At 42.8% G+C, this 72,089-nt stretch overlaps 1 protein-coding gene across 1 annotated transcript; it reads right to left on the bottom strand.

The window, feature by feature from the left end:
* Positions 1-13,519: 13,519 nt before the first annotated feature.
* Positions 13,520-65,892, bottom strand: PLPPR4 (phospholipid phosphatase related 4). The gene is made up of 7 exons (XM_087719297.1): positions 65,261-65,892; positions 37,179-37,364; positions 31,444-31,573; positions 29,174-29,369; positions 22,968-23,025; positions 18,855-19,028; positions 13,520-16,930 (listed from the first exon to the last, which is right to left on the bottom strand). Exons 1-7 carry the CDS (start codon positions 65,801-65,803, stop codon positions 15,593-15,595), a joined length of 2,625 nt encoding a protein of 874 aa, XP_087575423.1. The 5' UTR covers positions 65,804-65,892; the 3' UTR covers positions 13,520-15,592.
* Positions 65,893-72,089: the final 6,197 nt, after the last annotated feature.

Genomic DNA, 72,089 nt, shown 5'->3' with positions numbered 1-72,089 from the left:
GACTACTGAAAGCCAGCAGAGAGATATAGAAAACTCCTTGTGTCAGCTTTGTGAGGTATAGACAAGAAACACACCCAGAGTTACTAGTTCTGACTTTATTGTAAGCTTATATTAGCAGAATCTTGCAAGTCTGAAAGTACATCTCCCCTACTCACCTTCGTAGTCCAAATATCTGTGGAGATCTCAATCATCCAGGTCATGGTTGTCTCAAAGGTGCTTTTTCCAGAGGCAACTGGACTCTCTGTTTTTTTCTTTGAAGATGTTTTGCTTCTCGTCTAAGAAGCTTCTTCAGAGAGGGCTGAAGAAGCTTCTTGGATAAGAAGTGGAATATCTTCAAAGGAAAAACAGAAAGTCCAGTTCAGTGGTGGGATTCAGCCAGTTCGCACCTATTTGGGAGAACCGGTTGGTAACTTTCTAAGCAGTTCGGAGAATCAGTTGTTGGAAGAAATCTCCTTTTGGTTTTTTACAGGGCTAATCCTGTAAGGAAGGCAGGAAGGAAACATTCTGGTGTTGTTTCTAGCCTAATCTTTATTGACCTGCTTACAGAAACTGCCTCTCCGATTAACCCTTATTACATTATAACAGCTAAAGCGAAGCGTCCATCGACCTGAGTGACTTCGAGTTGGCTACGCCCACATGGTCACATGACCACTGGGCCATGGCTACCCAGCTGGTCATTAGGGCAGAGAACCGGTTGTTAAATTATTTGAATCCCACCACTGGTCCAGTTGCCTCTTGAAAAAGCACCTTTGGAACTTCACAATCCAAGACACTAGGAAGATCACTTTTGAGATGTTTGCCATGTCCCCATTCCTTCTGTGGCCTCAGCTGCCTCTTGTCTTATCCAAGGTCACTCTCACATACCATTACAATTTGCTGCCACCCAGTATTTACTTGGATTTGTGTAGATATCAAATATGGGAGAATAAAGGCTCTTCCATCCAGGTAGCAAATGATCTGAAGCACCCCTAGATCTGACCACTTCACAGTTCTGTTGGATGTTATGTAATCTTTTCTCCAGGCCAAATTCTTCCTTTGTCATTTATAGCCACCTGATGCCTTGACTTATTAAACTGGGGTCCCTGCTGATCTCCTTTACTATCTTCATGTATTAACTTGGACTCCTATTGATCTTACTGATTACTATGTAGGACTACCTTCATAACTTTCTATCCAAACTGCTAATACCTTGAGATGCCAACTAAGATTATGCTGTGATTGCAAAAGAGCCGCACAGATTTATGAGTGGATTCACCCATAAGACTTAAGGATTCCTTTATTATTTTCCCCTTTTGACGTTTACTCATTTAGGTCTGATATAATACAAAATCTCCCAGCGTATGGGCAATGCAGCACATCTCTTCTGCAAAAACAAGGAAATGTTTAACGCAGGTTAAATAAAGAACTATTGTGGGTGTTTTTTGAATGATTTAAAAGCAAACTTAAATTGGTTTGATATCAGCTTAATTAAGATCCTTTCTGGGTATGATAGGATGACTGAAGTCTTTGCTGCATGCTCATGTGAAAAACACCATCAAATTGAGAATTGTGTTTAATTGTTTTTAATGGCTGTTATGTTTGTTTGTATACTGCCCAGAATCACGTTTAGTGAGATGGGCAGCTATGTATGTTAGTTAAATAAATGTTCATACATCAGTGGTGGGTTTCAAAAATTGTTCAAACCTACTCTGTGGGCGTGGCCTCCTTTGTGGGAGTGGCTTGCTGCCCATGTGACCGGATGGGAGTGGCTTGCCGCCCATGTGACCGGATATGAAGATGCCGACGACACTTGTCAGAACTACCTTAAATTACCTCACACACAGCACTGGCATGCATAAGAATATGATGTAAACTTGTTTTTTAAAAGGCATCTTTGGTTTGCGTTAAAACAACTTCAACACATGCAATGTTCTGATTGCACCACAAACGCAGTAGTCATCCTTACCTTTCACAGAGGCACTGAGTTTTATAAATATGAGCATGATAGTGTAGAATAATCATATCCAAGGACCAGTGGTGGGTTTCAAAATTTTTTGGAACCTCTTCTGTAGGTGTGGCCTGCTTTTCAGTTCTACTGGTGGAACCTCTTCTAACCGGTTCCGTAGATTTGATGAACCGGTTCTACCGAATAGGTGCAAACTGGTAGGAACCCACCTCTGTCATACATATTTAGAAAGGCAACACATAAGAAGACATTTTTTACATGTAATTTTGCTGTGGTTTCCATTTATTTTCTCTAGAATCTCATATTTATATATTTACTAGCTGGATACCTGTGCTTCATGATGAAACTATGTGATCAGGATATGCAGGAGAAATTCAGTTCAAAATCCATTGGCTCAGAGGTGGTTAGTGATTGAAACACATAAGGGAATATCGCTCCCACTGCCCTGAGTCTGGAAGTAGTTCCATAGGTGGAAGGCATAGACATTTTGCTGAGGTACCGACGTTTAATACTGTAAGGAGCCCCAGATTGCTCCTGAGCGAAGGAGTGGAATGTCTGCCAGTTTGAACTGAGGTAACGGAATGTGAGGCAACCGGCAGTTGGAACAGAGTTCTTTTCAAGTGGGAAGAGGGAGTAGAACTCCTTAGCGTGGGTTAATTACTGTATAAAAAATACTAATGATCTGATGGTCATTTCAAAAAATTCTTTCTTAGCGAGCACCTAGAAGCTGAGGAGAGCATACGTGCCAAATTTCAAGTTTGTAGGCTTTACGCTTCTGGAGATTTCATGATGAGTGAGTGGTACTTCCCAAATATATATCTATATCTATCTATCTCTATCTCTATCTCTATCTCTATCTCTATCTCTATCTCTATCTCTATCTCTATCTCTATCTCTATCTCTATCTCTATCTCTATCTCTATCTATCTATCTATCTATCTATCTATCTATCTATCTATCTAGAGATAGATAGATATAGATATAGATAATATAGATATAGATACAGATACAGATACAGATACAGATACAGATATAGATAGATAGATATAGAGATATAGAGATATAGAGATATAGAGATATAGATAGATAGATAGATATAGATATAGATATAGATATAGATATAGATATAGATATAGATATAGATATAGATATAGATATAGATATAGATATAGATATAGATATAGATATAGATATAGATATAGATATAGATATAGATATATAGATATTGCATATAGAACCAATTCATTTTTTTCTAACTGTGATTTAATGATATCATTCACAGACACTCTCTCAATTAGGAGCAGAATAATTTTGAGAAGTGACTCAGTTCAGTGTAGCGATTAAGGCATTGGTTAGAAATGGAAAGACCGGAAGGGAGAGAAAGAGAAGGAGAGATAGTAGGAAAGGAAGAGGAAGAGTGGAGGAGAGGTAAGGGAAGAAGAAAGAGGTAAGGAGAGGTGGGGGGGAAGGGAGAGAAAAAGAAGGAGAGAGGGCAGGAAGGGGAAGAGAGAGGGTAGGAGTAGGGAAGAGATAAGGGAAAAAATAAGGGGAAGGAGAGGAGGAAGGAAGGATGTAGAGAAGGAAGGGAGGGAGAAAAGAAAGGCAAAATAAGTGGGTGTTACAACAGGCGCTAGGGATGGTAAACAAAGCAATCCAAACTGTACCTAATAACCTTTTAAATGGAATAACAATAATATAAGAATGGCAAAGAAAAAGAATAACTATGTGAATGTATACCTATAATTGTATGTAAGAGAATAAATGGCAGTAAGAATATAAAGCACAATATAGGTAAACAATATTTGGTTATAAATAGCTAAGTATAAATAAATATAGAATTGTACATAAAAATGGATAATGAATAAGGAAACCATGAATGTAAGATAGAAATGTATAGAAGGGAAAACACTAACTGCTGTTGAAAGAAATGTCCTTCTGGGTTCAGCTCCAAGTGGGGAAAAAGACACTGGAGACATGGAGGCTGCTTGGAAAGATGGTTCATTGTTGGACAGGGCCACATGGCTTGAGTCCTGACTATAAAAGGTGATCACATGCTTTGATGTAGGTGGAGAAGAAGAGAAGGGCTGAGGAAGGGGCTTTCTAGGCTTTTTATACCCTGTTTAGTCCCACCTCTCTGTTTCCTGTTCCGGTGTAAGAAATGTATTCTGATTGGTTGTCAGACTCCCATGGTGCCATGCAGGGGGCTACTCTCTAGGCTGTGATGAGTTCTCAGATGCCTTGTGGTCAGTTGAGTATATTATCATGCCTTTCTGTAGCTGCTGGTGAAGTCTTTATTATGTAAAGTGGGCTAGCCTGGCCATCTCAATGGCCCATTAACTGGGGATGGGCAGGAAGCTACAGGCAACTATTCTGTCTTTTAAAACATGTTTCTTTCTTTTCACATCCAGAGAAATATTCTGCCTTTTCAATATTTCCTAGGATATTTCATTTTTCTGGGAGAGGGCTGGATGATAACTTCCCACACTGCAAAGAAACCGATACGGAACTGCTCTATGATATACGATGGAACTTCTTGTTCCTATGTTGTTTTAAGTTATGTGTCTGTTTCTGTTGAAAATGGAAAGACCGTGAACCTTAGTGTTACCTTGGATATGAAACATCTGGATGACCTTGAGCCAGTCGCTTTCTCTCAGCTCAGGAAGGAGGCAATACCAAACCACTTTTGAAAAATCTTGCCAAGAAAACTGCTTACTGCATGATGGGAGGAAATACCAGTCTTAAGGACTAGATTTAATAATTGACAAAACAACCTGGAAAATATAATGGTGTCCATATTATTGTTAAGAAAGCAACACAGACTTGTCCTCCTAGGCACCAGGAATTTATCTGTTTACTTTTTAAACAGAAAGATTGAGTTATCAATCTTTGACTTGTCTTAACTACAACATTCTCATTCGGTTTGTGTATAGAAAATTAGATACAGAGCCAATGCCTTAATCACTACCCCAAATTGAGTTTCTTCTCGAAATTATTATGCTCCTAATTTAGAGAGTGTCTGTGAATGATATCATGACATCACAGAAAAAAATGAATCAGTATCTATATAGGCAATGCAAATATGAGATTCAAAAGCTCTGTATTTAGAAAAATGTATTGCTATTTAAATAGAAGTCTACATTATTTATAGTGCCTTCCTTATCTTATTTTTTTCCTCCTCTTTAAATTTATATTGCGTATTTGCTTTTATTATCGTACAAAATCTCTTAGTAATCCACTTTATATTTTATATCTATAAATAAAAGACTTTCTGGGAAGTACCATAGATATATTACTGCCTTTTACTGGAAATCCAAAGCTGGTTATAGAATAAATCAGTTTCCGCCTACCTGGTTCACTTCCAAAAGTGCTGAACTGCAGTTCTCACCATCATCCCCTATGACAGTGGTGGGTTTCAAAATTTTATATAACCTCTTCTGTAGGTGTGGCTTGCTTTGTGGGAGTGGCTTGCCGGCCATGTGACTGGGTGGGCGTGGCCAACTTGTAAAATGTGGCGAAACTCACTTAACAACGCTCTTGCTTAGCAACCAAAATGTTGGCTCAGAAACTCTGCCATTTGAAGCACGCAAGTCTTAAAGCTGTCCAGTTACAAGACCCTTGCACCCCTAACCCTTTAGAAAAAAAAACCCCAGGGATGTTCAAACTTAACAGCTTTAAGACTTGTGGACTTCAACTCCCAGAATTCCTCTTCTCGCTCTTCATCTTGATGATGTGCGGACGGGCGGGGGGAGGGAGCTGGAACCAGTTCTAAATGGCACTGTAGATTTGTGGAACTTCTTCTATAGAAGAGGTTAAAACTGGCAGGAGCCCACCCCTGCCCTATGGCCATCCTACCCAGAATCCACCCTACGCAATGATATAGTTTTGTTGCAGTTCATAAACATATCATACAGTTGGTGAACTTGCTGTGCATTGAAAAAAACGTGTCTCATGGATGCCATACGAAGAAGACATTTTGAGCTGATTTTGTATGCTGTGAGAAAGGTCTGGAGTGAGAAGGTCCAACAAGGTTTTATTAATTCAGAAGGCAGCAAATGTAGAGTTGATAAATTATTGATAGTCGAACCATGCATATTTTAGTAGTGATCAACCCCCTAAGTGTTCACTTGGGTATCACATACTTTTGATGTGTAACTCCTTTTTACTCTGGTGTTCAGCAAGGTCTTCTGCATATCAGCAGTCCAACTGCTACATGTCCACAGAGAACATTTCTCTTGAGTTCAGTATTCCTTTTCCCTGTGAATGCTAAGGGATGATTAAACACTGCATTTCCATAAAGCTGCAGTATAAACAGCTATCTATAAGCAGATAATTAGATTAGTTGCCATGGGAGCAGAAAATACAATGTCAGAAATCTTTGATCGTCTAGAAATGGGCTGCTGTCAAAGTACAGGTTTCTTCTCCATTATATATATATATATATATATATATATATATATATATATATATATATATATATATATATATATATATATATATATATATATATATATATATATATATATATATACTTAAAGTCACAACCCCTGGTATGCCCAAGTGTGGGAGGAAGGTCACACTTCCACTCTCTGTCATTAGGCTCGTCACAAGAGTCCATCCAGACAGAAACCCAATATTTTTACTGTTGCCTTTGTTATATTTGTGTTTTTATTTGTGCTGATAAATAAATAAAGGAAGACTAGTATAGATCTATTTCAAGCTATTTAGCTTGAAAGCTATTTAGCTTGATATGGCTAGCTGATGAGAGCTAAATAGCTTGAAATAGATCTATACTAGTCTTCCTTTATTTATTTATCAGCACAAATAAAAACACACACATATATATATATATATATATATATATATATATATATATATATATATATATATATATATATATATATATATATATATATATATATATATATATATATTTCTATTGCCTATCTTCTAGTTTTTCTTCAATTTTCATTCATATCTGGAAAACTCAAAAGCAGATAAAGCAAATCTAACACCCACCCCCACCCCCCGTATTGGGGAACTAGGCTGAAAACAACACATTTGCAATATTGTGGTCATCTTTCTAGATTGGGAAATAAAATTGGAACAATGAATTATAGATTTTGAAGCCCCTCTCCGAGATACCGAATCTGGGCTCGCAGTCAATAAAGCTATCAAAAATCAGCGGATAGGATGCTGATTGGTTTCCACGGCAACAGTTTTTCTGCCTCATCACTCTAGCAACAGAGATCTGATCACCTTGGAAGTAAATTTGGGCATCTTCCGAGTTGATCACATAAAGCTGTCTCCCCAGGCTAAACCTGGTCCACTTTATCCTTTCTGTATCTTTTGGATTCTACTTCAGACGACGTTGTGTAGGCTTTTGTTTTTCAACCATATTACACACTTGCGCATTTCGGCATATGGTGATTCGAATTTAGGTCAGTATTTCAATACTGCAGTAAGATAACAGTATTATGGGGATGGATTTTAAGAAGATTAAATTGCAAATGGATTTTCCTGTTCACTTCTAAAAGTGATGACCATTTAATAAACCACGTTCGTTCTTCTGGTTTTGCTTGTCTGACTTATTTTGAATATATTGGGTGCTTTCTTTGTTTTTTGCACTCATGCTGAGCTAGATTTTCCTGGCCCTGCTTGTGAATCTTAATTTGTGGTTGAGACTAGCCAGTTTACAGATTTTGCATAGAATCTTCTACAGAGATTAGCCGATTTAACAAAGATAATGTAGTTAGGCTTCTCCCTCTTGGGAGTTTACTTGAAGTGTATTTATTTATAATTTTCCCCACCTTTATTCTTTATAAGTGACTCAATGCAGTGAACATACATACTATTCTGTCCTCTTCTTATGGAATGAGTTTGCAACATACATTGGTGTTGTGGCCCAGCAGGAGCTGTTGGAGCTGCCACCAGACTCCGACAGCGAGGGGCCCTATGAGTCGGCTCTAGAGGATGTGGAGGACCCTGGACAGGGTTCCGACTCCGAGCAGAGTGCAGAGAGGCTGGTTGGCCACCAGGAGGCGCCTGAACCTTGGACCAGTGGGGAGGAGACAAGGGAGAGTGATCCAGAAGCCAGCAGTGAGTTGTTCCTGGATGCCCGGCACCGAAGAACTAATAGGCATCAGGAACAGTTGCGCAGTTACAGGAGGTAATTGCACTCAGCTGGCGGTCATTAGGCTCCTCTCCAGACTATAAAAAGACTGCTTGTGCATACGCCCCTTTTGCAGACGTCAACGCAGGAACGAATGTCGGAGAACATTTTTGTGAGCTTGGCAGGCTGGATTGCTGCCAAGCCTTATCTGTGCTGGATTGCTGCCTGGCTTGTCTGTGCCGGTTTTCTGCCAAGGACCTGTCTGTCTGTTAATTAAATGCCGTAACTTATCTTTGGCTCGGAGTGTGCTTTGGTGTGGAACGAGGGGGAGGGTCAGAACACATTGGTATCCTAATTAAAGAAATAAACTACATAATCATGGTTTGATGTAACATACATTTTAGCTAAACTTTTTTCCACAGCAAAATAAATGTTTTAAGTATTTATATATAAATCTCAAGTTGGTTTTCTGTCGGAAATAGTTTCTTATGATACTGTATCTTCTTTGTATAAGTGGGCAGACCCATCCATTTGTCTATTAAGGGAAGACAATACAGAGCATTTAGCTTTTAAAAGACTAGATTTAAAGCCATTACCGGTATTTGCGGTGCTCGATGAGGATGGCCAGGATTGGCCACAAATGAGGGGTCGAAATATCAGCATGATAGCTGTGATTGAAGCTCCATCCTCTTTTATATTTGACACATGAAAAAAATGGTGGGGTTTTAATCACGGTCGTTGCCACCATCTTGATTTCTCCCTCACACACACACACACACACACACACACACACACACACACACACACACACTGTCCATAATGGCCACTCCAGAAATTTGCTGTTTCTTGTTTTTTAAATTGCTCTATTGATGGGAGCAGTAACATCGTACGTATTTTGATCTATTAACAGCACAAAATTTGTACCTGTTTTTTTTTAAAAAGGAAACCTTTGGTTTTCTGTCTCTTGTAAGAAAGGAAAGAAAGGAAAGGAAAAAAGAAAGAGAGGACGGGAGGGGAGGGCAGAGGACAGGGAAAGGGAGAGGAGTCCCTGCAGATTTTACTCTATTAGTTGCTGCTCATGGCCTTGAAAGGGGACGCGATGGCTCAGTGGCTAAGAGGCTGAGCTTGCTGATCAGAAAGGTCAGCAGTTCAGCGGTTCGAATTCCCAGCGCCATGTAACGGAGTGAGCTCCCATTACTCGTCCCAGTTTCCGCTAACCTGGCAGTTCAAAAGCACGTAAAAAAATGCAAGTAGAAAAAAATAGGGACCACTTTTGGTGAGAAAGTAACAGCATTCCGTGCGCCTTTGGCATTTAGTCATGCTGGCCACATGACCACAGAGACGTCTTCGGACAGCGCTGGCTCTTCGGCTTTGAAACGGAGATGAGCACTGTTCATGAGAGTTGGGAACGACTAGCATGCATTTACCAGGGCCTTGAATTGTCCTGCCTGTCTTGTAAAAATAGGCCATATATATTTAGTAATATGGGGAAAGAAAGGAGCAAACACTTCTGGGACACACAAATAAGACCTCTCTCCTTCAATGCGGAATTAATATTCATTTTTAATGATATTAGCACAATAAACTCACACGGTAGCATTGAATTTTGTACTTATTTAACAAAATACATTTATAGCAATTTACAAAGTTTTTTTTTAAAACAGTGCATAACATTTTATTAGAACACAATACTTTATATAGAATTCTCGTTTAAAAACATATTCTGTATTTTACCCAATTTTTTTTTTCTTAGTAAAGCACAGCCTAACAAAGAAATTGGTGCCCCTTTCAGCAAGTAAGAAAAAAAGTCGAAGATGCCTCCTGTCAATTTGATTTGTTTCGAAATTAAGGTATCAGTGGAATGTAAACAAGGATTTGTTTTACAAAAGGCTTCATAGATGATATACAAACAGAAGTTAGAATCTCAATGTATATTATTGTTGCTGTTATTACACTTTTTGTTCTTGAATGTAATTACTGAGAAGCCGTTATTAAAAAGAGTCGCCTTTGGCACTTCTGTGTAAAAAAGTATCTTCAGTATTTTAAGTAAAGAATGTAATTTCAATGGTTTTTGCAAGTGCTTTTAAAATCGTTGGCTGGTAAGTAGGAAAAGTTTAGATAGGAAAAGTATCGCTGACGTTGAAAGAGTGCAGCAAAGTTTAGAGTCCAAGTAACAACTCACAATTATTTATATGTGGTTGGCTAACTAAAGCAAAGCAAGAAGGATAATTAAAAGTAAAGCAACCGTCCCCTCGAAAAACATAAACATGCAACAGAAAAAAAATATGAGATGTTATCTAGAATGGCTATTTGGAGTGCTTGTATTATTGCAGTTGTTCAGATCACAATCAGGCATGAAATCTTATCTTCGCTACCGGTTCGGTAGGGAACCTTCTGCGCATGCGCAGAGCGTATGTGATGACATCAGGGTGTGTGGGCGGAGCCTCGCGCCGTCACCACTACCAGTTCGCCCGAACCTCTGATCGCAATCCTATATTTATTCATTGAAGCACAAGTCCTGATGAGCTCAGTAAAACTGACAGTGGTATGCATGATGAGGACTTTATTAACACTTGTGTATCATGTTTCTAGTCCAGCAATGACTGCGTGCTATGTACTGTTAAGTCTTTTGAAGACTTTCCAGTTTAATAAACCAAAACGTAATCCCCTCTGCCTCCGAGTCAACAGTTCATCAGAATTGATTGGAGTAAAAACACTTAGTCAAGAATCTTGAGTAGCTTTTCCTCTGGAGAAAAAGTTCAATACTTTATATTTAACATTAAATGCTGTAAAATAGACAAGTCAATCCTACAATCCAGCTATGATAAAAAACGTAGCCTCGGAGCTCCAGCAAGCAGCTCCGGGGCTTCTTCAAACTACCCACCAAATTACACTTTTTAATATGAGAGAAGAAATTCTACAACAGGTGGGAAATAACCGTATAGGGTATATTAAGTTTGAATTGTTACCAGCATTGAAATCAAATTTAGTGCATTTGGTCCTGCCTACTTTGTGAGTGCAGCTCGTGGCATGACACTCTAGTTCAGTCTTTCTCAACCTTGGCAACTTGAAGATGTCTGGACTTCAACTCCTAGAATTCCCCAGCATTCGCTGGCTGGGGAATTCTGGGAGTTGAAGTCCAGACATCTTCAAGTTGCCAAGGTTGAGAAACACTGCTCTAGTTAAAGGCTAGATGTGAGCCTCCTCTGAAAAAAAACCAGAAATGCTAGAGCAGCGATGGCAAACCTTTTTTGGCTCGCGCGCCATAAGCGGGCGGAGCGCAGGGGGTTCGTGCGCGGGCGTGCTGCACCCATAACGCAATGCGTGACACCTCCCCCCAGAGCACATGCGCACATGACAGGCACTACCCCCCATTTTTTGCATGCTTTTTTCACCCTGCCCAGGCTCCAGAGGCTTTATAGGAGCTTGAAGAGGGTGAAAACAGCCTCCCCCCTGGAGACTTCAGGAGCTTCCCTGAAGCCTCCGGAGCGCAAAAAAAATGCCCCTGTGGGCAAACCGGAAATTCAGGAATGGGCTTCCGGTTTGCCCGTAGGTCCGGAGCGGGGGGGAAAGCTGTTTTTGTCCTCCCAAGGCTCCTATAAAGCCTCTGGAGCCTGGGGAGGGCGAAAAATGGCTTTAAAAAGTCTGAACTCATCTGACAGGGCAATGCCTCGTGTGCCCTGACAAATGGCTCCGTGTGCCACCTGTTGCATCTGTTCCACAAGTTCGCCATCCCAGTGCTAGGGGGGGCCCTTATCAAATGTTCAACATAAAGCAAGGAGATGTTGGTTGAAGAGTGTTGGACATAAAAATATACATTGGCTGGATGCCTGCACCCAGCAATCAGGATCTCGTGGTTTATTCCTGAGCTGGATTGGGATTAGGGTTCCGTGATGACCACTTTGGGACCGGGAGAAATGGAATGTTTCGAGATGCGTATCTCAAGACACGATTATCATCTGTTCTAAACGGTGTTGTCGATAATGCCTACCTTTCCATCTAACCCAACGAGAGACGTTAACTTCTCAATGCTACGGTGGGCTTTGCGAGAAATAACTACTTGTAGCGTAGCTCACAATAGATTTCAGAATGATTGTCTAAAAAGAACACTCTTGGTGTAGAAGATCCCATCTTTTGCAGGACTGCAGGCTAGGTTTCAGCATAGTCGCGCTAGATGAAAGAATCTTAGCTAAGTGAGCTGGTAAGGACCTTTGCCTTGAGAGAGTAACTGATAAATGGTGGGAACAGTTCCACTGCTATTGACTCTCTGAGCTGACAGAGATGTGGGAGGGGGAATGCAAGAGGATTTGCTGCCTTATGCTCCCGGTAGAAAAAGGGGATGTGCATTCAATGAATAGAGCATAATAAATAATCTGCCCCCCTCTGCCATCATTTTTAAAAAGTAACGGAAAGTACAATGTTTGCGTTTTGCTTTTGAAGTGCTTTTAAACACCGTTTTAATAGATAAAATAGCTCAATTGCATGATTATGACCAAAATGTCCTTGCATTTATGTAGTGGTTTTGTTGTTAACAAGAAAAATCAACAGATTTCGAAGAGATAGATTGGATTCCGATTCTTTCCAGTAGGATAGAAATGAGGCTAGATTGTCACTCAAAGCTCTTTGGAGGGAGAATGGGAAACATAAACGAGAAACTATAGTTGATGTTGGCCCATTTAAGTTTCTAGAATGTAAGGATTTGGACTGGACCTTTCGAACGCTAGATACCAGATACCTCTCAATTTTCTTTCCTGGCTGAGTGTTCTGATACAGACTCCTGGATTAATGCACAGATAAGCCATTGCATTATTAGTTGGGTTTTGCATTTCCTGAATATGCTGGCAGTTTTATTAGCTTAAAAACAGGTTTAAGATGCCTATTTTATGGGGAAATAACAAATGTCTTTTCTAAGAACCTATTTAATTGGAAATGTCCACGCAGGATGAAAGAATTTATAGAGATGTGGCTTGTGAGGTCAAAAACGAACATAGGATGACACATGGACCCCAAATAAATCAATTTGTCCATAATTTATTTATTCTAGGAAATCCTTTGATACACACACACACACATGATAACCCATTTCATTTGGCCAGTTTTCTTCCTGGTTGGGTGCAGTGGTGGGTTTCAAAATTGTTTGGAACCTACTCTGTGGGTGTGGCCTCCTTTGTGGGAGTGGCTTGCCAGCCATGTGTTTTCTTTCTTTCTTTCTTTCTTTCTTTCTTTCTTTCTTTCTTTCTTTCTTTCTTTCTTTTTCTTTCTCTCTCTCTCTCTTTCCTTTTGTCTCTCTGTCCCTTTTTTTCTTTCATCTCTCTCTCACTCTTTTTATTTCTTTTTTCTTTTTTTGTTTATTTATTTCTTCCTTTCTCTTTCTATGTCTGTCTGTCTGTCTGTCTGTGTGTGTGTGTCTGTGTGTGGCAGTGGTGGGTTTCAAAATTTTTTGGAACCTCTTGTAGGTGTGGCCTGCTTTCCGGGTCCACTGGTGGAACCTCTTCTAACCAGTTCAGTACATTTGACGAACCGGTTCTACCAAATAGGTGCGAACTGGTAGGAACCCACCTCTGGTTGGGTGGGACTTCAGCAGCATCTTGCAGCTTCAAGATGTGTTCATCGTAAGGGAAAAAGAATTATATTCCTAATTGAAAATTATGTTAACTGAATATGGGTAGTGGTAGCACAATGCAGTACCTTTATATTTGTTTGATGATTACTACTGGGCATGGCATTTAAAAAAAAAACACTGATTGATGAACACGCTACAAGGAGTTGAAGGGTCATTTTCTATTCTATTCTGACTAAGACAGAGGTGTCGACCTGGTGGCCCACAGGTCAGAGGCATGACGTGCAGGCCACGCCTACCCCAGCTCCACAAACGCAAAACCCGTCATGATACATCACACGATGCAATCGAGTTTGACACCTGTGGACCAAGAGAACCATTTCTCTGTGTGAGCGCGAGGATCGATTTTATCTGCGGTTGTCCCCAAATAACAAGACCAACCCACCTATTGGATAGGAGAGCTATCCAATATTGTCACAGGCTACCAGGTAGTCAGCTACAAGTTAACTCAGCCGTTGCTTCCACTGACATCAGAACTATTAAATTCTTTTTGGTATATTAGGAACTCAGAGGGAGGCAGAGGTTCAACACTGATGCAGATGAAAGGGGGATAGTTGATCTAATGTAATCTGGCTTTAAGCACTTTAGATAGCAAACTGTCATACGGGAGAGGATTCAGCAACTTAATTTCAGTTCTCATTTCCTCTGACTATTTTACCAGCCATGGGAGATTAAGGTAAGCCTATTATGATTGCTTGGATCTTCCAATCATGCTCCTTCATTAAATTCGGGTCACTTCTGGAAGCAGAAGTACAGCCCAGTTTTTGGGGAAAAGAATAACAGGGGTCCTTTGTCTTGTCTGTGATGTTCCTATGTTTAAGGCCACGCCTGCTAATTGATTAGGCAATCTGACTTGTAAGATTTATTTGCACTGTTACAACACAGTGGCAGTGATCAGAGTGAAGTGCTAGCTAACCAACGATGAACTGAAAAAAGAAAAATGTAAGCCATGAAGCAAACTGAGAACCCTGTTCAAAATGAAGAATTCGAATTAGTGCCGTAAGAGATCCCTATCTTCCAAAAAATAATAATAATCACAATATTTAAATTAATCCCAAGCTATCTGGTTAAAAAGCCGCATCTATTCTCTATAGCACCTGCAACGGAATAAAGTTTGGAGAAAAGCAAAACTAAACTAACTCAAGAGGAAAAAGAATTATTCAATTTTCATGGAATATCACCTATTGTTTCTGGTTTTTTTTTGTTGTTGTCGTTTTTTTTTTGGCTCAAGAAAAATCTTTCAAAGAACTACACAAAACTTTTGCAATCATTTGAGATGAAAACTGCACTATAGCAAAGCTGTATTGATTCTTGATATTTTTCTATTCTAAATGAATGCAGTTAGCATGGTGTTTTCAGCTAGGATACTTGGAAAGAACTCGCACATCAAAATGTATTGTGTTTAGAGAGCTGCACAGGAGTTAGAAGTTTTCTAAAAATGTAAAGTTAGAATCAGCACCGTTTGGTATTAAATTTTGGTGCAAAACCCGCAAAGATTTAGTACAACTCTGGTACAGCTTTTGCTTATTTTTTTTTTAAAAAAATTGCTTCCCTTTGACCATGAAATAGATAAGTTGAAAAGTTGGCACATTCAGGAAATAAGCGGTCTAGATTTAAGACCGCTCTTTTGGCTGACACAGATCCTACTGGAAAAACATTTTGATTCTGAAAACAAAAGCTTGCTCCCCTTCACTAGGTTCTTGCATTGTGCTTTTTTTCCCCCCGCGACATGAAATTCACAAATTCATGCACAATCACTACACATCAGCAACATCCATAAACAGTCAGGCTGATGGTCAATAGTTGGCACATCAAGAATATTTCGGCATCAGCTCTAAAAATAAAGAGAGTGCAACGCTTGCACCCAAACAGTATTGATTTTAGTGGCGTTTGTTGTTTTTGGCCGAAGCACCAGCCCTCATTCTTTGTAAGCTCTTGTTGGAGATGTTCCTTTGTAGAAGATATTCCTGGTATTCTCCGGGCTGCTGCCTCTTTCGGGTATTAAAATGATGTTACCTTTTCTCCGAAGTGTCGAGTCACGGCTAGAGGAAATGGACAGGGTCTCTGAGCCGATCTCGCTGCCTTCTACAGGGGTGACTCTGATTGTGGTGATCCCGTGATGGTGATGGTCGCTGCCCTCGATGTTGCTTCTTTTCCGATCCCCAGTACAGTAACTGTCTTTCAAAGATTCGCAGCTCTCGGAGTCTCTGTTGAGATCGTTGAGCTCATACGTTTGGCGTAGGCTTCCTTTCTCCGGAGCTTTCCATTTCCAGGAGCCGCTGCCTTCTCCTTCGGATGGCATTTGGATGATGGGGCGGCTATTCTCAGGATGGGCCTCTACCCTTACAATGCTGCTCGGTTCGTGATCTGTCAAGGTTTTGTAGCGGATCGATCCCGTACAGGTGACTGTACCGCCATCAGAGCCCTTTGGGCTGCCCTGAAGGACTCCTTGTTGCTTTGACATGGCTATGACCTGCATGATCCTTGGCTGGCTATTGCTTCTGCACCCAACGCTCTTCTCGGCAGCTTTTAACCACTTCGCTCGAGCAGAATTCGTTTTGGGAGACATATTGACATTTTCCTGGGTCTCTTCAGGGATGTGCACGAGCTGGGAAGATCCTGGACGTGACTGAATGGAAACTCTCGGTCCCCCAGATAGGCCAACACTGTTGCATCCTGGCATGCTACCGGGCTGGATTTTCAGGTACTGATTGCTTGGACCATGGTGATCTCCATTAACGCCCACTCTAGATGGCTCAGAGCTTGACCTCATTTCAATGGCCCTCGGCGGCGACTGTCCAGAATCGGTTTCAATCACCTGCAGGGACAGCTTCCGACTTTCGTTCTTGTTCTTCCATTGAGAGAGGATTTGTTTCGAGCGGGCGGAATCCATGGAGGCATGTATGGACACGTTCCGTCGAGCTGATTCGTCAACCGCAGGTGTGTTGACTCTTGGCAAGGTGTTGCTGAATGTGACCATGTTTTCCTTTCCCATCGGACTTCGCGGCATTATAATCTCTACGTCAGCATTCGCTCTCTTAAGGTTTGTCAAGGAGCCAGTGTCTCTGTGGTTCCTGCTCAACATGTTCTCCACGTGATGAGTGGCGATCACATCGTTTCCACTACCGTTTTTCCCTGGTAAAATTCGATTGGGGTCTTGGCTTAGGTCAGGCAAAGGTTTCAATGGCTCTCTATGTACGTTATGATTGAACGTGTTGTCTTCACTTGGCAGAAAGTTCCCCACAGCATACAGACCCTGGTATTTGAAGGGGGGAAAACAGAACCCTTTTATGGAAAAGTAAATTTTTATAAACACTTCAGCAAAGGATAGTTAAATTTCTCAAGTGTTGTAGGTATGGAATGAACTCTTAAAACTGCTAATGTATCGGTTCCACCACAAAAGCGCGTAGGACAAAATCGCGCTCGACAAAAGCGCGCTGTGACGTCATCACAGCGCGACGAAAAAGTTCAAAAAATGTAAAAATAAAGCGAAAACCTTACCCTAAGCCCCCCAAACCTAACCCTAAACCTAACCCTAAACCTAACTCTTAACCTAACCCTAAACCTAACCCTAAACCTAACCGTTAAAGTAACAAAAAACCTAACGCTAACCCTTAACCTAACCCTAACGCTAACGCTAACGCTCTAAAGCTAACCCTAACCCTTAACCTAACCCTAACCCTAACCCTAACCCTTACCTTTATGTGAATCGGCTTGCTTTAATTTAATTTTTATTAATTTTTATTTGAATTTTTCGATCTTTTTCGTCGCGCTGTGATGACGTCAAAGGCGCGATTTTGTCGATTGCGCTTTTGCCGTCCGCGCTTTTGCCGGGTCACGAATGTATCAGCTAATACAGTGATGGCTAAACTTTTTGTTGTCACGTGCTGAAAGCGCGTGGACCCATAATGCAATACATACATGACACCTCCACCTACCACATTGCCCTGCACATGCGCATGGGGCCGCCCTCAACCTGTTTTGGGCCTAGTAGGCCTTCCTGCAGCCTCCTGGGAGCAAAAATGGGCTGTGAGGGGTGCACTGCCCCCCCGCCTTTCCCCCAACCCCCATGCATGTGTGTGTGTGATCCCCCTCATGCATGTGTGTGCACTTCCCGCATGGGCTCTGCCCCCCCATGTACGCACAGCAGAGACTCAAAAATCAGCTGGCCAGCGGGAGGAGCACACACATGCTTGGTGGACCTGAGCTGGGGCGATGGCTTGCATGCCTGTCATAGGTTTGCCATCATATATATTTGCTAATATATTTTTTTCGTAGTGGGAACACACATATTCCTAGCAATTATCTGGATCTGCCCATGTCTTAGGAACCCTGTTTCTGTCTTAAAATCCCTAAGGAACAGCTTCATCAGCAGCTGGAATAAGCGAAAGAACATAAAAAGACATCCATGCATATCTCCACTCCTTTATCACATTTCTTTCCTTAAGAAAAAGCTGTAATATCTCGGACCAATTTCAGAAGTGTTTAAACGGATAGGCCTTTTTGAGTCTGCCAGCTTTATGAAAGGGTTAATACAGAGGAAGAAAACCAGAATCAAATTAGTCCAGCAATTTAGTAGGAGCACAGGGAATAAGCTGCCGTCAATAAGAGTCATCAGTGAGCATTTTCATTGTTTCAAGGATATCTACATGGGCTCAAATGGGAATCCTTTGAAATCAAAAAAGTTTGACACTTTGCAGTGAGCCAACTTTCCATGCACTAATAATTTCTGGGGAGAAAAAACAGGAGGAAATAGCACTTTCCAGTTACTCTTGCTGTAAAATTATCTACCGATACAAAAAAATAAATAAAAAGACCAATGGGAACTAGGTTATAGTAAGCACCATGATATCCCATCCATGATTCCCAGAGCTCTACATGGGGCAGCTTGTCATGAAGAGGCACATGTAGTTTTGCTCCAGACTTCACCAATTTCATATTAAAGAGGGAGATTGATTTGCTCAAGGTTGCCCATGTAGGCTTAGAGAACCCTAAATACATTATGTTATCTTATGAATAGATTATCGGTGCCCTTTCCATTTTTCAAGGACATCTGTTCATTTTTAGAAGCGCATTGTAGAGAGCCAATTTGAATAATGTACACGAGACATCTAAAACCACATAAAACCTCTTAATTTATAAGACATGTAGGCAATTCTGAACTCTGGCATTCTACTCACCAAGTAGATGGCAATTCCACCGCCAATTAAAAAACCACAATAAACATCCACTGGGTGGTTTTTGTACTGGGTGATGCGTGTCAGGCCACATATAATTCCGCAGATGATAAAAGCAAAGACTAGAAGTGGTTTCAGAAGTTTAGAGGAGTCGGTTAGCGTAGAATTGAAGTACATCTTTAAAAGAAATACATTTTTTTTAGAAATTTAGTGACATTTTCCCATGGAATGGTACTCTTTCTTTTCCTGTTTTTTTTTTTTTTTTTGAAGGAAGGTAACAAAGGAAAACCAACAAAAATCTGTTGGGTTGTTTTGAAAGAAGTAAAAAAAAATAAGTTGATATTATTCATTATATATTATTATTATTGATAAGTTGAGATAAGAGTCAAGGATTTTCTCCTTGCTATTTGGAATTTGGGAGAAAAATGCAACGTGCCAACCATGACTTGGAGTGATTATAACAGTGATGGGAATTATAAGGATTGTCTTATTGCTGGTTTACAAATTTAATTAAAACGAAGAGCAATAGCATTCCGCTTCATAGTGCTTTTACAGTCCCCTCTAAGCAGAGCCAAGGTGGCGCAGTGGTTAAATGCAGCACTGCAGGCTACTTCAGCTGACTGCAGTTCAGCAGTACGGCTGTTCAAATCTCACCGGCTCAGGGTTGACTCAGCCTTCCATCCTTCCGAGGTGGGTAAAATGAGGACCCAGACTGTTGTTGGGGGCAATATGCTGACTCTGTAAACCGCTTAGAGAGGGCTGAAAGCTCTATGAAGCGGTATATAAGTCTAACTGCTATTGCTATTGCTATTGCTATTACAGAGTCAGTATATTGCCCCCAACAATCTGGGTCCTCATTTTACCCATCTCGGAAGGATGGAAGGTTGAATCAACCTTGAGCTTGGTGAGATTCGATCTGCAAAATTGCAGGCAGCCGGTGATTAGCGAAAGTAGCCTGCAGTACTGTACTCTAACCACTGCACCACCACAGCTCATTTTCTTGAGTGAATGGGTTGGGAGAGGGTCAGTGGCTAACTTCCATCTAACTCCGTGGGACCAGGTGAGGACAAGTCAATCTTCAAAATGACTTCTGACTCCTAGGAATTGGAGAGGTGAAAGAACCTCTTTGCCACAGGACTCCAAACTCCATCTGAGTAATTTCTGAAGGTGTGAACTGTCAGTATGAACCAGTGGTGGGATTCAGCCAGTTCGCACTTATTCGGGAGAACCGGTTGGTAACTTTCTAAGTAGTTCAGAGAACCAATTTTTGGAAGAAATCTTCTTTTGTTTTTTTCCACTTTACAGGGCTAATCCTGTAAGGAAGGCAGGAAGGAAACATTCTAGTTTCTAGCCTAATCTTTATTGACCTGATTACAGAAACTGCCTCTCCGGTTAACCCTTATTACATTGTAACAGCTAAGGCGAAGCGCCCATCGACCTGAGTGACCTTGAGTTGGCCAAGCACACCCAGCCACATGACCACTGAGCCCCACCTACCCAGATGGTCATTAGGGCAGAAAACCGGTTGTTAAATTATTTGAATCCCACCGCTGGTATGAACCAGACAGGAAATTTATTTGGAGGTGTTATGGAAATTGCACAGGAAGAGTCAAGTACTAATGGAACCAGTTCAGAGCTGTTTATCCCACAAAGCCTTTGGAGAAAAGAAGGGCCATCCCCCACCCCATATTATAATAGGATAACTTCAATGATAATCTTGCCTCCCCCCCCCCCACCCAACCTCCATCCCTCTGTGAATGCCATTAGAAATAATCAGATCCGCCTTTTCATTCAAATCACTGCTTCCTACTAATGATGTTGGAGATGTCTGAGTATAGTCTAGAGGAGATGACACCTTAGCTTAATAGCAGCGGAGAGCCATAGTTGGGTGTCCTCCAAACATTTCAGAAATTAAATCCTCCTTGCTTTGTGAGAAAAGCTCTTGGCAGAGGAAAAACATGTGCTGTCCTATGCCGTGCCCACTTATCAGGAAATGAGACTAGAGTGTGTCTCAAAAGGAATAGGAGCCACCTGCTTTCATGATGAATTTGCAGTGAGTTGGTTTGAAAAATTAGAAGACTGATATAAATATTGAAATACTGACTCATTTCTGATAATAACTTGTTCTTTGATGACTACGGAGATTCTCAGTCCTCCAGGTCATGGTTGTCTCAAAGATGCTTTTTCAAAAGACATGGACTTTGTTTTTCCTTGAAGTCATTTCACTTCTCATCCAAAGAAGTTTCTTTGGTTCTGTCAGAATGATGGAGAATGGGAGGATTTATATTCCTTGCAGTCATCTGGTGGCAGGATTCTCTTTGAATGTCCTTGAGGTCACCTGGAGATTCATCTGTACCCTCGAGGTCACCTGACTAGTGCAAATGGGTGTGGAATCTTCTTCGAACTGTTGAAAGGACTGTGTTGTAAAGGAGATAGGTGGCATCGTATTCCCTCCCCCCCATTGGGAGAACACGCCTCCCTCTGTTCTCTCCTCTCCCAACAGAGGGGAAGGGATACAATACCACCAGAGGTGTATTCTACTGGTTTGGAGCGGTCCGCCCGAACCAGTAGCAGTAATTTCAGGTGGCCTCGCCCACCTGCCCTGGCTCTATGGTATCCCATTTAGACCCTTTTTTCGCCCAAAGTGCATGCCCGGAAGGCTGTGCACATGTGCACGCTCACATTTGCGAACCAATAGGGAACGTAAGTGCAGTGGTGGGATTAATTTTTTTTTACTACTGGTTCTGTGGGTGTACCTTGGTGGGCATGGCAGGGGAAGAAACTGTAAAATCTCCATTCCCTCCCCACTCCAAGGGAAGGTTACTGCCAAATCCCCATTTCCTCCCGATCCACTGGAACTCGGGAGGCAGAGAATAGATGGGGGCATGGCCAGCCAGAGGTGGTATTTACCGGTTCTCTGAACTACTCAAAATTTCCGCTACCGGTTCTCCAATACTGGTCAGAATCTGCTGAATACCACTTCTGGTTAAGTGTATACCACCTCTGGACACCACGTATCTCCCATTTACAACACAGTCCTTTCAGCAGTTCCAAGAATGTTCCACATCCATTTGCACTATTCAGGTGACCCCCGAGGGCACAGATAAACCTCCAAGTGGCTGTTACAACTCTCAAAGAGAGTGTTGACAACCAGATGGCTTGCAAGGATTATAAAATCTTCCATTCTCCACCATTCTGTTAGAACCAAGGAAGCTTGTTCTTTGATGGCATACAATATATTTTCAATCATGAAAGTGTTCCTTTCATTTAATGCAGCTAAATCAACATCATTTAATGGTGATGTTGAAAGAACAAGAAAATGTTGTTCTTACCTAGATGTAAGTCCACTGAGCAAGTTGGATGTTACTTGGGAGTTTACCAGTGGTGGGTTTCAAAATTTTTTGGAACCCACTCTGTGGGTGTGGCCTCCTTTGTGGGAGTGGCTTGCCGGCCATGTGACCTGGTGGGAGTGGCTTGCTGGCCATGTGTTTTCTTTCTTTCTCTCTCTCTCTCTCTTTCCTTCCTTTTGTCTCTCTGTCCCTTTTTCCTTTTTTTCTTTCATCTCTCTCTCACTCTTTTTCTTTCTTTTTTCTTTCTTTCTTTCTTTCTTTCTTCCTTTCTTTCTCTTTCTCTCTCTCTCTGTGTCAGTCTGTCTGTCTGTCTGTCTCTCTCTCTCTCTCTCTCTGTTTGTGGCAGTGGTGGGTTTCAAACATTTTTGGAACCTCTTCTGTAGGTGTGGCTTGCTTTCCGGGTCCACTGATGGAACCTCTTCTAACCGGTTCGGTAGATTTGACGAACCGGTTCTACCGAATAGGTGTGAACTGGTAGGAACCTACCTCTAGAGTATACATATATGACATTTATATTATTATGACTTGGACACAGTTCACGATGCTGCTTTTAAAAGTATTTCCTCATTCCAAAGGACAGAATATTTAATAAAAATGGTGTTTCTACCAATTCTCCTTGATCTCTATTTTTTATATTTCACTTCTTTGAAGAAATGAAGTTGGGGTGATTCTTCTTTATCATCAGGTTGTTCTATACAAGGGAAGCAATGACATTCTGATTCCCCCCCCCTTGTACACATTAATACGAAAAGCCTTAATTACTCACCGAAACATACACAGCTGCAAAGGCTGCCAGGGTGGCGTGTTGTGAAGGAAATGACTTTCTGCAAAAGGAAAGGACATTCAAATTAAATTCCTCACTAAAAGACATTCCTCCAAGCCGGATTTAAAAATAACTTACAAGCACCGGGTGGTCCAATTTGGTTACCGTGTTTAACCTACAGCTTGTATATTCTGAGAAATTATTATTACATTGTCAGTTTGGGAAAAAAAATGACCTTTTGGTATTTTGTAAAGCACGGCTGCTATTGCCCACATTAACAAACAGTAATAGACATTTTGACTGCACTGATTAAAATCCTGAATGAAGAAAATTTCCAATTATGGCAGAATGAATATTGCATACAGATTTGGGAATAGCTCATTTCTTGCCATTAATTTTCCCAGTGACTGGGATAAGCATTGCACCCATCAATTAAAACTCTTTAACCCACTGCCCCCAAATTGGCCGCAGAATTCTCCTCCTCCAGGATTTCTATCAGTGCTTACTTGATGATTTCCTAATAATCACCACCTAGTTTTTTTAAAGATGTAAAGAAATGGGTATCTCGGAAAAGTACTCTGAATCTTGATCCATGGTGTTGATCCATGGTGAGGCTGGCACTTAAGATGTTCAGCAACACAAAAGAAATCTAGAAAACCTTAATGCAGTGTTTCTTAAAGCGTGGTCCGAGGGGTTCCACCACAAAACCGCGTTCGACTAAAGCGCGCTCGACGAAACCACGTACCTGACGTCATCACAGCGCGACGAAAAAAGCACGCTTTCAGCGCTAAAGCTAAAATTAACCCCTAAACCTAAACCTAACCCCCCGAAACCTAACCCTAAACCTAACCCTAACCCTAACCCTTAACCTAACCCTAAACCTAACCCTAAACCTAACCCTTAACCTAACGCTAAACCTAACGCTAACCCTTAACCTAACCCTAAACCTAACCCTAACGCTTAACCTAACCCTAAACCTAACCCTAACCCTTAACCTAACCCTAACCCTAACCCTAACCCTAACCCTAACCCTAACCCTAACCCTAACCCTAACCCTTACCTTAACGTGAATCGGCTTGCTTTCAAAGTGCTTTTTAAAGCGCCCTTTTTTCTCCGCGGTCGCTGTTGTCGCGCTGCTGATGACGTCAGCGACGCGCTTTAATCGGGCGCGCTTTAGTGGACCGCGGTTTTGTCGTGCCACGGGTCCGAGGGCCCTGAAGTCCCTTACCAGAGTCTTTCATGGGTCCACGAAATCAAAATTATTTGCCAGACATTGGAAATATTTGCAAAGATTAAAACAACGTCACTGTTCTTACTGTTTTTAGTTCTTAAAAAAATACAGGTTTATTTAATATGTTAATGTTTATGTTAACATCTAACATACATTTAATATGCTCAATATTATTTATTTCGTAGGTTTAATGTTATTACTTTGACATGATTCGACAAATAAATATTCTACCAATACATCAGCTCTAGGAAGAGTGCAGAGACTCTAGAAAGAGTGCAGAGAAGAGCAACAAAGATGATTAGGGGACTCGAGGATAAAACATATAAAGAATGGTTGCTGGAACTGGGTATGTTTAGTCTTATGAAAAGAAGGACTAGGGGTGACATGATAGCAGTGTCTCGATATCTCAGGGTTTGCCACAAAGAATAGGGAGTCAAACCATTCTCCAAAGCACCTGAGGGTGGAACAAGAAGCAATGGGTGGAAACTAATCAAGGAGAGAAGCAACTTAGAACTAAGCAGAAATTTCTTGACAGAACAGTTCATCAGTGGAACAACTTCCCTCTAGAATTTGTAAATGCTCCAACACTGGAAGTTTTTAAGACGATGTTGGATAACCATTTGTCTGAAGTGGTGTAAGATTTCCTGCCTAAGCAGGGGGTTGGACTAGAAGGTCCAAGGTCCCTTCCAACTCTCTTATTCTAGTCTATGAATGTTAATTTTTAGTAACATTTAATAATAGATTTTTGGGGGTCCACTATTATTTTTAAAAGTGGAAAGGGATCCTGTAAGCAGAAGCTCAAAAGACACTAAGGGTTGACTGAAAGATACAAGCACTCAGGTGGTAGTTAGTAGGTGGGGGAAAGGTGTTTAACTAATTATTTCATTTTTAAAAAAATCTTGTGGAGTAATATTTTAAGATTTCTCTCTCTAAAAAGCATTGAAAAACTTAATCTTTGTAGTGAATATATGACCAAAAGGCAACATTTAGGAAATGCTTCTTATTAAATTCAACATCTAGCCAACCATGGCTGATCCCTTCACGGTATGGGACCTGGGTACTTGAGAGACCGCCTGCTGCCAATTACCTCCCAAAGACCCATAGGGCAGGCCTCCTCCGGGTTCCGTCCACCAGCCAATGCCATCTGGCTACTACCCGGGGGAGGGCCTTCTCTGTGGCAGCTCCGGCCCTTTGGAACGAACTCCCCGCAGGGATTCGGACCCTCACCTCTCTCCAGGCCTTCCGAAAAGCCGTCAAAACCTGGCTGTGTCGGCAGGCCTGGGGTTGATGAGTTCCCTTCCCCTCTCGATTTGTGTGGCTGTTGGTTGTTTTTAAATGCCTGTATTTGTAGTTTTTTTGTGTTTCCCTTTCCCTCCTTGGGTTTGTGCGCCACCCTGAGTCCCGCTGGGAATAGGGCGGCATATAAATAAAATGAAACCTAAACCTAAACCATCTGCAATGCTGAACCTGGTTAGGACTTGGATAAGGATAAGGACCACTTGGGCTAACCTGAGGAATCCTGGTGGTGCAGTGGTTAGAATGCAGGCTAACTCTGTATTCTACTGCCAAGAGTTCAATCCTGACCAGCTCAAGTTTGGCTCAGCCTTCCATCCTTCTGAGGTCGGTAAAATTAAGAACCAGATTTTTGGTGGTGATGTTATCTTGATTCTGTAAACTGCTTAGAGAGGGCTGTAAAGCACTGTGAAGCAGTATATAGGTTTAGGTGCTATTGCTAAGTGCTATTGCTAAACTGTAAGGTTGCCCCTCCCGAATGCTGAGTGAATGTTGAGTTTTATTGTCTAATTTACTTTGTACACATTTCTTTTTTCGTATTGTCCTACACTCCCCTTCCTTTTTGATTGTAAGCCGCCCTGAGTCCCCTCAGGGAAAAGGGCGGCCTATAAATAAATAAAACAAACAAACAAACAAACAAACAAAAACATTTTGGAAGAAGGCTTTGTCAAACCATTTCTTTATTTTTGTCAAGACAATGATATGCCCATGAAGTAACTTAAAATCAAAGTCCACTTGAGCAATAGCAATAGTAGCAATAGCAGTAGACTTATATACCGCTTCATAGGGCTTTCAGCCCTCTCTAAGCGGTTTACAGAGAGTCAGCATATTGCCCCCAACAATCTGGGTCCTCATTTTACCCACCTCGGAAGGATGGAAGGCTGAGTCAACCCTGAGCCGGTGAGATTTGAACCGCTGAACTGCTGATCTAGCAGTAGCCTGCAGTGCTGCATTTAACCACTGCGCCACCTTGGCTCTTATAAGGAGACTTGAGGAGACTTAAGATGCACTCAAGCAAAATCTATGATGTATCAAAGCTTATGCATTGTAGACATTTGTACATAAAAATTCTCACTAGAGAAAGCCCAATAACCTATTTTGAGATAGGTATTTTTTTAAAAAAAGATTGAGGCATTCTCAAAAATAATTACTGTAAATCTGGGAAATTGAAATAAGATTTTTAGGTGTTTTTTTTTCCTTTTTAAAGAACTGAGGTTAGACTGTCTTTTTTCAAAATTAGACTTTATACATTAATTTTCTCTGAAAAAAGAAAGCCATGGGCCTCATTTCAGCCTGCTGTCTGCAAATGCTATTACAGTATCTAAATATCTGTTTATAAATCAATTTTACGCATGATGATTACTCTTGGAATCAGTGTAGATAGTAAAATGGATGCTCAGAGAAGTATTATATCTCCCTTGCAAATTCTAAAACATTTCTTAAAGCATTACATTACACATTTGGGGAGAGAACACAGGAGCAAGAAAATATTGTTCAATTACTGTTTAGGCCTATTATTAGGGAAATCCTTCTCTTTATTGCAACCCGTTTTGTTGACAAAATTACCTTTTTTTAAAAAATACAAGCCCCGCTTACTCGCTGTCATTTTCAAGCAACTGAAATGTCCATTCGTTTACTAATTATCCTTACTTATAAAGATAGTCCTTGACGTATAACCATTTGTTTAGTGACAAGGGCACTAAAAAAAGCATCCTCATGGTCAAGTGATTTACATTTGGATGTTTGACAACTGGTTCATAGTTATGGCGGTTTCAGTGTCCCAGGTCATGCGATCACCTTTTGTGACCTTCTGACAAGCAAAGTCAATGGAGAAGCCAGATTAATTTAACAACCGTGTTACTAATTTAACATCTGCAGTGATTCATTCTGGCAAGGAAAGATGGTAAAATGGGGCAAAACGCAGGTAACAAGTTTCTCACTTAGCAACATAAATTCTGGGGTCAATTGTGGTCGTAATAGCAATAACAATAGCAATAGTAGTTAGACTTATATACCGCTTCATAGGGTTTTCAGCCCTCTCTAAGCGGTTTACAGAGTCAGCATATCGCCCCCACAGTCTGGGTCCTCATTTCACCCACCTCGGAAGGATGGAAGGCTGAGTCAACCTTGAACCGGTGAGATTTGAACCGCTGAACTGCAGATAGCAGTCAGCTGAAGTGGCCTGCAGTACTGCACCCTAACCACTGCGCCACCTCGGCTCTTAAGTGGAGGCCTACCTGTGGTTAAGCAATTTTTTGCTGTGAAAACCAAAACCCTGAAGGAGAGCCATTGAGAATTACATAAATGTCTCTCTGTAGAATTCTATCCCCTTTAATTTGTTTCTAAATATGCTATTTCTTGGATATGCTAATATATGGCAGAACATAGCCAAGGGTCCATATTAACACAGTAGAAGTAGAGGAGAAAAGGCCAGCTGCCTTTGGTTTATTCCAGTGTCACCTTCCTGTTGATCAGTCCAACAAAGGTAATTTGAGTCCAACAAAGGTAATTTACCTTCATCCCAGATAATTTTGATACTGATTGTAGCTGTTCTGACCCCCCTCGTCCCACACCAACACACTCCGAGTCAAAGATACTTTACAGAATTTATTAACAGACAGACAGGTCCTTGACAGCAAACCGGCAGAGATAAGCCTTGGCAGCAATCCAACACAGATAAGCTGTGGCAGCAATCCAGCCTGCAAGGCTCACAATACTGTTCTCCAACATTTGTTAATGCGTTGACTTCTGCAAAAGGGGCATGTGCACAAGCAGTCCTTTTATAGTCTGGAGAGGAGCCTAATTACCAGCAGCTGAGTGCAATTACCTCCTGTAACTGCACAACTGTTCCTTACGCCTATTAGCTCTCCGGTGCCGGGCATCCAGGAACAACTCACTGCTGACCTCAGGATCACACTCTCTTGTCTCCTCCCCACTGGTCCAAGGCTCAGGCGCCTCCGGCCAACCAGTCTCTCTGTGCCCTGCTCGGAGTCGGAACCCTGTCCAGGGTCCTCCACATCCTCCAGAACCGACTCATAGGGCCCCCTCGCTGTCGGAGTCTGGTGGCAGCTCCAACGGTTCCTGCTAGGCCACAACATGTAGCTATCAGGCATCACATCGTGCTACCTGGAGCTGGAGGGGGAATGATGGAATGGACACTTGTTCATTTCGCTTCCTGCTTTTGGCTAATAATTAAATTGGCAGCTACCGTAATGCATTAGGGTTGCAGCTAAGGTAAGAGAAACACAACTATTCATCACCTCTGCTGCAACACCAATGTCCTTGGGTTCTTCCCAACTTTTTCATCCTGAAAAAGCCATTCCAAAATTGACCGAACTACAATTTCCCCACATGATTTCAATCAAAACCTGTAACCTATAAAAAATAAAGACTCCAGCTTGATTCTTTTCTCTTCATCTCTTGCAACCTCCTTTACTCTGTGTGTAACATTTTATTTTTGTATACAGAAAATTGGGAGGACAGGCCTTACTGGCGATGGGTGGAAGCAACTTTAGAAGTCATTTTTATCTGAAGAACACACTAAAATATTCTATGTAAATTACAAAGCAAAGGCTTGCCTTGTGGAAAAGCAAAATATGCAGACAAATGCTACAATCAGATGTGTATGCACGATGAACAAGTTATAACAAATACTGAATAACAGACTACTAAATATGTTTCTAACCTGCCGTCATTGATGACAATGGGATCAGATCCTGAGCAAATATCCTCCACAATATAAGAATTTTCTGAGCACGATACGTTGAGGGAAGTATAATTAGGTTTGCATACAGTCAGGAAATACGGTGTTTGATATCCAGTTGACAGCTGTATGATATCAGTGACGAGTGCGGTAGCACAAAGGCCAAAGATATGGACACCTAGAAACGGAACAAAAAAATGATTACACTTTGGTCAATGGAAAGCCAAATGGATCGCTAAACACCCAGTTGTAGGAAGACATGTAAATGACCCCGCAGAAAAGGTGCCAGGGTTTGGACTCCCACTTCAGCACTAGACAACCCTGAATAGGATTCACATCTCATATGGCCTTTGCTGGGGCTCTCTGTATAAATGGGGCATAGTATCCTCCCTTCAGTGTGACTGCGGGGTCCTAGGTCAAACTATAGATCACGCTGTGTGACTGGTTGTAAGCTGAGGGCATATAGTGGTCCTATATCAGATTTTTAAAATATAAACAATGCTGCGCTTTAATGGTTAGATGGTCTAGATCAGGGGTAGTCAATCTTTTTATATCTACCGCCCACTTTTGTATCTCTGTTAGTAGTAAAATTTTCTAACTGCCCACCGGTTCCACAGTAATGGTGATTTATAAAGTAGGGAAGTAACTTTACTTTATAAAATTTATAAAGCAGAGTTACAGCAAACCCCTACCGCCCACCATGAAAGCTGGAACGCCCACTATTGGGCGGTAGGAACCAGGTTGACTACCACTGGTGTAGTTATTGATATCTGAACACAGATATTCTTGACATTTATATATTATTAGCTGATAGCCTGGTGTTGCCCAGGTATTTATTTATAGGGAGAAAATGTCCAGACCAAACATAATTTCTCATGTTGTATTTTTCCCCTTACCAGAGGAAGTCCCCTTGTGGAGTACTGTGAAGTTGTTACCATGGTAACTCCACTGCGCTGTACAGTAGAAGCCACTTTACGGCACTGTAGTAGAAGCCATTTAAAGGCACGACAGGCTGTATCTTAACAGAACCAATACCCCAAGGAGTGTTAGGGGTGTCTTACCCCCACAATATTTTCCTCCAGAGAGTAAGTCATCTGTGTACCAAGTTTGGTTGAAATTGCTCAAGGCATTCCAGAGTTATGCTGGAACACATAGACACACATTCACACACACACTGAGAGGTTTTAAGGATGTCTTACTCCCACAATATTTGTTTCCAGAGAGTAAATTATCTGTGTACCAAGTTTGGTGGAAATTGCTCCAGGCATTCCAGAGTTATGCTGGAACATACACACACAAACACACACACACATCTGCTTTTATATATATAAATTGGGTTCTACTAATCTAGTTGAAATGCTAATTTATATTTCTAGTCCATGTATGATGTGCCACATGATATAATGCTATGACCAATAACTTTTGGTGAAACAGACATACTGTTTATTCTAATTTGGAACGCCAGCTGGTGACCCCCGGGCTGGTCTGCACACAGAGTAAAATGTCAGCTGATATTGTAATGTAGTACTGTAGTTATTCCTCTATATAGCTGTATTATAATTCTGAACCAGTGAGCGCTTTTTTTTTTTGCCAATCCAGATGGTGAGTACTTCAACCCATTTAGACAAGCGAGCGTGTGGATTGGGGCGAGGCAGCCACCTTGGATTGCATATATGCAGTGAAGATAAAGCTTCATCCCGGTCCAGAGGTGGGTTCCTACAAGTTCGCACCTATTCGGTAGAACCAGTTCGTCAAATCTATCTAACCAGTTAGAAGATGTTCCACCAGTGGACCCGGAAAGCAGGCCACACCTACAGAAGAGGTTCCAAAATTTTTTGAAACCCACCACTGGTCCTTAGATATGATTATTCTACACTATCATGCTCATATTTATAAAACTCAGTGCCTCCGTGAAAGGTAAAGATGACTACTGCGTTTGTGGTTCAATCAGAACATTGCGTGTGTTGAAGTTGTTTTAACGCAAACCAAAGATGCCTTTTAAAAAACAAGTTTACATCATATTCTTATGCATGCCAGTGCTGTGTGTGAGGTAATTTAAGGTGGTTCTGACAAGTGTTGTCGGCATCTTCATATCCGGTCACATGGGCGGCAAGCCATTCCCATCCGGTCACATGGGTGGCAAGCCACTCCCACAAAGGAGGCCACACCCACAGAGTTGGTTCGAACAATTTTTGAAACCAACCACTGTCCCGGTCCCTATAGAACCCTGAAACCCCGTCAGAAAAACTCACCAACAAATCGGACAGCTCTCCTAAGGAAAGAGTTGAAATTGCAGCCGCCTGCATTGATATTGGCCTCGGCTCCAATTCCATTCCGGCGTTTGGAAAGGCAGCAGTAGAGAATGCTCTCGCCTACCATAATCTGCAATGACAAAAGCTGGTTGCAAGGTAACTGTGGCAACAGTTTGAGCAGGGTCTGGTTCAAATCAAAGCACTTACATGTAATTATTGTAGTGCAAATTTCATTCACCAAAGTATGGATGCTCACAGGTATAGCAATAGCAATAGGACTTAGACTTATATACCACTTCGCAGTGCTTTTACAGCCCTCTCTAAGCAGTTTACAGAGTCAGCATATTGCTCCCAACAATTTGCGTCCTCATGTTACTGACCTCGGAAGAATGGAAGGCTGAGTCAACCTTGAACCTGGTGAGATTCAATCTGCCAAACTGCTGGGAGCTAGTGATCAGCAGAAGTAGCCTGTAGTACTGCGCCACCACGGTATATATTTATGTATTTATATACATGTGTATATATTTGTTATGTAGGTGTTTGGGTAGATAAATACTTTCTTGTGGAGAATTGGATTGAAAGCAGAGAATGAATATGTTCATATGTACAAAGAAAACAAAGGGGTATACACTGCTGTTGTGGCCCAGCAGGAGCCGTTGGAGCTGCTACCAGACTCCGACAGCCAGGGGCCCTATGAGTTGGCTCTGGAGGACCCTGGACAGGGTTCCGACTCCGAGCAGGGCACAGAGAGGCTGGTTGGCTACCAGGAGGCACCTGAGCCTTGGACCAGTGGGGAGGAGACAAGGGAGAGTGATCCGGATGCCAGCAGTGAGTTGTTCCTGGATGCTCGGCACCGAAGAGCTAATAGCCGTCAGGACAGGAGGTAATTGCACTCAGCTGGTGGTCATTAGGCTCCTCTCCAGACTATAAAAGGACTGCTTGTGCACACGCCCCTTTTGCAGAAGTCAACGCAGGAACTAATGTTGGAGAACATTATTGTGAGCTTGGCAGGCTGGATTGCTGCCATGGCTTATCTGTGCTGGATTGCTGCCCAAGTTTGTCTGTGCCGATTTGCTGCCAAGGATCTGTCTGTCTGTTAATTAAATGCCGTAATTTATCTTTGGCTCAGAGTGTGCTTTAGTGTGGGACGGGGGGGGGGGTGTCAGAACACAGTGCTATCACTGTGACACACTATGTTAGTTTAAAAATTGACCTCTGAAGTAGTTAACTTTGGGAGAAATGCTCAGGGCTGCTAAATAAACTTTGAAGATTTGAACCTAGTTTTGCCATTCTGAAAATATTCCTTTTCTTGCTTGGTGCTTTCTAGGTATTATGGACTGAACTGCTACTGTTTTGAGAGGTCAGTGCTCATCACAGCGGTCAAGGCTGGGCTGAAATTACCTGTTTCAGTTTGTATTAGCTTTACTGACTCATGAAAATACTTCCCTGGGTTGGAAATTTTCAACATCAGCTCTGACTGTCTTTAAGACATATTTTAGTAGTGCTTCTACACCAGTATTTTCGGCTTCATTTCCATTCACTTCTATCACATTTGAGTAGCTAAACAGATTTGACTGGTTTTGGGCAATTTTGTCCCCTTGAGCATGATATTGGCAGAGGTCCCCATAATTTTGTGAGTAGCAAAGAAGCAACTACTACTTCCTCTTGTAGAGAGCAACTTTGAGATATCAAAGTTAAGATTATCCACAGCTCAGATCAGAAGTTGATTAGATGGCTGAAGGAGGCTTTTTTTACTAATGAAGATGTTTCCAGAATGGCCAGAACAGGGGTGTCAAACTCGATTTCAATGAGGGCCGCGTCAGGGTTGTGTTTGACCTGAGGGCCTGGAGTGGGCATGAACAGGGTGGGCGTGTCCAGCTGAACGTCACTCATGTCAGGGGCTCCTGCCAGCAAAAAACGGGCTCCTGAGTTCTGTTTCCGGCTGCAACGGCCTCCTGCAACCCTCTGCAAGTGAAAATGGAGCGCATGAGGGCCGTGCGCAGCCCTACTGTGTGACGTACCCGTGGTTCGCTCATGAGGCCAATGTTGAGAAAAGACACGGACACGAGCTTTCTCGGGATGAGGCGACCCAGATTGGGGTCTGGGACCCCCTTTTATTGAGATAGGACAAAGGCAGGAGGAGCAATCAGCATGTGATTTAAGACAGCCTGTCAAACTACAATTGCTAATCTACTGCTCAGGGAAGTTCTGTCTATATATGGTCAAATCCTGGAGTCGTTGGGTAAGGCACATCTAGAGTGAACTATCAGGATGTTATGTTATGAACTATCAGGATATTATGTTATGAACTATCAGGATGTTATGGAGTTTGTTTTTTTCCTGTGTGGTTCAGCATGGCTGCGCATGCCCTGTTATGCACTGGGCCATGGGTGACCGCCACACCTACACAAGGAGTTATATGACAACACTACTGAGCTGTTTTTGCTGGCAGAGGCACTGCAGGCCAGTCCTTCACTTTTTCCAGGTTGGCCCCATGGGCCAGATCTGAGACCCGGTGGACTGGATCGGGCCCCTGGGCCTTGAGTTTGATACCTCTGGGCTAGAGCAATAATTTTGGAGAGGATTTAACGGTGGGGACAGTTGTGTGATACTCCTAGGGAATCAAACTGGCTTGAAAACTGCATTGCTGTCCTCAAAATGACGTCAAAATTCAGTGGCAAATTAAGGAGGAAATGAGTGGTTTGCTTCTCTGAAAACTTCTCTTCTCATTCTTATTTTAAGCAATTACAAATGTACTTCCAAAATTGGCTAATTTTCCACCAGATTTGACAGCACAATCACAGGGAACTATACCCAGTTCTTAGGCCCCAGGCATCCTATCTTGTAGAACAACAAAAGTAGCTAAAGATAGGTGAATCTAACAGAACAGGGTCTGTGGTAACTGTTCAATGTATCTGAACTTCTTAAGATTATTAACAGCTTGGCCTAGCTTGACTGATGTTGTGGCCATCTCCCTATTTTGCTGAAGTCGGAATGCAATTTAATTTGGTTCTCCTGCAGTTTTGTTGCTATTTATTTATTTAATTTATGTGCTGCCCATCTCATTATCCAAAGCCTATCTTTTGCTCACGGTTATCCAACAGATCTTACAATAGTTGACAGAGGTGGCTGTTCCTCTTTCAATTCTCCCCAGCAGGTATGTTAGTTAGAACCGCAGACTTAATTGCACATTACAGAGCAAGAAGCATGAATGAACCAACTCTCAATTATTTAATATTGGCTTCCTTTTTTGTTGGAAAGAAAGCAAGAAGAAATGGAATTCTAGTTAGTAAGAATCACAGTATTCCCCAAGTGTTTTAGGTAAAAAGTCATGCAAAGAATCTTTTCAACGTTTCTTTTTAAAGCATTAATTAAAAATTATGGAGGCCATTTTTAGAAAACTTCTGATGCACTAGATCTCAGTGTAATTGAGAGTGCAGTAGTTCGACATTATTGCTCAACCTTCAGCTGTACTACCTACCTTAATGGATCTCCCTTATTTTCCCCTACAGCAAAATAAGGATGGTGAAGATAGTATAATTCCACCATAAGGGGGACTTAAGGGATTTAGTAAGCTAAGCGCTATTGTCCAAATCAGCTTCCAATAACATAATGAGCCTCAGTACAATCCTTATGGTGCTGGGACTTTGATCAAGAACAACTAGTGGGATTGAAAATTTCTATTTTTACAGACTTCTCAATTGCTTTCAATTGTTATATATGAAGATCTCCCTTGGAAGGAGCATAAATCAAGCCATGCAGCTGTTGATTGGGGTTTAGATACTGAATGATTTTCCACCACACAATTAACCAATTTTCCAGCTTTGCATAACAGTGAACTGTAAGCTACCGTATTTTTCGGAGTATAAGATGCACTGGAGTATAAAACGCACCAAGATTCTGAAGAGGCAATTTTTTTAAAAAAAAATTTGCACTCTGCAGACCTCCCAAAAACAGCCATTTTTTTTTAGAAAACAGGCCCCTTTTTGTCAAAAAAGGGTATGCATAGCCTTTAAGAGGCTTGTAGAGTGCTCCTGGGGGCTGGGGATGGGGCATAAAATGAGCAAAAATAACCCTTTTTCATGAGAACGGCCTCATTTTTTGTCAAAAAAAAAAGGCATGCATAGCCTTTAGGAGGCTTATAGAGTGCTCCTGGGGGCTGGGGGGGGAGCAAAAAACAGTCCGTTTTTCAGTCATTTTTCCCTCCCCAGCCCCCAGGAGCACTCTGGAAGCCTCCTAAAGGCTATGCACAGCCATTTTTGCAAAGGGGGTGGGGTTTGGGGGGCCAATAATGCTGTATTCAGTGTATAAGACACACCCAGATTTTCAGCCGCTTTTTTGAGGGAAAAAGATGCGTCCTATATTCCCAAAAATACGATAAGCTGAATGGGCTGGGTTTATGCTTGATTTAGGGTTAATGAGCTGGCCTAGAAACCAGGAGACTGTGAGTTCTAGTTCTGCTTTAGGCATGAAAGCCAGCTAGTGACTTTAGACCAGTCACTTTCTCTCTCAGCCCAGCTCACCTCACAAGGTTGTTGTGGAGAAAATAGGAGGAAGAAGGAGTGTGAGGTAGGTACTCACATTTGCCACTTTAAGATACTTATAAAGTAACAAAGGTTGGATTTTTTTAAAAAAAATCTAATAAATAAATAAATAAATATGCCAAACCACACTAACCAAGTTTGAAACTAAACAAGTGAGACATGGATGACTAAGCAGAGAAACATTTAAACTGATCCAGTAAACTGTACAACCTAGTCTAAATTATTCTGGCAACTAATACTTCTCTTTGATCTATATGTTCCTGTTCTGACCCCCCCCTCTTCCCACACCAACACACTCCGAGTCAAAGATATTTTCCAGAATTTATTAACAGACAGACAGGTCCTTGGCAGCAAACCGGCACAGATAAGCTGTAGCAGCAATCCAACACAGATAAATCTTGGCAGCAATCCAGCTTGCCAAGCTCACAATTCTATTCTCCAACATTAGTTCCTGTGTTGACTTCTGCAAGAGGGGCGTGTGCACAAGCAGTCTTTTTATAGTCTGGAGAGGAGCCTAATGACCACCAGCTGAGTGCAATTACCTCCTGTACTTGCGCAACTGTTCCTGATGCCTATTAGCTCTCCGGTGCTGGGCATCCAGGAACAACTCACTGCTGGGGTTCGGATCAGACTCCCTTGTCTCCTCCCCACTGGTCCAAGGCTCAGGCGCCTCCTGGTGGCCAACCAGCCTCTCTGTGCCCTGCTTGGAGTCAGAACCCTGTCCAGAGCCCCTCGCTGTCGGAGTCTGGTGGCTCCTGCTGGGCCACAACAGTTTCAATCCAATATTCTTTCAAGTTCAAGGAGATATACTAAAAACCTGGTATGCAACCCAGTTATGAACTCCAGTTCAGCTTTGATGACATGAACCAGCATTCAAAAGAACTAATAATGTTCAACTACCTGTCCAGCTGCTGAAGAGAACGTGCTCTCCCTCAAAGTTTCTTTACTATCCCAGGGGAGAACACTCCTTAACAGGTAGCTTTTCAGACTCAGCTGCCCAAATCTGTCACCACTGGATCTTTTGACTATAGGTGAGCAAAACCCATCATGGGGCTCTCTGCAAATAAATCATTGGATCAATTTTTGAAGATGGGAATTGCAGATCTGAGGATCTGGTCTTCTGCTGACACTTTTCTGACCCCCGGCAAAACATAAAACGAATAAGGACAAGTGGGAAATTCTCTAACTCACCATAATGGCAGGGGCAGCAAAAGCCAAACTGAGCAACATCAAGATAGGAACAGCCTCTTGGGAAGGTTCAATGTATGGCATACTCAAACTTCTGTCATAACAGTTGAATCCGGCATGTACTGGCTTGAAGATATCCGTGAGTTCAAGGAAATAGAGACTGACAACAGAAGAAGCCAGTATGGGCAGCTAAGAAAGAAACACGAAAGTTACTTTTTTAAAAACTATGTACATATTTAAGGTCTATCTTTTTCTTTAAAAAAAAACAATTTTTATTTGTTTTTGAACAAGGAAAAACAAACATAAAAATAAAAATAAAAGAACCATCTTCCATTTACAAATTGTAGAAAGTGTGTCAGTTGGTTACAGAATTTTCATGCATCTCTTCCATAGTCACCACCTGCTTTTCATATCAAATCGCATATTTTAAATTCACCTATATTCATGTATGTCACAATTATTATGTAGCAATAGCAATAGCAGTTAGTCTTATATCCCGCTTCATAGGGCTTTCAGCCCTCTCTAAGCGGTTTACAGAGTCAGCATATCGCCCCCAACAATCCGGGTCCTCATTTTACCCACCTCGGAAGGATGGAAGGCTGAGTCAACCTTGAGCCGGTGAGATCTCGACCTTAATTTGACTATAATTGTTTTTACATCCTTTTATATATAATATTCAAAATCTAGAATAGGATTATATGATAACATTCCATTAAATCATCCTAAGATCATCCAATCACAATACATCTTTATAACATATTCTAGATAAAACTTTTAAACCTCCTCTCATAACCTCCATGTGTTGTTTATATAAAATTTCATATTATCAAACTAATATATCTATATCTATTGTTATCATTATTAATCATTATTTAACTACAGCTATTGTTGCTTCATTTTATACATACTACTAGTAAACTAAATTTAGCTTAATTTTTTATTATACATTTTCATTGCATCGACCTGTATCTTTCCAGTAAGGTCTATCTTGAAGATGTGTATATTAATAGTAAACTCAGACCTTAAGAAGGCTTTAGGATAGATGCAACCTTATGCAAGAAAACATTTGGTTACACAGTTGGACTTCCCTTAGCTGTTCTTCCTCATGTCACTTCTCGAGTAGACTCGAAATGTACTATTCAGTATCGCCAGAGCAAGAGCACTTAGAGTAATATATCGCTTCACAGTGCTTTATGGCCCTCTCTAAGTGGTTTACAGAGTCAGCATATTGCCCCCAACAATCTGGCTCCTCATTTTACCGACCTCGTAAGGATGGAAGGCCTAAGCCAAACTTGAGGCTGGTGAGAATCGAACTGCTGGCAGCTGGCAGTATTAGTCTGCAATATTGCATTCTAACCACCAAGGGGAAGAGGAAATCTCTTTCACCAGTAATTTAGGCCCAGTAGCAGACAAAGTATCCACCCCATGATCATACATCAATGTTTTTCAACTTTGCTTGCTTTAAGCTTTAAGCTGCTGAGGATGAGAAATACTGGCAGAGATAGTGTGTCAGCACCTCTTCATTGAATAATTAGGAACGAAAACCACGAGAGCCCATTGATAGAAATCAAGTGTACTTTTACTAATTATAAATGATTAGAAGCGTAGCAAAGCGAAGACTGATTATTTAGGCGCAAAAGCGAATGATATATAAAATAACCCATTCCCCACCCCTTGGCATCCCAGTTACAGTCCAATCATAATTCTCCTAAGTGTCAGGTGTGAGATAACTTCAAAAGGCATCACCAAGATGGAATGTTGGTGCCGTTGGCCTTGGCATGCATAGTCCGACAGGAAGCAGAACTCCAGAATCTTCCTCCAGCACGATTAGTAAACCCCTCCCAAATACCATGCCCTCCCTCCCCGTTTCAATGGCAGCTGAAGCAGCAGCAAAGCAGAGGCTGACATCGTGTGAATGTTAAAAAAAGGAGAAATCAGTATGGCCCTAAGAACAACAAGCGTTGCAGAGTGGAAGTGGGACAGGGGACTCGGGGCAAATTGATCGAGAAATTCTTGTGTATGCTCAATAGCTACAAATAAAAAGGCTTTGGGACCAAAATAAACACATTAGAGAGCAAGCATAGAACAGAATATCTAGGAAGCTTTTGTTTCAAGTCTTCTCTGTATCAAATTATTTGCATTGATAACCCTGGATGTGATTCAGGAAATAATGCACTGATAACCCGAGATATGATTCAGTAAGAAGTAAGCATTCTTAAATTTAAATTCCTCCATTGTGGATTAAAGTGATTTAAGTGCAGCTTAATTGTCTGTCATAACTTCATTAAAATAATGTAAATTCATAATTCTTAAGTGGGGCTAGTCACATTATTGTGTTAATTTGGCATTTGATTAAGTTTGCTCATCTCTTCTAAAGAAATGCAATTTGAGCTACAACAAAACCAAAAGATTTCAATATATGATGCGGTACGAATAGTAAAACGATGATTAAACTCTACACTGAGCACCAACATTAACTACTGCATATTTATAAGCAGTTCTCCTGCACTTCTCATCATTGTACGTCAACTTTGGAAGCCATATTAACACCGGAAGCTTCCACACTGCCACATTCTTGTGCTTGGGAAATTAGGAAGGGGGGGAGTTAGTAGAGGGAATGTATTTAGACATAATAGCATTCTTCTTTTCGGTCAAGGTCATGATATTAATGCACCTGGAGGAGGAGTGATTGAGTGATGTCTTGAGTTGGGATGGATTGTGATTGGACCATGTGATGGGCTGATGGGTGCACGGGCTGGGTTTGGGTTTTTGATTTACTGAGGGAGAATCCAGAACTCTCAGATTCGGGTTTTCCCAGATGTGCCAGTACAACTACTCAAATAAAAGGGAACGTTGACAAAATGCCTGACTCGGAGTTTTTCATTTCATTTCATTTCATTTCCCTTTATTTGTATGCCGCCCTTTTCCCTGGGGGGACTCAGGGCGGCTCACAGTTCAAAAAGGGGGGGGGGGAGGACAAACAATTTTCCAACATGAAGACAATACAACATATTAAAAAGAAAACACAACAGTCACACAATTCGGGTGGGGTTAGAATCTTAACCCCAGGCCAGCCGGGACAGCCAGATCTTTAAAGCGGCGCGGAAGGACTGGAGGGTGGTGAGGGTCCGAATCTCCACGGGGAGTTCGTTCCAGAGGGTCGGAGCAGCCACCGAGAAGGCTCTCCTCCGGGTAGTTGCCAGTCTGCACTGGCTGGCTGATGGAATTCGGAGGAGGCCTAATTGATGCAATCGTATCAGTCTAGTGGAGGTAATTGGAGTTGGGTTTTTCTGGAATGCTGACAGTATGGGTGGGTAGTTACCATAACTCTTGGGCTCTATAGCAATCCAGATAAAGGCAAATATACCAGTGGTGGGTTCTGGATCCCATCGCAACTGGTACGCTGCAATGGGGGCCGGGCATCCTTGTTGAGCACGTGCACGCCACCCAGCAACACTCAGCTGCTTGGTAGATGTTGCGCAGGCGCCGCACGCTGTGCGTGTGTGTGCAATTGGCCCATTTGCATGAAAAAGTGGTGAGGAATGCAGGCGGGCGGGTGGGCCAAACAAGTTATCATTCCAGTACAGTGGCTGCTGCTCCCCGCTACCCATACCAGGCCATACCACCATTGAAATATATATGTCCCAGGATAATGTTGCAGGATCCAATCTGAGTCAGTCACCAGGACCAGAGATTTAGTCTTCCAAGCTTCAGACTCATGCTGGAGCCCATCCTCATAGAACTTCTCTCCCACCAGAATGTGATTTCCCCCAGGTTGGATCCTGCAATCTAGTGAATCTTGTAGTTGCCCTTTCTCACAAGGTCTCTTCTCTACTTGACAGCACTCTACATAAAGATATTTCTGTCCAAGTCTGATTAAAATATTAGATAAACATACAGGGTGGAAGAATGGGGTCCTTGAAGCCACCTAGTCACACCTGGGCAATAGGAAAACCAGGTACACTCATAATCTACTTAAGAGTCTTCCCCACTCAGGTGAGGGATAAATATTTCTATTTAAAATTTAGTCACTCTAAATTTGCGTCTGTACATATTAATTGGCAAGTGCAAATTTTATGCAAATGCAGGGGTAGAATTCAGCCGGTTTGGACCGGTTCAGTCAAACTGGTAGTTCTGGCGATCAGTTGGCCCTGCCCACACGCCCCTGCTCTATTCCTATGTTTCCTTTGTTTGAAGCCCAGCTGATCGGCGCGGCAGAGCGAATTGCCGCGTCTCAGCTATTTTTCTCACCAGGTATGCAGGAAAAGGTAAGATTTAGTGCTGATTTCAAATGTACTGTGTGTGCGCGCAGTGTGCGTTTGGTGCGTGTGCGTGCATGCACAAAGCGACCCGGTGTTTACACCGGTTGAATTCCACCACTATGCAAATATCTATCTTTGTTGCTGAGGCACAAGTTGCAAATTTATCTTATAGCAATAGCAATAGCAAGCAAAGTCAATGGAGAAGCCAGATTAACTTAAAAACCGTGTTACTAATTTAACATCTGCAGTGATTCACTCTGGCAGCAAGAAAAGTTGGTAAAATGGGGCAAAATGCAGGTAACAAGTTTCTCACAGCAACATAAATTCTGGGGTCAATTGTGGTCGTAATAGCAATAACAATAGCAATAGCAGTTAGACTTATATACCGCTTCATAGGGCTTTAAGCCCTCTCTAAGCGGTTTACAGAGTCAGCATATCGCCCCCACAGTCTGGATCCTCATTTCACCCACCTCGGAAGGATGGAAGGCTGAGTCAACCTTGAGCTGGTGAGATTTGAACCGCTGAACTGCAGATAGCAGTCAGCTGAAGTGGCCTGCAGTACTGCACCCTAACCACCCTAACCACTGTGCCACCTCGGCTCTTCCTCTTGTACAGTATACTTTGGAAGGCAGAACATAAAAAAATTAGATCAGCTTTTTTTTTCCCTCCTGGAAAATTCTGAATATTAAAAATGTTTAAATTATTCCCAAAATACTCATTCGTTCATGATACAAAAAAAAAAAATCCTTCTACCAATGTTGGACAAGTTAATTCACAAATTAGAAATAAAACAAATAAAAAACCTTAAATCTTCTGACTGCAGAGAGCAATGGTCGCATTTATTTGATTTTTGCAATCATGATAGCATCAATGTAAGGTTACTGTTATTTTATCCTCAGTTCATATGGCAAAGATACACTGAGCAATTCTCTAAAATGGAATAAAATTTGAGCACCAGCAAGAGTCCAGAAATATTTTGATCTCATCTAAGAAGTTGATTAGCAATTTTTCCAACTAACAAAAGGTGCAGGTTTTTCTGAGCTACATGGATGAGCTTCATCCTTCCATCCATCCATGCATTCATCCATCCATTACTGATCAAGGCTGGCATCTGGGTTTGAAGCCAAAAATAAACTAATCCAGCAAAATTGGTGTAAAAAGAGGAGTGTTTTCAAATTCCACCTAGTATGCAAAAGCATGTAGCCATACCAGGGGTGTCAAACTGGTGACCCGGAGGCCGGATGTGCAGGCCACACCCACCCCAGCTCCGCGAAAGTCATGATATGTCACATGATGGCAACGTGATGCAGTGAGTGCGACATCCATGGTTTAGATCATCTGAGAGTTCTAATCTATATTATTCATATATTCTAAGCTGCTGGTTATGATAAATTAATAACATGCATTAAAGTTATCCAAATGTTTATCCCTCTTCTCCCAAAAGTCTATTCATCTTGCTGAAAGGCAAGTGCCTGCATACACACATGAAATTCTTTATTAGCATAAGTATTCATGTATCTAAAGTGCCACATCTGTGCTATTTTGGGGGGTATCTGCATATAGAGTTTCTAATACATGCATTTCGAATTAATTTTTGACTCATGTTATAAGCACATTGTCCTTGTAAAATTCTCATTTTGGATTTCTTGAATGCTCACTCATCCAGAGATTCAAAACAACTGACAGCCATTCATCAAAATTCATCTTAAAAAGAGGATAAAGTTTACTCTTCAGTTATTCTTGTTAGGTATAATCACAGATTGTACAGTTATAGAGACTAATTTGATTCTGAATTTAACAACGGCAGCAAGATTGTTGGTGGCGCAGTATTGAAAGAAGGAAGAATTGCCTACTATTCAAGAATGGGCGTTAAAAGTAACAAGTATGTAATATTCCAGATACTTGAAGGATCATATGTGAACATGAAATGGCTCCATTCCGATAACTGATATTCTTTACCCACTGCTAACAATCTTCTTTCAGGCCTTTCATAGAGTTTTTCCTGTCCTGCTACCTGGAAGTATTTATCAGAAGCTTGGGGCGCTGAAATTGAGATGTTCTGACAACCAAGCCCAAGATCCCAAACCTCCCTCCGATCCCATTAAGGATCTAGAGCAGGGATAGGGAATGATGGCCTTTTGGGACTTGAAGACTCAGGAATTCTGGGAGTTGAAGTCCCACAAGTCATAAAGAGGCTATTGTTCCCCAATTCTGCTCTAGAGTATTGTTTCTCAATTTTGGCAGTTTTCAGATGTGTAGAATTCAATTTCTAGAACTGAAATAGTGTAAAATGTATTTTTGGTGACTGCATGATTAAAATGATTGGTACCATTAACAGCTTAACAGCCAAGGTGGCGCAGTGGTTAAATGCAGCACTGCAGGCTACTTCAGCTGACTGCAGTTCAGCAGTTCGGCTGTTCAAATCTCACCCGCTCAGGGTTGACTCAGCCTTCCATCCTTCCGAGGTGGGTAAAATGAGGACCCGGATTGTTGGGAGTGATATGCTGACTCTGGAAACCGCTTAAGAGAGGGCTGAAAGCCCTATGAAGCGGTATATAAGTCTAACTCTATTGCTATTGCTATAGCTTCCTTAAACCACAAACTATTATTCACCCATCCATCCATGAATCAATCCATCAGTGGTGGGATTCTGCCAGTTTAACAACCGGTTCGGTGATTGTGTGTTTTGCACACCTGAACTTACCTTCCACATTACTTCTTGGGGAGTAACACAGCTGAGGTGCGGCAATCTACTCTGCCACGCCAATCAGCTGAATGGATATGGGTAAGTAAAGGGCAAGGGTAGGCGGACAGGCCAACCTGATCATCGGAGTGAACCAGTTCGCTCTCAGCTGATTGTCAGAGCTACTGGTTCGCCCAAACCGGCTGAATCCCACCCCTGCTTTCCATGTATCCATCCATCAACCTTTTTCCTGAGTATAAATGGTGAAGCATCATTACAATAAACTATGAGAAGGCAGATGCATCTCAGCTTAGATAATGTCACATGCCCTGGGGTGAATTTAAGAATTCTATGCAAGAGACCAGTTCAGGCCTTGTTAGACTATTCGTCTCTTCCCTGTAACCTGCTGCAGGGAAAGAGGGAAGAGGAATGCCAAAAAGAGAAATCTCTCAAGACTGTAATTTAGCTGTACGACACATGGAACAAAAAGGCAATTTCACATTCATGGAACAGTGTATCTGTTTCCCTTTTTGGAAATGTCACTGTCTTGGCAATTGTGGGAGAATATTGCTCAGCACCTTCCTATCCAATGCTACTGTGTGCGACATCTAGCAAACAGGAAGAAAATCTTATGCAGAAAGGAAGAAATGTTTTCACTAAACTGCCTTTAATTTTAAAATAGCTTTTTAAAAAGAACTTTGCAAATTCATATCTTTAATAAGATACCATGGTGAGGAGACAGGAACTGACATCGCAACGACATGACGTGCGATCTCGGAGCTTCTTGATCGCAGTCAATACTTTTGCCGCTGGATGGTCCTTTTGGACCTAAACTGTCCCGAAGAGACGGTAACAGGGAAGAGTACGTCTTGCTGATCTCAGGGACGTCGCAAAGTCCCTGATTGATCCTAGAGAATAACTTCTTGCCAGCGACAGAAGCGCAGCCAAAAGCTGCTGAAGTTGGGACAACTCTGGAACGGGAGGAAAATGGAAAGAGAAAGTGTGTCCATTTGGTGAGGAAATCTTATTGTTATAAAAGAGACTGCCCCGATTGCTTCACTTAAGAATTTTGTTTCTTTTAAGTCTGGAATATAAAGAAGATATAAAAGGAATACAAAGAGGATTGTAATATCAGAGGGAAAGGAAGCAACACTGCCACTTGGAGGCTGGAGGCTTGAGTCCTGGAAACATTGCCCTTTCTTTTTTTGCTTTGATCATTTTGACTTTGCACTTCTTCAGCTTGTTTATAGAGAGTGATAAGGAGAAGAAGAGACTGGACTGCCATCTGTCAGAAATGGTGTAGGGTCTCCTGCTTGGGCAGGGGGTTGGACTAGATGACCTACCATATTTTTTTGGAGTATAGGACATACCTTTTTCCCCCCAAAAGAGAGGGTGAAAATCTGGGTACGTCTTATACATTGAATACAGCATTTTTGGCCTCCTGAAACCCTGCCCCTTCACAAAAATGGACGTGCAGAGGGTTTGGGAGGCCTGCAAAGTGCTCCTGGGACCGTTTTTTGCTCATTTTCGCCCTCGCAGCCCCCAGGAGCACTCTACAAGCCTCCCAAAGCCTACACATGCCCTGTTTTTGGCAAAAAAAACCAGGCCCATTTTTCCAAAAAATGCAAAAATGCCCCCCCAGCCCCCAAGAGCACTTTGGGCAGGCCCCTCAAACTCTCCACATGACCCATTTTTCACAAAAAATGAGGTGTGCAGAGGGTTTGGGAGGCCGGCAGTGAAAAAAGAACTTTTTTTTAAAAAAAATTACCTCTTCAAAATCTTGGTGCGCCTTATACTCCAGTATGTCTTATACTCCAAAAAATACAATATAAGGTCCCTTCCAGCTGTTACTCTGTTACAGTTTGAATATCTTATTGTGAGCCTAGCTATTCCAGTCATGTTCAGTATGGATGGAACGGAAACTGCAGCCAACTGGCAAAGAGAAATCAACTTACTTAATCAAGGTGCCAATAAAAACTCCATGCCTTTTTGGCATGGCTGTTTGGGCAACAAACCCGTGGGTAAATAATGGAATTATATCTTAATTAGTGACAGGGCATCCAATTTTTTGACCAGGTCTTTCTTGGAGTCTCTGTATTCATCTGTTTGATGCCCACTTCTACTTGGTTTGGGAAGCGATGAGCTTTGACAGCAACAATAACAACAGAAATAAAATAAGAAACAAGTATTTTTGCTTTCCAAGAACAGCTGGTACCCAGTAGTATATGTAATATGAACTCCGGGCGTTATCACGTCTTATGAAAAATATATGCCTATTAATGAGAATCTGATGAACACATCTGTGGTAGAATCATAATGGATGCTTTGCTGAAATACTGTAATCAGAGAGATGGAACCTCAACCATGTAGATATAGGACCAGCTTTTTAACCTATTTATACAAATAACCTAATTTGCTTTAATTACAAAATATGAAAAAAATAGACTTTGAATTAGAATTCCACGTCAATTATGCTTGGCAATTATAAGAGGGTGAAATTGGGTATGCAAGCAAGCACATGTATATTTAATCCTCTGTTCCTACTGTCATATTAAAAATTATAATTTCCAGGGCAATTTGGGGAAATGCTCTGGAGGCCTTACGATGCCTTAAGGTTTCCAAAGTTAGCAATAGCAATAGCAGTTAGACTTATATACCGCTTCATAGGGCTTTCAGCCCTCTCTAAGCGGTTTACAGAGTCAGCATATTGCCCCCACAGTCTGGGTCCTCATTTTACCCACCTCGGAAGGATGGAAGGCTGAGTCAACCCTGAGCCGGTGAGATTCGAACCGCTGAACTGCAGCTAACAGTCAGCTGAAGTACTGCACTCTAACCACTGCGCCACCTCGGCTCTTCAAGTTTCTCTCCTGGCTGCTGAACCATTGATAGGGGCTTTTCAAAGTAACAATGGAAAATGCATCCTAGCTTGAATAAGCCAATCCTGAATTTCTCCACGAAAAGAAGAGGTTCTTAACTTTACAAAAAGTGTGTTTGCTGGATACACACGAGCTCATAATAAATACAAATATAACGTAAACCGCTCCAAACTCGATTGCAGAAAATACCACTTCAGCGACAGAATGGTCAATGCCTGGAATGCACTACCTGACTCTGTGGTTTCATCCCCAACCCCCATAACTTTAACCTTAGACAGTCTACTGTTGACCTCACCCCATTCCTAAGGTCTGTAAGGGGCGTGCATAAGCGCATCATCGTGCTTACCATCCCTGTCCTACCGTCCCCACTTATTCGTATCCATTTCCTGTATTCATAATCATGTTTATACTTATATCTGTTATCTATTAGATTTCTTTTACAACCCCCGGTATGCCCAAATATGGGAGGAAGATCACCACTTCCACTCTCTGTCCTTCGGCTCGTCACAAGAGACCATCCAGGCAGAAACCCAATATTTTTACTGTTGCCTTTTTGTTACATTTTGTTGTATTTGTGCTGATAAATAAATAAAGGGAGACTAGTATAGATCTATTTCAAGCTATTTAGCTCTCATCAGCTAGCCATACCCTTACTGGGAATTGAACCTGGGCTATATTACATACTAGGCAGATTTCTTAGCCATTAGGCCACAGGCTCTTATCCGTTATCAGCGAAGCCAGGATGAAAGGTATCTATTAGATTTCTTTTACAACCCCCGGTATGCCCAAATATGGGAGGAAGATTATATCTGTTATCTTATACATGCATGACAAAATAAATAAATTAAAAAATTACATTAACAGTAGTGAGAGTGAGATATCAATCACAAATAAAAACAAAAATTCTAGACTTCTAAGCTTCAGTGTCTTTCCTTCTTACTTTCAAGCATGTTTATTGGGGAAATATTAATTAAAAAACCCCTAAGATGTGACCCTATGAGTGAAACTCCATCCTTTTTTTTCCTGCACTGCAAGTGGATATGAAAAACAGGGAGAGTTTAGTTCACGTGACCACAGCTTAATTTTTTGACTCCCCCATCCCCAAGGATGCTTTTCATCAACATGGCCCCATTAATCATTTTAACAGGACATAACTTTTTGTAAATAGAAACTTACTCCTCTCTCAAGGCTTAAAAAAAAGGACTGACTTTGATGAAGCATAAGAAAGGATGGCAAAGCTTTTATCAGACTGACATTGTACCTCCTAAAATAGAACATCTGTGTTACCTGGGCCCCATTGAATGGGATTTGGTGAGAAAAATTGCAGGGGAGAGATTTTAGCCCCCTCAGAGAGCGCCCGCAATCTGGGAGTCCTCCTGGATATGCCGCTTAGTTTAGAAGAACACCTGACAGCCGTGACCAGGGGGGGCTTTTACCAGGTTTGCCTGGTACATCAGTTGCGCCCCTTCCTGGATCGGGATGCTCTGTGCACAGTCACTCATGCCCTCATCCTTTCTCACCTGGACTACTGTAACACTCTCTACATGGGGCTGCCCTTGAAGAGCACCTGGAGGCTTCAACTGGTCCAGAATATGGCTGCGCGGGTTATCATGGGGGCACCTAGGTGCTCCCATGTTGCACCCCTTTTAGGCGGCCTGCACTGGTTGCCGGTTGTCTTCCGGGTGCGATTCAAGGTACTAATTATGACCTTTAAAGCACTCCATGGCTTAGGCCCAGGTTACCTGCGAGACCACCTACTGCCACCGGTAGCCTCCCACCATCCAGTGCGATCCCACAGAGTTGGCCTCCTCAGGGTGCCGTCAGCCAGACAGTGTCAGCTAGCGACCCCCAGGGGGAGAGCCTTCTCTGTGGGAGCGCCTTCCCTCTGGAAATGAGCTGCCCCCGGAGCTTCGTATAATCCCCGACCTCCGGTCCTTTCGACACACCCTAAAAAGTTGGTTTTTCCAGCAAGCCAGCTTGGCCTGAACAAAATAAAATAAATGATATATTATTGTTAATTTTAATCGAGTTTTTAAAAACGTTATTGTTAATCCCAATTGGGTTTGTTTTTTGGATACTCTATCTAATTTTTAAAAAACTTTTGTAATATGTGTTTTTTTAAAATGTTGTACGCCGCCCTGAGTCCTTGGGAGAAGGGCGGCATATAAATCCAATAAACCAAACTAAACCAAACCGGTTCCACCACAAAATCGCGGAGGACAAAAGCGCGCTCGACGAAAGCGCGCATTTGACGTCATCACAGCGCGACGAAAACATCGCGCTGTGATCGAAAAATGTAAAAATAAAGCTAAAACCTTACCCTAACCCCCCCAAACCTAACCCTAAACCTAACCCTAAACCTAACCCTTAACCTAACCCTAAATCTAACCCTAAACCTAACGGTTAACGTAACACTAAACCTAACGCTAACCCTTAACCTAACGCTAAACCTAACGCTAACGCTCTAAACCTAACCCTAACCCTAACCCTTACCTTTATGTGAATCGGCTTGCTTTAATTTTAATTTTATTTCAATTTTTAATTTTTTTCGTCGTGCTGTGATGACGTCACATGCGCGCTTTTGTCGAGCGCGATTTTGTCCTCCGCGCTTTTGACGGGTCACGGCCCAAACCAAGGATAATTTCCTCCCTCCCAAACTCCCTATCCTAGGCCCTTTGAAAACACGTTGGAACAAAGTATAAATCAAGAATTTTCAAGAACTGCAGTTTGGCCTTCGTCTCCTTACAACAATTAATTTAACGACCGTTCAGTTACAATGGCATTAAAAAAAATGACTTACGACCATTTTTCACACTTACAACCATTGCAACATCCCCATGGTCACGATCAAAATTTGGGTGCTTAGCAACTGGTTCATATTTATGATGGTTGCAGTGCAGGGGTGGGTTTCTCGCCCCGTTCCAACCGGTTCAGTTGGAACGGGGCCGGTGGTGTCCTCGTGCACACGCGCGGTGCACGCATGTGTACTAGCGTCTGCGCGACGCTCCAGCTGCTCCTGGACGATTGCGCAGGTGCTGTATGTGTCCTGCGCATGCGTGGAAGCACAAAACTCGTCAAAACCGGGTAAGGACCGCGGGCGGGCGGGAGCGCCCTTCGCCGTTCCCGGAAGTTACTTACTTCCGGGTTCGGCGACCAACCAGTTCGCAGGGACCGCCGCGAACCGGTTGAAACCCACCCCTGTTGCAGTGTCTTGTGGGATTCCCTTCTGCAACCTTCTGAGAAGCAAAGTCAATGGGGAAGCCAGCTTCACTTAAGAACAGTGATTCTCAGCCTGTGGGTCGGGACCCCTTTGGGGGGTTGAACAACTCTTTCACAGGGGTCGCCTAACACCATCGGAAAACACAGATTTAAAAAAAAAATACGGAAAACATAATTTTATGGTTGGGGGTCCCCACAACATGAGGAACTGTACTAAAGCATCGCAGCATTAGGAAGGTTGTGACCCACTGCTTAAGAACCATCTTACTAACATATCACCTCAGGGGTAGGATTCAGCTGGTTCGGGCAAACCGGTAGCACTGACGATCAGCTGAGAGTGAACCGGTTCGCTCTGACGATCAGGTTGGCCTGCCCACGGGCTTTACTTACCTGTACAGCCTCAGCTGATTAGCGCAGCGGAGCGGATTGGTGCGCCTCAGCTGTGTTACTCACCTAGAAGTAACTTGGAATGTAAGTTTTGGTAAAACTGCGCATGTGCACGCAGTGAAACACGCGATCACCGAACCGGTTGTTAAACCAGCAGGATCCCACCACTGAATCACCTGCATTGATTTGCTTAACAACAAAAAAAGTCATAAAATGGGGCCAAAGTCACTTAACAAATGTTTTGTTTAGCAAGAGAAATTTGGGGTTCAATTATGGTCATAAATCAAGGACTACCTGTATGTGACCTCAAAAGAAGAGGACCACCATTGTAGGGTTTCTTTGATTCCTTCCTGTTGTAGTTCTAATAGCATTATCTCTAGACATAAATTGTCTGCTTTTCTCTCTTCTTCTTTAGAAGGCAACCACAAAACGCTATGTGTCTCTGAACATATTTATTTGCTATAGGGGCATATTAAACTTTTCATCATAAACCAAAAGATATCCACTCAGGCTATTCAATCAGTGCATTAAATTAGATTTTGAAGTACCCCTAAGGAGTAGTAAAATATTATGAGTCACACAGCATGTAGAAATGAAGTTCGCATAGGTTCTTTCTCCCCCTAGTGAAAGACCCCAGAAGAATAGCCTTTGGCCTATCATTCAAGCAGTGCAGCGTGTGTTCACACAACCTCTTTAACTAGGTCAAGGAAAGATCTAACAGCATGTGAAACTTAAGTTTATTTTAACTTTGATTTGTCTTTGCAGGCCATTTTCTTACTTTACGTGCAATATATTGGCGAAGGCTGCAATTTTAGTGCTATGTCTAGATGTAGAAATGAGGCACATTGTTGTTATTTTCAGAGGTGCTTAAAATGTCTAGCAGAAACTATTCCCATTAAATAGAAATACTATGTGCAAAAATATATGTGTTTTCCAAAATAGCCTGAAGAGTTTTAAAATGCACAGCCAATGTGCTAGAGTTGTTAAGATGCTGGACAAGGAGGATCGAGACAAATTTAATAAATTATAATAGTAACAACCCAAGTTATCTCAACCACTGATACTCATTGGGTTACTTTCTCCCAATCCACCTGGTCATGGAGGGGAGTGGGAGGGATGAAGGAGGAAGCACTGTTATATAGCCATGAGCTCCTATTACAACAGGTGGGATATAAATTTAATAAATAAAAACAACAACAGTTAAATGACTGCAATATTTCAGTTGAAGTTCTGACTTGGTGCTGAAAATTCTCTGTATCATATAATGCAACATTTGGCAGTTAAAATGCTGGCCTGATCTTGGCAATGTGGGGTTTAATCCCTATCCTTCTGTTCTTTTTCTCTATAGCCTTGAACCTTCCTCTATCCTTTTAACCTTCCTCTACAACTTGTGACAATCAAAACCCATCTGGAGAATGCAAATCAGATTTCAGTATTATACATTCATCAATGCTCCTTGTTTATTCTAATAGTGTGAGAGATGGTGCTTAACAAGAGGGAACTGGGGTGATGGACCACATTGAAGTGGTAGGCAAGGAGGGAAGCACATTCGAGAAAAAGGGACAAGACAAGAGACAGCTGAAGATGGATAGAGGCAGAGGTAGAAAATAAAGATAGCCACCCAGGACCAATCTCTCTATCCGTTAAAGTAAATGTAGTAAAGCTTTAGTCTGGCAAGATTCTGTCTGTTGGATGTAAGCAAACAAAAAACTGTACATTAGCTGGAGTGTTCTGAGTGGTTCTTGGGCTAAGCCTGAGAAATACACTGCAATGTAATAACAAAAGGACACCTTTACTGTTCACAAGATAATAAAACTTTCCAATCCCATGTTTCTTGATCCTGTAAGATATTGCCAATGCTTTTAAAATAAGAAAACCAGTGTGTGCGTGTGCGTGTGTTTGTGTTGATGTTGTATGTAGGCATATCACAACAGCTTATTGGCTCAGGAATTCTGGAAGCTGAAGTCTACACATCTTAAAGTTGCTAAGGTTGAGAAACACTGCTCTACATACATACATACATAACTGTTGTGGCCCAGGAGGAGCTGTTGGAGCTACCACCAGACTCTGACAGCGAGGGGCCCTATGAGTCGGCTTTGGAGGATGTGGAGGACCCTGGACAGGGTTCCGACTCCGAGCAGGGCACAGAGAGGCTAGTTGGCCACCAGGAGACGCCTGAGCCTTGGACCAGTGGGGAGGAGACAAGGGAGTGTGATCCGGACATCAGCAGTGGGGAGGAGCCAAGGGAGTTGTTCCTAGATGCCTGGCACCGGAGAGCTAGTAGGCGTAAAGAACAGTTATGCAGTTACAGGAGGTAATTGCACTCAGCTGGTGGTCATTAGGTTCCTCTCCAGACTATAAAAGGAATGCTTGTGCACACGCCCCTTTTGCAGAAGTCAACATATTAACTAATGTTGGAGAACTGTGGTGTTAGCTTGGCAGGCTGGATTGCTGCCAAGGCTTGTCTGTGCTAGATGGCTGCCAAGGCTTATCTGTGCTGGATTGCTGCCAAGGACCTGTCTGTCTGTGAATAAATTCCGTAAAGTATCTTTGGCTCGGAGTGCTTTGGTGTGGGCCGAGGCGGGGTCACAACACATAGCCTACGGTATATTCACAAATTAGATGTCCACATATTATTCATGAACTAGACCTCTCAGTGGCAGACACTGCAAGAGCCGAATGGTGAAGCACAAAAGGACATCTTCAAAATAGTATCTAGGGGACACAGACAACTGAAGAACCTTTCACATTTTTCTGTAAATTTTACCAGAGACCATTCCTCTCTACCAGTACTCAATAGGCAAGGGAGAGCAGTTACAAACCTATTCATTTCACAACATGCCATGCAGAGCAAGGCGTCTGCTTTATTTATATGACTGATCCATTTTCAAGAGTTGCAATTTTTCCTCTCCCTCTGTCAGTACAGCTACACAGTTAAAGTGATACCCAGAGACTAATGTTGCAGTTGCAAGCTCAGATGGTTTTCAAATAGCATTAGATAAGTTCACAGGGGATAAACCTAACAGTAGCTATGAGTTACGGTGCCCATATGTTATCCTCCAGGATTGGCAGCTGGGGAACAGCAGCAGTAGAGGGCTGACAGCCCTATGTTTTCTGGGTCTTCTTGCAGGCATGCAGTTGATTTTTGTGGAGAACTCAGCTGCTAATTGGATGCAGAAGGCCACTTCCAAGGTTCTTACAGATGAGTAACAGCTGTCTAGTCCTTGAAATTTCTTGAAACTATAATTATGGGATGGATTTCAGTGTACTTGTGCATGTAAAGATATCTAAAAGAATTCTTATGAATTCAACCAAGCTATAAATTACTAGAATGTTTGGAGAATTTAGTTATTTATTTATGTAATTTCTACCCTGGTCCCAACTCTGACTAGGTTACAAACGGTTAGAAGCACAAAACTCCCAGAACACAACCAGCATCCAAAACAAAATAAATGAAGCCAAATGGATAGTCTTTTCAATTTTGAGTGGGCTCATTGCATAGTCTAATTGCCCAGAATCTCCAAACTAGGCAACTTTTAAGAGTTGTGGACGTCAACTCCCAGAATTTCCCAAGCAGCATGTCTGGTTGAGGAATTCTGAGAGCTGAAGTCCACAAGTCATAAAGTTGCCAAGTTTGGAGACCCCTGGTCTGGCCTAATGCCTGGAAGAAAACCTAGTGAGGTTGAGATTAGAACCGCTGAACTGCAGATAACAGTCAGCTGAAGTGGCCTGCAGTACTGCACCCTAACCACTGCACCACCTTGGCTCAGTAAAATGATAACCAACACTTTGAATTACATCTGGAAGCTTATAATGGGCAGCCAATGCAGCATTATCATCACTGCCATGATAAATTGAATCAGGAAAATTATTTGGACTGCATTGTTTTAAAGACATCTGGTTTACTGAGCTATTATATTATGTTATGCTTAAGTCTGTTCATATTAATTGGCATTCATGAAGGGCAGTCTAAAACTAATTTCAATGAACAACAATAACGCCAATATATTTGGTACACAGGAAAGCCTTTGCAGAAGGCTAAAAATAACCCCTACCCCAAATAAGTGGATCTGTCAGTGAAACTTCTTGAATCAAAGCAGAGGTGGGCCGAACCGGTAGTGCCCCGGAGCAGCTGAGAGCAAACTGGTATGGTGGCTCTTTTGGCCCACCTGCCCGCGCTCTATCGTGACCTGACAATTGCGCAATAGACATATGCGCACCGACAAAATAGCGCCGATTAAAACGTGACGTCAAAATCGCGCTGACAAATTCGCGATGATAAAATTGCGACGACAAAAGCGCAATGACAAGCACAATAAAATTGAATTTTTTTTTAGGGTTAGAGTTAGGGTTAGGGTTATAATGTACGTATACGCGTCCCACTATGTTAAAGGCCCAGCACACTCACTGGGCTGTCTATAGTTTATTGATAACGCAATTTTGTCGGCGCGCATTTGTCGGCGCGCTATGGTCAAAAATCAATTAGCGATTTTGATGGCACTCATTTGTCCATCGCGGTTTTGTCGGTGAACTGCGCTCTATACCTGTTTTTATGGCAAAAGGCAAATTGCGCATGTGCAGTGCCTGAGTAAGCCCCGACGATCAGGTGGTTTTCGTAGGGGCAGTGGATTGAGCATGCACGCGCATGAACAGAACATGCTTGCGATCAGCAAACCAGTAGTGAAGATAAGTAAATAAGATAAGTAAACCCACCACTGAATCAAACGTATGTAATCTAGGGCCACAATCCATCCTCAGGCTTGCTTTATTTAATTTCTCCACTGCTATTTGGGATGTTAAATCTGCAATGTAAAAGATGACAGCACCAAAGCTTAATTTTAACTTCAGAGAATTCCTGCTTTCACTGGAGCCTACTTTAAAATTTGTGAAGTAAGTTATTAATATATTTGGATGAGGGAGAGAGTTGCTCAAACTCTAGAAATTATCGGGCACAGTGGAATTTAGAGGGCTCCAATAGGACTCTGTAAGCAATACTGTGATGGTGATTAGTTTGATTTCCTAGGCAGTGTGTTTCCCCTGACGCACAATTTAAGGTGTTTAAATTGTGTTCTGTCCATTCCCTTCTCTATCTGGAACTGGATTCTGGCTAGTATATCCATGATGGTGAACCTATGGCATGCGTGCCAAAGGTGGCATGCAGAGCCCTCTCTGCGGGCACGCGAGCAGTGCCCCAGCTAAGCTCCACCGCGCATGCACGTGGACCTCCTGCCAGCTAGTTTTCGGGTCTCTGCTGCGCATGTGCAGGGGGGGGCAGGGTGCATGAGGGGTACTTATGGACATCTGCGGGACCGCCTCCTGCCATATACCTCCCAACGACCCATAAGATCTCACAGGCTGGGCCTCCTTCGGGTACCGTCGACGGGGCAATGCCGGTTGGCGACTACTCGGGGGAGGTCTTTCTCTGTAGCTGCCCTGGCCCTGTGGAATGATCTACCCGCAGAGATCCAGACCCTTCCCACTCTCTCGGCCTTCCGGAAAGCCATTAAAACCTGGCTGTTCCGGCAGGCCTGGGGCTGTTGACCCCAAAATACGGTCCAGCCCCACTTAGAACGGAGTGCATGGTGTGTTTTTTAAATCTATCTTTTCTTTCCTTCTATTTTATTTTTTCTTGATTTATTCTGTACTGTAAGCCAGTGTTTCCCAACCTTGGCCACTTGAAGATGTCCGGACTTCAACTCCCAGAATTCCCCAGCCAGCATTCGCTGGCTGGGGAATTCTGGGAGTTGAAGTCCGGACATCTTCAAGTGGCCAAGGTTGGGAAACACTGCTGTAAGCCGCCTGGAGTCCTATGGGATTGGGCAGCATATAAATGTTATTAAACTTAAACTTAAACATATGCACATGCACGGGAGGGCAGGGGAGGACGGGGGGGGTCGCACATGCATGCGGGGGAAGGGGATGTGTGTAGGCCCGGGGGCATGCAGGGGCATCACACATGCATGCACAGGGGGTGGGGTGCACATGGGTGGGGGTGTCGTGTGCATGTGTGCTTTGCATTATGGTCATGTGCAACTGCACATGCTTTTGGCACACAGCGACAAAAAGACTATCCATCACTGTAGTATATAGTATTAGGTTTGCTGGAAGAAGCTTTCTCTAGATTTCTTGCTTTGCTCTGAAATAATTTCCTGAAATAATTCATTTGATTACACGCACACATGTACACGTACACACACACACACACACTTTACCTTCTGTGATACTGCTACCACAGCCGCATGTTCAAATTGAAGAATCAAGATACCAATTTGCTTCCAAGCATATAGTTCATATAGCTTTGATTCATCAGCATCTCACTTCCAAGAAACTTGGAACGTTTTTTTTCCCCTTGACTCATAGCAACAGAAACAATGGAGCTAATTCTTCATTTGTAGATGAGAAAGGTATTTCTATTCCCAGATCGCCAGGCTGTGCAACCTGGATACTTTATTTGAATGTTTAACTTGGCTGAATTAGAGATGACGAAGCTCCCTTGGTTCCTCCCGGGATCCCATCCTTCTGCCGTAACTCTTTTTTTTCCTTCTCTCTTGTGCCATGCACAAAAGCTGACAAAAGCAGATGAAATGGGTACGAGCAGGTGAGAAAATCTCTTGGCACCTCAACTGCCAGTACAAAAGTAATTATAAATAAAGGTCAAATCCCTAATTTGCAAACTAGCAATCTTCAATTATAGTCCGGGTTGAACTCCACTTAAAAGTGGATCCAGCTGATTTCAGGACATCAGATCAAATAATCATGCCATCCTTTTTATATATATATATATATATCTTCCTCCTGGAAAGGTAGATACGGCCAAGTTCCTTCTCAGTCCCCATTTTCATCTATCCCACTAGATATGAATGTGAGTCTTGGAATAAGACATGTTTCATATAACAACTGGCATGTATTACAATTAGACAGAATATAAACAGGGGTGGGATTCAGCCGGTTCGGACTGGTTCAGGCGTACCGGATGCTAATTTTACATCTGGTTCGCCAAACTGGTAGTCGGAAGGACTGGTTGGCCCTTCCCACCCCGCTTCTCCCCTCCTAGGAGTCTCTACATGGCCCATTCATCATGCAGGTTAAGTGCAGGACCCACATCGAGGTTCTGGGAGTGCGAAAAAATGGGCCTCCCAGAGGTCCGGAAACTGGCCCGTTTCCAGCCTCTGGAGGGCCTCCAGAGCCTGGGGGAGGCTGTTTTCGCCCTCCCGGAGTCTCGGAAAAAGCCTTCGGAGCTTGGGGAGGGTGAAAATGCCCCCCTCCAGGTGTGGTGCAGGAGACCGATTAGGCCATGCCCCTCATAGCCACACCCACCCCGCAACTGGGCAGAAAACCGGTTGCTAAAAATTTTCAATCCCATCCCTAAGTATGAGGTTGAGTGAAATGAATTGCCTCTGTAATGGTTGGTGATATTCATCTTGAATCAAGAATTAACACACAGCCAGCCTATAAGTAGTTCCAATTATAGGATGAGAGAGAACTGAAGCTCTCCACTTTCTTAATTCCAGAAGTCTTCAGTCTTAACTTGAGAGAATCCATTCCACTAAATGCACACACTGAAGAAGAGAGAATTCTAGGCACATGCTAGGTGGGGATTTTCAAAGTTTTCTCAGGCAGCAGAATCTCTGATCAATAGATAAAACTCTAGTAAAGGAAAATTATTAGACTGAGTAAAGTAAATAAATAATTTTTTTCTGGTAGTACTCGACTTACGGCAAAAGTTGAGCCCCAAACTTTTGTTGCTAAGTGAGACATTTCTTAAGTGAGTTTTACCCCATTTTACAACATTTCTTGCCTCAGTTGTTATTTAACCCGGTTGTTAAGTGAATCTGCCTTCCCCACTGACTTTGCTTGTCAGATTGTGATTGTGAAAAACGGTCATACGTCACTTTTTTTCACCGCCATTGTAACTTTTAACAGTCACTAAATGAACCGTCGTAAGTCGAGGACTACCTGTATTACTATTATTACGTTTATTGTGTCACAGAAAACCACCCATCTCTCATGGAACTATCGTTTGCACAAAATATATATAGCACATTTTGCTACAGCTCACGCCTTTGTTTCCACAGGCCTAAACGAGATAAATGAAGCTGTTCACTTTCACTCAAACCGAGTGTACAATTTATAATTCCAGAATTGAAGCCTGTTCTGACCCCCCTCGTTCCACACCCAAGCACACTCCGAGTCAAAGATAAGTTATGGCATTTAATTAACAGACAGACAGGTCCTTGGCAGCAAACTGGCACAGATAATCTTGGGCAGCAATAAACACAGATAAGGTTTGGCAGCAATCCAGCCTTCCAAGCTTCTAACATTGTTCTCCAACATTCGATCCTGTGTTGACTTCTGCAAAGAGGGGTGTGTGCCCAAGTAGCCTTTTTATAGTCTGGAGAGGAGCCTAATAACCACCAGCTGAGTGCAATTACCTCCTGTAACTGCGCAACTGTTCCTTACGCCTATTAGTTCTTCGATGCCGGGCATCCAGAAACAACTCACTACTGGCATCCGGCTCACTCCCCCTTGTCTCCTCCTCACTGGTCCAAGGCTCAGGTGCCTCATGGTGGCCAACCAGCCTCTCTGCGCCCTGCTCGGAGTCGGAACCCTGTCCAGGGTCCTCCAAATCCCCCAGAGCCGACTCATAGGGCCCCTCGCTGTCGGAGTCTGGTGGCAGCTCCAACAGCTCCTGCTGGGCCACAAGAGATACCCTTCTGTGTGTGTTGTAGGACAACTCCAATGACCATCATCTGGCTTGATCAATGGCCACCACTGTGCTTTTCTTTTGTGGCACATGAAACAGGGGACGGGATCTGTCACACTGAGCTTTTGAAGTGGCATTATTCGAATGAGAGTTTAAGTTGGCTTAAGGAGAAAATTACTGTTCAAGAGGAAAGGAGAAAATATATAGATCAGTGATGGAAAACCTTTTCAGCACCGAGTCCCCAAACTGGAAAGTGTGTGCATGTGTGTGCACTGCAGCACCAGAAACCTGAATACCAGCTGGCCGGCGTTCACATGCTTGTTTTTTGCACCATTTTTTGGGATGTTTTTGCCTGAAAACAACCAGAAAAACAGCCTGCTTTTTGGCTATATTTGGGGAGCGTTTTCAGGACGTTTTCCAGCACCCGCAAAGACCAGCTATGCATGTGTGCATCGGAAACCAGAAGTGCAGCTGGAAACGGCATGCGTGCCCACAGAGAGCGCTTTGCGTTCCCCCTCTGGCACGCGTGCCATAGGTTCGCCATCACAGCTATAAATAAAGCTGGAACATGAATTGGAGTGATGAAAAAATCTATCATTTTCCTATAGCCAAATATAGTAAAATTACTAGTACAGGATTTTGAGTATGTCAACCAGGGGCCCATGACTTAATTGGAATTTGAAAAAAAAAGGAAGATTATCCAATATGCTCTTCTAAAACCCTAAAAAAATTGGGGGGTGGGCTCCCAATTAAATTCTAGGAGCAGAATCTAATGTCAATTCTAAGTAAATAGACAGATTTACCTCCAAGAAAAAGAAGACACTGTTGTTCAATCTTATGAAAATGATCTGCTGGTATCAGTGGGGGGTTTCAACATTTTTTAGAACCTCTTCTGTAGGTGTGGCCTGCTTTGTGGGAGTGGCTGGCCAGCCATGTGACTGGGTGGGCATGGACAAGTTGTAAAATGTGGTGAAACTCACTTAACAACGCTCTTGCTTAGCAACCAAGAAAAAATGTTGTCTTCTAATGATGTATCATGAGTATTTGTCACCAGAGAAATTGTGTAGAATGTGTAAAGGTATTTTGAATCCTTGCTGGAAAGGTGAACAACATGAAGGGACATTTTATCATGCAAAAATGACAAAAAATACATATATATCAATTAAGAAGGTTTTCAAGGTTAAAGAACAAACGAAACCAGAGTGTTTTCTGTTGGGACTAATGGACAGGTAACTAGAAAAAAGTCATGGAACTAGTTTTTTAAATATATGATAACATCAATGAGACTATTATATGCTCGAAACTTGCCTGCGATGGAGGAACGGTGGGTGAAGAGGTTCCACCACAAAACCGCGTTCAACTAAAGGGCGCTCGACGAAACAGCACAGGGCGACAACAGCGCAGAGACAGAAGCACGTTGTAAACGCTAAACCTAAAATTAACCCCTAAACCTAACCCCCCTAAACCTAATCCTAAACCTAACCCTAAACCTAACCCTTAACCTAACCCTAAACCTAACCCTTAACCTAACCCTAAACCTAATCCTAACCCTTAACCTAACCCTAAACCTAACCCTAACCCTTAACCTAATCCTAACCCTTAACCTAACCCTAAACCTAACCCTAAACCTAACCCTAAACCTAACCCTTACCTTAACTTGCTTGCTTTCAAAGCGCTATTTAAAGCGCCCTTCTTTCTCCGCGCTCGCTGTTGTCGCCCTGTTGATGACGTCAGCGACGCGGTTTAATCGGGCGCGCTTTAGTCGAGCGCGGTTTTGTCGTGCCACTGGGTGAAGATGATGGAACTTGCAGAGATGGCTAAATTAACTTATTTGATCAGAGAGAGAAAAAACAATATCTACATTTATGGCTGACTGGAACCTCTTACAGACTTTTTTCACGATAGAAAAATAGGAACTTATAATTGTATAATAGAAAAAGTGAACATTTTATAATCTTAGAGTAAAAGACAGTTTTGTATTTGTACTTATTACATTTAATAATATGTTTGCTACAAAGGAAATTGGAAGCTTCTTTCTTTTCATACTTTTTTTCCACTTTTTTTGCCTTTCTCCCGTCTTTTATTTACTATTTATTAGTTTGTGTTAGTTTTTATGTCCTTTGTAAAACTTACTATTAAAAATTATAAACAAAAAAAATGTTGACCTCTGTATTCATTATTTTGAGGATTCTTGCGTTCTTGTCACTCTTAATTGTGCATTGTGCTAGCACACTTTTAAAAAAAATATTTCTTTTGCAACTTTCCAATCTCCAAAATTTCCTAGTTGGCTGCCTTGTTGAGCTAGTTGCCTTTTGTGAAACAACAGCCAGCAAATGTGTTTCTTTTTCTCTTTATATTGTGCAATAGAGTGAAAATTTAATATTTGCTTTCCATGTATACAATGTAGTGCATTACAATGTGTGTTAAATGAAGTCAAAAGGCATTTTAGACAAATTTTAGTTCAGCTGGAGTGCCACATCCCTCAATGGACATTATTTTGAAAGACAATGTTAAACAAGTCAATTCAGATCTTCCTTTTTTCTTCCCTAAAGAGGCAAAATACAGAAAATGACTTCCCAGTGCTGTAAACTTCTGTGCTGCTGTTTAGGAGAACACAGAACTATTATAGGCACTTTTACACATTGTTGAATTCCCATGTGTCCATCATATCACTTAGTTCCCGTCAAGTGTCAGGACACAGAGACCTTGATTTTTACACTCATGTTGCATCAAGTCTTAAAAAAATATCCTAAAACCAAGAAAGAACTGCACTTACTGTATCTAAGCTCTGCTTATTTGAGTGTTTTTTTTCTCTCTGAATGCATCTGAAGGGTCGAAATCCCTCAACACTGCAATTTTAAGTTATAATGTGAGATTCTGACCATTAAACTGAAGCTCCAGACATAGACATTCACAAAGAACCAACCTTTCCAGAGAACTTTCCTTAAAGTTCCTTTCAAGTAGCTGTTTCCAGATGTTCCCCTCAGCCTTGGTAGTGCATGATAGTCATAATGTAGAAATATGTTCTTCTCAAGAAAGTAAAAACAGACTTTGGATGAGTGCGGAATACAGGAAGATTCTTAATTATTCAGTTTCTATTTCTTGTTCGTAAGGAATCAAAGAGAGATTGAGGAGAAGGAATGGAAATACATTCCTCTCAATTTCCCCTTTGAAAACATCAAGAAGCTTGGAAATTTCTATATGGATGCATGGATGGACAGATAGATATACTAAGACAAACATACATCTGTACTTACAAGTTGGGTGGACTTTGTGACTTTTCAGAACATTCATAAAAAGTAGCACAGCTATTTGGATTTATTTTCAAAGCACCCTTTTCATCTGAATCACTTTCCAACACCTCTCCATCCTTCCTTCTTCAGCACTGCTATTACTACGGTCCTTGTTTCAAACTCACAAACATATAAATCACTCCCTGGTTCAGATATTGATGGTCACTGACGAGAGTATTGGTCAAACTGTTAGAGAGTAACAGAGTTGGAAGGGACCATGTAGGTCATTTAGTCCAACCCCCTGCCCAAGCTGGAGACCCTACACCATTTCTGACTAAATGGCAGTCCAATCTCTTCTTGATTTATTTATGATTTATGATTTTATTAACATTTATAGGCCACCCTTTTCCCTGAGGGGACTCAGGGCGGCTTACATAAAATAGGGAGGGGGGGGTACAAAACAATAAACATAAAACAATACATGAGAGTAAAATAGTACACAACATTCATTCATCATCCGGGTGGGGAGAGATTGTGGTCTTTATCCCCAGGCCTGACGGGATAGCCAGGTCTTAAGGGCTGTGCGGAAGGTCTGGACGGTGGTGAGGGTACGAATCTCCACGGGGAGATCGTTCCAAAGGGTCGGAGCTACTACTGAAAAGGCCCTCCTCCATGTGGTTGCCAGTCGACACTGACTGGCAGATGGAACTCGGAGGAGGCCTAATCTATGCGATCTTATTGGTCGCAAGGAGGTAATTGGCAGGAGGCGGTCTCTCATTGAAAGCCTCCAATGATGAAGCTCCCACAATCCCCGAAGGCAAGCTGTTGCATTGGTTGATTGCTCTCCTTGTCAGAAAAATTAACCTTATTTCTAGGCTGAATCTCTCCTTGATCAGCTTCCATCCATTAATCCTTGTCTCTGTGAAACCGCTATTGACTATCACCGAAAATGCCCCCTTGCAAGAATACCCAAACCTGCACTATTGATGCGACTCATACAGGGACAGCACATAAGTCAATGCTTGCGGGGAAAACTTTTTCCTAAGTTGCTCTGTGAGTTACTTTGAAAAGGAAGGCGCCGGTTGAGTGGCTTCCATGTGTCAATCCATGGGTCACCTCTTGCTGAGCTCTTTCAATAAACAGGGATAGAGAGGGTGGGAGAGAGGATTGGAGGCAGGAGGAGAACGAAGGGAGGGAATGTATTGGGAGAGAGGAGTGATAGAGGGGGAGGGGAAGTAGGGAAGTAGAGGGGAATGTTGGAAGGAAGAACGAAAGTTGGAGGGGGGCGAAAGAGGGTGTATTGTGGGTCAAGGTGGTATATTGGGTTTGTATTTTGGGGGGTATTGTCGACAAGAGGGAGGGCTGTGTTTATTGTTCAATGTTATATGCCCCGGTTCTGCACAGTATACATGTGATTGTACGAAAGGAAATGGAAATAAAAACATATTTACAAGAATGTGGGATGTAAATAAAAAAAAATTAAAAAAATAAACAGGGATATCTGAATTCCTAGTCTGCCTGCACTGCAGAGGTGGCGCAGTGGTTAGAGTGCAGTACTGCAGGCTACTTCAGCTGACTGCTAGTTCAGCAGTTCGGCTGTTCAAATCTCACCAGCTCAGGGTTGACTCAGCCTTCCATCCTTCCGAGGTGGGTAAAATGAGGACCCGGATTGTTGTTGGGGGCGATATGCTGACTCTGTAAACCGCTTAGAGAGGGCTGAAAGCCCTATGAAGCGGTATATAAGTCTAACTGCTATTGCTATTGCTATTGCTATTGCAAGGGCCTGTACATTACATCACCGGAAGAGCCGAAGAGAATCCTTGTGCAGCAGAAATAAGGTATCACTCACACACACATGCACACACGCAAGCCCCAGCAGATCTTTGGCAAAATAAACTACAAAATTACACCTTACTTGGTTGGCTTGCTATGATGAAGCTATGCATGTAGCTTTGACCAACTACAGAAAGTGCAACCACCCTCTCAGCACATCCCAAATATCGGAAGCATCCCCAAATATCCTAGGCCTAAGTCAAAAAGGGCCTCCCAACCCTGGTTGTTTATGTATCTGCATCATTTACTTTCAATTATGCCACCTCCAATTCATTGGACGTCCCATCCTTTTTTATTTCCCTTGTTCTTTTTTAGCTAATCATATATGCTTGGCATAAGCACAACACAACCTCCCCCCCCTCTTTTTTTCGTCTGACAGCCACATTGGGGGATGATACCCCGCGCACGTGATCCTGATCTCATCGCGCTGCACCCCCTTTTCCGTTTGCAACCCCCCCCCTCAATGAAGGAGGTGGAGTTTCCAAGGCAGGTGGACGAGGACGGGCCAAGCTTCCAAATCTCCGCGGGGAGATTTCGGGAAGATGGGTCTCCCCCTCCCTTCCCTCTGAATCCAAGACCAGGTGCTGGAGACAATCGCTCAGACGATGCCCGCTGGGCACGTCGGACAAGACACAGACACCCCCCCCCCGCCCTCGCCGTTTCCAACCTGCGTCTACCCATCTTGACATCCCCATCACCACCATCAGTTCAACCTCGCCGCGGTTGCGCTAAGGCGCGCTTCGTGCGCCTCCGAGGCGCAGCCCCGCTAGTGGTCTCCCGCGGACGGTTGCTCTTTTGGGGCCGGGGGTTTCGGCATCCCCAGCGCGATCGGAGGCCCCCCGGCAGTCTCCCACCTCCCCTCCCCTCGAGCCGCGCCAGCAGCCTTACCTCCACGAAATAAAAGCAAGGCAACAGGGTGACGCTTTCCTTGGTGGTGGTGGCGGCGGCGGCTTTGCTTTTGGGCCTCTCCTTGGCGGACATGCTGATCACGGGGCCGAGGTGGGGAGCCGGGGCGGGCGCGGGCGGCGGCGGCAGCGCGTTAGCCAGAGAGGCCGGGACGCTGCCGGGAAGCCTCCCCGCTCGGCTGCCCCAGACCCGCGCGGTGATGTCACATTCCCCCGGGGCCACCTCTCGCCGGGGAAGGAGCGCGCAGCCCAGCACTTCTTCCTCTCTCGGCGGCAGCAGCAGCAACAAGCCCCCTTGCTCGCCGCCACCGCCGCCGCCGCCGCCGCCGCCAGCGCTGCACGGCCGGCTTCCTCTGCCGCTCTCGGCCACCAGCCGCCGGCTCTCCTCCTTCTCCAAAGCGGCGGCGATCAGAGCCTCCTCTTGCCCGCCGCCGCCGCCGCCGCGGTCCAAGCCGGGATAGACTCCTGGCTTACATCGAGCCGCGGTGGTAGCTCTCGCAAGCCGGCTTTTTCGTGCAAGATTCATAGATCTGACGTCAAGGAACCTGCTCCATGAGAAATTGGGGAAGGGGCTCCCGGCTGTCTACATGGTGATAAAGCTGGGAGAAGGAGAAAGGGAAGGAGAAGAGGAGTAGGGGGAGAGGGAGAGGGAAGAGGAGGAGGCTGGCGAGCCAGAGAGGAAGCGGGCGGGGGGAGAGCGATGCAGCCCCCTTAACCCCTTCCCTCTTTCGTCTGAACGCATTATTGGGTGAAGATTTACGGAACGTCAGGGAAGGGAGGGGGGCGAGAAATGGGGAGGGGGTAATCAGCACAGCGAGGGAGGGAGGGAGGGGAAGGGGGCGTGGCGAAAAGCTTTTTTTCCACAGGTGGCGTTTTTGGGAGGGGGGAGAAGGGAGCCGTGGATGTCGGCAATATCACTGGCGGATGCGATCGTTTGCCTTTCTAGACACAGCCCTCTGATTGGGCACGGCGGGGCCCGTTCGCCCAATGAGGTACATTTCATTCCTTCCAGAAATAAATAAATAAATATATTGCCTTTGTGCTGATATATATATGGAGGGGGGGGGTGTTGAGGACAGTGGTCTCCAATCTTGGCAACTTTAAGACATGTGGACTTCAACTCCCAGAATTCCTCACCCAGCTTTTCTTAGCAGGGGGGTTGGGGGTTGGTTGTTGAGGACAGTGGTCTCCAACCTTGGCAACTTTAAGACTTGTGGACTTCAACTCCCAGAATTCCTCAGCCAGCTTTGCTTAGCAGGGGGTGATGGTTGTTGAGGACAGTGGTCTCCAATCTTGGTAACTTTAAGACTTGTGGACTTCAACTCCCAGAATTCCTCAGCCAGCTTTGCTTAGCAGGGGGGGGGGGGTTGGTTGTTGAGGACAGTGGTCTCCAACCTTGGCAACTTTAAGACCTGTGGATTTCAACTCCCAGAATTCCTCAGCCAGCTTTGCTTAGCAGGGGGTGGTGGTTGTTGAGGACAGTGGTCTCCAACCTTGGCAACTTTAAGACCTGTGGACTTCAACTCCCAGAATTCCTCAGCCAGCTTTGCTTAGCAGTGGGGGTGGTGGTTGTTGAGGACAGTGGTCTCCAACCTTGGCAACTTTAAGACCTGTGGACTTCAACTCCCAGAATTCCTCAGCCAGCTTTGCTTAGCAGGGGTTGGTGGTTGTGGTTGTTGAGGACAGTGGTCTCCAATCTTGGCAACTTTAAGACCTGTGGACTTCAACTCCCAGAATTCCACAGCCAGCTTTGCTTAGTAGGGGGGGTTGGGGGTTGGTTGTTGAGGACAGTGGTCTCCAATCTTGGCAACTTTAAGACTTGTGGACTTCAACTCCCAGAGTTCCTCACCCAGCTCTTGGGATAGTTTTGGGTCATTAATGGTCACTTTCCCTCCTGGTCGCTCTGAGGAGAATTTGGTTTCTAATTTAGAAACCTGGCACTTTTGACAAATTAGCCAATAGATATATAGACCTTAACATCCATAGCAGTGGTGGGTTTCAAATAATTTAACAACAGGTTCTCTGTCCTAATGACCAGGTGGGTAGGCGGGGTTTAGTGGGCATGTGACCATGTGGGCATGGCCAACTCAACATTACTTTGGTCGATGGGCGCTTCACCTTAGCTGTTACAATGTAATAAGGGTTAACCGGAGAGGCAGTTTCTGTAAGCAGGTCAATAAAAATTAGGCTAGAAACAACACCAGAATGTTTCCTTCCTGCCTTCCTTACAGGATTAGCCCTGTAAAGTGGAAAAAAACAAAAGGAGATTTCTTCCAACAACCGGTTCTCCGAACTGCTTAGAAAGTTACCAACCGGTTCTCCCGAATAGGTGCGAACTGGCTGAATTCCACCACTGATCCATAGACTATGCGAAAGAAACTGTCAGCCAGCCAAAAGGGGAACAAAAAGATCCTATGCAGCTCTCCACCAGCAATCAGCACCCGGAAAAGCATAGATTATAACTCCAGGATTTAATACTATACCAACCGACAAGTAATCAATACTCCAATCAAGAAACTGCCAAAGAAATCGATCGCAAAGAGCCCAACCAAGGAACCTCAAAGAGAGGGCTCCGCGTGCCATAGGTTTGCCATCACGGCACCAGAATGTAAACTGACAGCAAAACCCACTCCTTACTCTAGCACTGATGACAATACTGGGAAAATGAAGATATACTGCGAGATGAAGAAATACAGTGTTTTCCCCAAAATAAGACAGGGTCTTATTTTCTTGTGACCCCCAAAATGTTGCTTGGGCCTTACTATCGGGGGGGGGAGCTTATTGGTTTGGGGTTGCCAGGTGGCTGCTCTCTTGGGAGAGGGTGCCCAAAGAGCCGGGCACAGCCTCAGGGGCAAACGGCTGTGTTGCGCTGTCACAGCAGCACTACACAGCAGCCATGAGGTGACCACGCTCATGAGCAGCCGCCCGGAAATCCCCCTTTCTAGCCGGGCAGAGCACCACTCACTGACCCAGTAATATCCCAAAGGCGCTAAGCCACGTGGTGCTCTGCCCGGCTGGAAAGGGAGGTTGCGTGAGCGCCTGCTCTGCCCCCAGCTCATGTGCCTCCCAGCCTCACCATGCCCTGTCCCAGCTCTTCCTGTAGGGCCATGGCGCCGGTGCCGGCGCACTACTGCCGGCGCGCTCCGAGCATAACTGGCTTCTAAACTCTGGAAATCTGCTGCTGAGTCTTCCAGCAGTGGCCGCTCTGGGACTATGCTCTATGATTGTTGTCTGGCTGTTGGAAGACTCTGGTGGACAGAGAGTCTTCCAGCAGCCGGCCCACAACTATAGAGTGTAGTCCCAGAGTGGCCACTGCCGGAAGACTCGGCAGCGGGTCTCTGGAATTTGGAAGTCGGTTATGCTCAGAGCGCAGCGACACCCTGACCCTGCAGGGAGAGTTGGGCCAGGGCATAGTGAGGCTGGGAGGCACGTGAGCTGGGGGCAGAACAGGCACTCGCGCGACCTCCCTTTCCAGCTGGGCAGAGCACTACGCAGCTTAGTGCTTTGGGGATATTACTGGGTCGGTGAATGGCATTCTGCTCCAGCTGGGCACAATGCCACTCACCAACCTAGGGCTATCCCGAAGGCAGCAAGCAATGTGAGTGCCTTTGCCCACCCTTGCCGCCGGCTCCTGTGGCTTGGCGCCTTCGGGATATTGCTAGGTTGGTGAGTGGCGCTCTGCCTGGCTGGAGGGGGGGTGTTGTCCAGAGGGCTTATTATTGGGGGAGGGCATATATTTTTGCCCACGGGAAAAATATGGCATGGCCTTATTATCAGGACATGTCGTAGTTTCGGGGAAACACGGTAGTTAAGATACTAGATTGTGTAGAAATGGATAGATTGACATTGAAAATTAAGGAGAAAGTGGACATAGAATATTACCAAACATGGAATTTATTGTACCAATGGTTGGAAAAAAAGGAGTGGAGAGTAAGAATGTAATTTGTATTGTTAAGCAAATTAAATACCCAGACAACATGAAGTTTATAAAACACTAATAAATGTATTTAATAAAAAACCATTTTTTAAAAAATAAAATAAAAATAAACTGAGAGCAAACCGGACTCCTTACTCTAGCACTGAAGATGTTACTTAGTGTGGGTAATGAAACATCTGCAAGAAAAGGACCTCTCAATTTGGAGCTTCTCAAAAGCCCTGGGCATCAGGTGGCACAAAAGGCAATAGGTACTATAACAAGCAAGGATTCTGTCTCTCCATGTCCTGGCCCAGAATATCACAATGGCTAGTTTCACCTCCTTTGGCGCTTTTCAGCCCAGACCCTTTTCACAACTGAAAAATTCCTTGTAGGGTGTTTGTTATATGACAAGTCGCCCAGTTTAAATAGCCTCAAAAGTTTTAAATGTCACAAATTCAACGGTTTTAAGAAACCCCTTTTCACAACGGTGCATCATATATAGTGCAGCTTGGATTGGCCCAGAGACTGGTTCAGAGAGGTGGGATTGGCGTAAGAACATGTAGGAATAGACAACTGGAGAGACAAGATAAAAGAGACTTCAGAATTCCTCCCAATTTCTGAAATGCAGTACTTTCCTAGCCACTTGAATACATTCAGAGCACATTCTCGGAATCCAGGAATTCAGCAATGCCTCTGCATGTGTGAAACAGCCCTTCATTCTGCAATCCTGTTTTGTTTTGGGGGAAGAAGCTGTTCTAATCTAATCTATTCCTAACTGTTAAAAGAAAGGCCTGGATGAAGGTTCATCTGGAAGACTTGAAACAAACATACAAACTCAATTTGTGTATTATTTAACATCCAACAGAAGAATGAGAGTCCTCAAGGGATGAGCTTCGCCCACAACTAAAGAAACCCCAAGGAAAGCAGATAAGAGTAACAGAAATGACTTCTAAGTTCTATTATTTACTCTGCTTCTTCTTTGTGTTATTCCTGTTGTATCACAGGGTCCACAGTTTTGCCGCTTCGTCCAGTTGGCAACCTTGGAAAGGTTGCGCAAGATTATGGAGGGGTGGGGGGAAAGTCATTATTGCACTGATCTTGGAATAGCACATCTTTTAAAAAAATAATGAATTATTTAAATCTCACCTTTTGACATTCTTGATCTAAGCTGGTAAATTAAAAGGTTGACGTAATGATCTAAATTTTGGTCTGCAAGTTTTTTAAAAAGGAGACTCTTCAAATTCAAAGCATGATTCCAAAATTTTGATCATGACACACTTTCTGTTGCAGAAGAGCACTGTTGGAAAATGCTGGAAACAGAAAAAAATACATACGCAGCCATGTCGCGTGTAAGGTGCTCACCTCCCAGATTTTCCTAAAGGAATAAATGGGTGCTTAATGATAAGCAAGGAAATAAACTCACACTAGAGTACAATTAAAACAAAGTTACTTGCAACAATGTACAAAATGTACATTATCAATCATTTAAACAATGATTTTGATTTGTCAACAGCATGGTAAGCCAAACACTGACCAGGTAGTTTGTTGTGTGAATGCATTCTTTGGGTGCTAGCTCGGATCATCTAAACATCTGCCTTATTTACAGAATTTCTATCAGGGGTCCAGGTGCTAGTATCCTCCATCTATAATTCTTTCATTTTTCCCTATCACTTTTCTTTCTAGAGTGAAATGTTTTAGCTTCTTGGATGCTATTTCTGAAAAATTATTAGAAGAATTTCATTCTGGAAACTTGTTTTAGGAAGAGTTTAACAGCTCTTTGGAGAGACATACTTCTGGTATTTCTGAATACAACAGCTAGCTGCATTTGATTTATGAGAAGAAATGATTGGAATTTGGATGGGATATAGTCTGAAAAGCCAAGAGGTATAAGCTGCTCTGAGAAGTGAAAAATAATTGGGATGCAATAGCAAATCTCTTCCATATTCTGGCAGCTATCTGTCATATTTTTTCTGGGAAGACAATTTTATAATGTGTGGATGTAAAAACGAGTTTCGGTTCCTTCAATTCTGTTCACAATTTCCCAATACAAATTGTTTTACAATGTCTTACTGATCAGTACTTCCACAGTTCTCTTTAAATTCTGTGCTGAATTAAATCTGGTGGCATCTTTAAATGGGTCGTTGAACTTTCCACGAGATGACAGTGTAGATAAGCTGTCATCTATCCATTTTGTGCTAGCTTTTTTAGAAAGAAATTTCAGTGAATGACTTTAACCTTTTTAAAAGAATATTTTAATGCTTAAATTGACACTTATTTTAAAATCAGAATAGATTGTTCTTTCTTTAATCTTCCATTTGGATCGTTTAATGTTCATCTGAATTGTGCTTCAAAACTGTTCTCGCATTTGCTTATTCATGAAACCATCCCAGTCCAATCTGCTGTTCATTAATTTAATAAAATACAACAACAATAACAATAATAGCATTATCTATCCCAGGTCTTTGGTGAAACTCAACAGGTGGATAAAAAATGCCAAATCCAGTCTAACGATCTGGCTAACTGTGCAATAAATCATAATAATAATAAAGAAAGAGAAAGAACTGGAGAAAAAAAAAACAGAAAATGCAAATAATTACAATAGAAGCTCTTTACAGGCAAAAGAAAGAAACGTTAATACCAATAGTAATAGGCACCTTGGGTGAAATCCCAAAATGTCTGGAGCACTATTTGAAAACCACTGGCATTGACAAAATCACCACCAGACAATTGCAAAAATGCAACTTTATTTGGAACTGATTACATTCTGCAATAATAAAATATCATCAAGCAACAACATGAGTTTATGCCCGGCCCTTGGGAGGGACTTAATAGGTGGTTAAAAGTACCAAATCCATTCTAAACATCTGGCTGACTGTGTGACCAATTATAAAGGCAA

This window comes from Thamnophis sirtalis, unplaced genomic scaffold (assembly GCF_051295495.1).
Source record: "Thamnophis sirtalis isolate CommonGarterSnake01/CBP01778 unplaced genomic scaffold, rThaSir2_p1.2 scaffold_7, whole genome shotgun sequence".
In the NCBI taxonomy this organism is placed as follows: domain Eukaryota; kingdom Metazoa; phylum Chordata; class Lepidosauria; order Squamata; family Natricidae; genus Thamnophis; species Thamnophis sirtalis.
This window is presented reverse-complemented; position numbering and strand designations above follow the sequence as displayed.

Bases quoted from the DNA above. Each gene is read 5' to 3' on its own strand.
- PLPPR4 (XM_087719297.1), bottom strand. From the start codon at position 65,803: ATGAATCTTGCACGAAAAAGCCGGCTTGCGAGAGCTACCACCGCGGCT. The intron at 19,029-22,967 runs GTGAGTAATTAA...TTTCTTTTAAAG, and splicing joins TTGCAGCTGTGTATGTTTCG to ATGTACTTCAATTCTACGCT. The intron at 16,931-18,854 runs GTGAGTAGAATG...TTCAAATACCAG, and splicing joins GTGGAATTGCCATCTACTTG to GGTCTGTATGCTGTGGGGAA.